The 60,948-nt window shown below is 49.5% G+C and overlaps 1 protein-coding gene across 1 annotated transcript; it reads left to right on the top strand.

The window, feature by feature from the left end:
• The first annotated feature begins 7,856 nt into the window (after positions 1-7,856).
• Positions 7,857-60,536, top strand: SLC1A7 (solute carrier family 1 member 7). Its single transcript, XM_055586960.1, has 11 exons — positions 7,857-8,006; positions 16,327-16,406; positions 33,537-33,752; positions 47,491-47,533; positions 50,646-50,868; positions 54,359-54,458; positions 55,110-55,343; positions 57,672-57,866; positions 58,688-58,822; positions 59,235-59,337; positions 59,933-60,536. Exons 1-11 carry the CDS (start codon positions 7,872-7,874, stop codon positions 60,149-60,151), a joined length of 1,683 nt encoding a protein of 560 aa, XP_055442935.1. The 5' UTR covers positions 7,857-7,871; the 3' UTR covers positions 60,152-60,536.
• Positions 60,537-60,948: the final 412 nt, after the last annotated feature.

Consider the following 60,948-nt stretch of genomic DNA (forward strand, 5'->3'; position numbering starts at 1 on the left):
TAAAAGCTCTTATATTTTGAAACTGGCATTGCAAATATCTTTAAGCATGAATGGGAAAATTCATGTTAGTAATTTAAGATTTTTATTTTTACTTACTTAAGACATTAAATAGCAAATTAAAAAGCACTATAAGAGACTGTAGAGAAAAGAAAAAAGCTTCATGTTTTAGTACTTTTAATGTACTTTTTTCCTGCTTTTTGAACAAAAAGACTCACATGGTCATTTTGCTTTGGGCCCCACAAATTATCAAATCAGCTTTGCTTATAATTTTTTTTTTTTTTTTACTGAAACTGTCTTGATTTAATTTCCTGTTATTTGCTGACAAGAGCCTTTGATTTGGAAACTTAATCTGAACTTGCTGGGGGTTTTAACTTTATACTTTGCTCCAATTATTATATTCAAGTGGGTGCAAGTGTGATGCAATGTAAAGAACACAGGCTTTAGGTATAGCAAAGAACACAAGCTCTTTTCTAGATGTAGAAAAGAGGCTCAGAGAGGCTTACCAATTTGGGCAGCTTCCAAGGGAAGATTTGAGTCTTGAATCCAGCTCCTCATGACACTAGAAAGTTTAGTAGAACGTTTGGTGATCCCATAAATATTCTGTAATTGCTCTGTTCAATATGGTAGCCACTAGCCACAGGGGGCTATTGAGCCCTTAGAATATGGCTGCTGCTGCTGCTGCTGCTAAGTTGCTTCAGTCGTGTCCGACTCTGTGCGACCCCATAGACGGCAGCCCACCAGGCTCCCCTGTCCCTGGGATTCTCCAGGCAAGAATACTGGAGCTGGTTGCCATTTCCTTCTCCAATGCATGAAAGTGGAAAGTGAAAGTGAAGTAGCTCAGCCGTGCCGACTCTTAGCGACCCCACGGACTGCAGCCTATCAGGCTCCTCCGTCCATGGGATTTTCCAGGCGAGAGTACTGGAGTGGGGTGCCATTGCCTTCTCTGTAGAATATGACTAGTGTGACTGAATTCATTTTTTTTCCTGTGTATAGCAGGACATGTATTCTTGTTATCATAACATTTTATTCTCATTACAAAGTGATTAGTGTTGTTTCCAGTGAAGAAGTCTCTACTAAAGTAAGTTTAAGTGTGTGTTCTTGAACAAATCTAGTCCTATATTTATGTGGGTGCAGCCAGAAGTCCATTTATTCGATTCAGTGGCTCAAGGGATGACAACACTGGTTTGACACCAGCTGTCCTTGTCGAAGTCCACATACACCAGCTGACCAGAAATTCTTTTCAGGGACTGTGATAGTTAATTTTATGTGTCAACTTGACTAGATCAGAGGATGCCCAGATATCTGGCTAAGCATTATTCCTGAGTATGTATAGGAGAGTGTTTCTGGCTTAGATTAACATTTGGATCAACAGACAGAGGAAAGTAGATTGCCCTCCCCAGTGGGGGTGGGCACCCTTCAATCTGTTGAGGGCTAGGGTAGAACCAAAGGGCCAAGGAAAGAAATTTGCCCATTTTTTCTGCCTTATTTCTTGAGCGGAACAGCTCATCACATCTTAGAGTACTGAATTTTAAACTTTATGTTCCATTAATTTCATTTTAAGTAATGCTATTGCGTTGGACTGAACGGATCCAAAACTTGTGCCCTTCCCCTTGCACTTGTCCCCAACAAGTCCTGCAGCACTTGATCCGATCCAGTGATGCCTTTGGAGGGGCTGAGTTGCTCACTGGCTCCCTCTGGTATGAGCCCTCTGGTGTGAGCTCATTGGCAGAGCCTGACACGCAGTAGATGCTCAACAAACAGCAGCTGGTCTTGTGGGTGCTTAGGGCCAAATTCTGAAGATGAAGAATCTAGACAGGGGGCTGGACAGGGAAGAAGGAAGGTCACAGGAGTCACTTTACCCCATTCTCTGAGGCAAACACAGGGAAGGACCAGCCTCAGCAGAGGTCGGACAGCCCCTCAGTGACTAAGGCTCACAGGAATCCACGCCCAGCCGGGTTACTTGTCCACAGAAAACCTTCCGGGAAGGGCCCAGTCTACAGAGAGCTGGGAGACGCGTCAGGGAGGAGATGAAAGCGCCTCTGGTGTGTCTCTGAAAAGCAGCCAACAAACCCAGAGCTGTCATCACCATAAACCCAGCTGGGAGGTCAGACAGCTCAGCCTAAACTCACTTTGATACACACTGGAAGGAGTGAGGTCCCAGGCCTGCCAGCCACTCAGCAAACTGTGTTGAGATCTCCCTTTTGGGAACAGCTCTTGTATCCCCAGCCTGGGCCCCTCTTTGGAACAAGCTCTTCTCATGCCTTCCCCTTGATCAACACTCCCTACCCTGGGTTAACTCCTGGCTTATTCAGGTCTCTGACTAAATGACCCTTCCTCTGAGAAACCTTCCTACACACACCTTCCCTGGCTGACTCAGCCCCTCTGCTGGCCCTGGAGAATCATTAATAATTAGCAAATAAATGGACCCTGCAGCTCTCTACCATGATACATTCTGCACAGAGTTGCCGTGGTGAGAACCAGCCTGACTACAAACTCATTCATGCAGGGTGCGACAGCTGCCCTTGTGACCCGGGGATCTTTTTTTGACAACATTGTTTATCTTCTCTGTCCACAGCATCTTAATCAGTTTGGCTAAAATCTCCAGCATCTCCCGTGCTTCCTGCTGCCCATCAGTTTCGGCTGCTCTGGAGGCAACTCCTTGCCCCTTGGGGCTCCCCCAGACCCCTGTCTAACTTTGAGGATGATCCTTCAAGGTATTTTCAAATAACATGATAACAGAGACTTAATTTTATTCACACAGATTTTTACTTACTTGTCCAAGCCACCTAAAAGGGACTGGAGGGATTTCCCTGGTGGCCTAGTGGTTAGGATTCCAGGCTTTCATTGCCATAGCCCAGGTTCAATCCCTGATCAGGGAACTGAAATCCTGCAAGTCATGTGGCGTGGCAAAAAAAAAAAAAAGGAATTGTGTTAATCCCCAGTGGTGATTGTGAAAGGGCCTGAATTAGTGGGAGGAAAAGGAGGGCGGTGTACATCTGGGGTGATTAGGAAAGGCTTCAGGGAAGATGAAGCATTTGACCTGTGACTTTGGAGATAGAGAAAGACATTCCAGGCAGAGGAAATAGCATAGGCACAGATGTGGAGGCCTGAGAGAAGATGCAGGGCTCCAGCAACCCAAAGTTGGGTGGTGTTATAGGAGCCCAAGGTATGATGTTGAGCAGGAGGAGGTGGTGTGTTGGAGAGGTGAGCACATACAAGCCCCTGAGGACCTCAGAACCAGAGACTTCTTCCTGGAGGTTTCAGTGTTCCAATGTGTTTTCCCAAACACCAGACTCATGGAACTCCCAGCTCCAGAAGAGGGCTGGGTTTCTGTACCCCCATGTGGAGACTTCCTCTAACATATGCTAGTTTTATAAAGGCTCTGCTAAAACTAATAGTAAATTCCTGTGAGTGTCTGCAGGGCACCCAGGCAATGCTCTAAGCATACATCTAAGCAGGCATCACCGAATTTGACCTAAATTCGATCACAACAATATAAACTATGTAATGTTTTATTATTCCTATTTTATAAAGAGGTAAAGAAATTTTATAGGGAGGTTAAGCTCACACAGCTAGTAAGTGGTAGAGCTAAGATATGAACTTGAGTAGTCTGATTTTGAGCTTCCCGGAGTAAAGAACTAGCTTAACTTTATTTCATCCAAATTATAGTTTTTGCACATCTAGTAGCATTGTAAGGCAATTGATTCTGTGGACAATGGGGAGCTTTTAAAGGGTTCTTATCCAGGAGCCTTTCTATTTGATTTGTAAATATCCTTAGTATGCTGGTTATCAGTCACTTATACTTTAGTGTGAATTAGTCTTTTCCTGCTTGCTAAGTTGCTTCAGTTGTATCTGACTCTTTGCAACCCTATGGACTGTAGCCCGTCAGGCTCTCCCCTGTATAGGGGATTTCCCAGGCAAGAATACTGGAGTGGGTTGCCATTTCCTCCTCTAGGGGATTTTCCCCACCCAGAGATCAAATCCAAGTCTCTTACATCTCCTGCATTGACAGGCAGATTCTTTACCTGAGAAGTCCTTTCCTACAGCACCTCACCATTCTTACAAGCTCCCTGAGAGCAAGTATTATATCAACTCATTGCTATGTCTCCAGTACCCAGGAGGGATGACATGAGAAGGTGCTATAAGAATATTGGCTTGGGTCTTCCCTGACGGCCCAGTGGATAAAAATGTACCTGCCAATGCAGGAGAAATGGGTTCAATCCCTGATCTGAGAAGATTTCACGTGCTGAGGGCAGCTAAGCACATGTGGCACAACTACTGAGCCTGCGCACCCTAGCGCCTGTGCTCTGCAACAACAGAAGCCATCACAATGGGAGACCCTCTCACTGCGATGAAGAGTAGCCCCCATTCTCCACAACTAGAGAAAGCCTGTGCAAAAGCAACAAAGACCCAGCGCAGCCAAAAATAAAAAATATGTGTGTAAATTAATCAGCTAAAAAAGAATATTTGCTTGAATGAGTTGTAACTTTCCCTGTTGAGGACAGTGGAAGCAATGGAAAGGAAGGCCCGGAGCCTGGGAGGTGGTTGTGTCAGAGCGTGAGGGACAGGAGATGGGAATAGTTGTGGGGGCACCATGGGAATCTAGAGTCTTGGAGCCAAAACGGAAAGCAAGACTCACCTACTTCATGGCTAAAGGCCAGGGCTGCACATCGACCAGCCTAGACAGCATTTTTAAAAGTAGAGACATTACTTTGCCAACAAAGGCCCATCTAGTCAAAGCCATGGTTTTTCCAGTAGTCACGTATGGATATGAGAGTTGGACTATAAAAGAAAGCTGAGCGCCAACAAATTGATACTTCAAAGACTCTTGAGAATCCCTTGGACTGCAAGGAGATCAAATCAGTCCATCCTAAAGGAAATCAGACCTGAATATTCATTGGAAGGACTAATGCTGAAGCTGAAACTCCAATACTTCGGTCACCTGATGCAAAGAACTGACTCATTGGAAAAGACCCTGATGCTGGGAAAGATTGAAGGCAGGAGAAAGGGACGGCAGAGGATGAGGTGGTTGGATGGCATCATCGACTCGATGGACAGGAGTTTGCGTAAGCTCTGGGAGTTGGTGATGGACAGGGAAGCCTGGAGTGCTACAGTCCATGGGGTCGCAAAGAATTGTATACGACCGAGTGACTGAATTGAACTGAACCACACATTGATCGAAATGCAAATCCAAATGTCTACTCAGAATGTTTTCTCTTCTAGGCAGCAACAAAAATCACCTGGTCAGTTGGAAAATGAGGCATTTGTTGGCGCTAAAGGTGTTACCAGTAGATTCTTGGTTTTAAGACTAGGAGTTGGAGGAAAAAAACAGTCTCAGATCTGTATCCATGCCCATACTCCTAAAGTTACTGAAAAAGAGCAATATATTTGGAAAGAAAAGAAAGTGAAAGTTGCTCAGTCATGTCTGACTTTGTGGCCCCATGGGCTGTGGCCTGCCAGGCTCCTCTGTCCATGGAGTTCTTCAGGCAAGAATATTGGAGTGAGTAGCCATTCCCTTTTCCAGGGGATCTTCCCAAGCCAGGAATAGAACCCAGGTCTCCCTCATTGCAGGTGGATTCTTTACTGACTGAGCTACCAGGGAAAAACTTGGAAGGTTGGCTTATGGCACCAAGGGATCCTTAGAAAGCACCTAGGCTGTTTCTCTCATTCTGTGGAGGACAAGCCTGAGGCCCAGAGAGGGCAAGGTCACAGAGCAGGTTGAGACTGGAGCCTGAGGGTCCCCTCCCTGCTGGGGGCTCTGCCCAGGGCTTCAGGGCCTGCACCACTGTGCCCTCCCCCAAGACCTCTGGCAGTTCCTTGGGCCTGTCACCTTTTTCAGGGGAGGCAAACTTGTGCACACACCACCCACCACAGACCCACAGACCCGAGCTCCCTGCTGTCACCTGACTGCCCCTAATGAGATTACAGACTCCTAGTGAAATAGAGCATTAATTCCCTCTGGCTTTAAAGGGCAGGCCAGGCCACAAGAAATAGCAAAAAATAAAATAAAATAAAAATAAATAAACAACCCCCCTCAAAACAAACAAACAAAAACCACCTTTATCTATAATGCTGAATACAGATGATAATCCTAAGAGCCCTCTCCTCGCCAGGCACTTTACAGCTCACCCCTGTTTTCATGAATGTGCTCTGAGTGGAATGTCACACCAGCCCTAAGGAAGTACATGGTGATTATTATGTCCGTTTTGCTGGGGAAACTGAGGCCCTGTGTGATTAAATGGCTGTTCTGGATCACATGGCTAGCAAGTGGCAGAGCTGGGACTTGAATGTAGATCCCTTGGACACTGTCATCTCTAAAAAATAATAAGCCCTGAGATCCTCCAGGGTTTCCAGCTTCAGGCTTAAAACACCCTGAAGGGCAATGGGTAGCAAAGCCTAAATTTGAACTCAGGTCCCCTGGACTCAAATCCTCTATTCCTGGGCTTCCCTGGTGGTTCAGTGGCTAAGAATCCACCTGCCAATGCAGGGGACATAGGTTTGATCCCTAGTCCAGGAAGATCCCACATGCCACAGGGCAACTAAGCCTATACACCACGACTACTGAAGTCCACGCTCTAGAGACTGTGCTCCAAAACAAGAAAAGCCTCTACAATGGGAAGCCTGTACACCGCAACTAGAAAGTAGCCTCCACTTGCAGCAACTAGAGAAAGCCCATGCACGGCAATGCAGACCCAGTGCAAACCCCCCAAATTAATTACTTTTTAAAATTACAAAAAATCCTACATTCCCTACAATACTGGGAAGCACCAGTGAACCCATCTACCTGTTTATGTGGTAGAAACCAAACCAATGAATTCCACTCTGCTACTTGCTAGCTCTAGGCCTGTGGCCAAGGGGCTCTGGCTCCCTGGAGTCTCAGTCTCCCTTTCAGTAAAATGAAGGTTGGAACCCTAGGGCTGTTGGGATGATTCCCGATGGTTCACACAGATAACACAACTTGAACAGGCCTGCCACCCAGCACGCCTCCTTTTGCCCCACCTCTCTTTGCTCCATCTGTAAAATGATGCTTACAGTACTTACTTCTTGAGATTGGTGTTAGGATTAAATGTGGTAGTACAAGTAAAGGGCACCTGGAACAGCACGTGGCATACAGTGAATGCTTAAGGTTGGTGATTGTTAGCTCTGCTGCTGCTGCTGTTGCTAAGTTTCTTCACTCGTGTCCGACTCTGTGTGACCCCGTAGACGGCAGCCCATCAGGCTCCACCGTCCCTGCGATTCTCCAGGCAAGAACACTGGAGTGGGTTGCCATTTCCTTCTCCAATGCATGGAAGTGAAAAGTGAAAGGGAAGTCGCTCAGTTGTGTCTGACTCTTAGCGACCCCATGGACTGTAGCCCACCAGGTTCCTCCGTCCATGGGATTTTCCAGGCAAGAGTACTGGAGTGGGGTGTCATTGCCTTCTCCGGTTAGCTCTGCTAGATAGCTATTATTATTAGTTTATTGTTGCTTTTTACTGCTACTTATTGTCTTGCCTTCAGTTCTTTCTGGAATGAAGCGGAGGTAAAAATCAAACCAACCAAACATTCCTCTGGTTTCTCCCACCAGCTCCCGGTCCTCTCCCCTCTTTAAGAGGAGCACTTGGCTTTGAGGTCTGAACCCCCAACCACGTGGCCTGCTCTAATTTCCCAGGCTCTAATCTGCTCCTAGCTCCTAATGATGCAGCTGGTAATAGGATTGTGGCTTCCCTCTGGGGCAGCCACGCAGGCCATGGCTGTGGGGCTGGCGACTGGCGCTTAGCAACCCCAACCACCTGCCTGCTGAAGAGCCAGAGCCAGAACCAGGACCCTGTGACCGGGCTGGCCTCCCGTGCATGGAATGGTGCTGTGCCCCGGGCCAGCAGGCTGGGCTCGCCATGGTGCTGGGTGCCATCCTGGCACGTGGGAGGGATGTGTGCAAGCGGAATGGACTGCTCATCTTGTCTGTGCTCTCTGTCACCGTGGGCTGCCTCCTTGGCTTCTTCCTGAGGACCCGGCACCTCTCACCCCAGGTCAGCCATGTGGGGCATCATGAGTCCCCATCTCAGAGGGCTGGGTGGGCCTGAGGGATCTGGGGGTCACGTCCCCACTCCATGGCTCCCGGGTGACGTGACAGTGGGTGAGTCACTTTTCTTCTCAGGGCCCAGTTTTCTCATCTGTAAAGTGGAGTGTGATATGCATTGCAGGACAAGCGTGTGAGAGGAAGTGGCTACACACTGGCATCTCCAGGTGAATGAGAGGCAAGGGTGCCTTGTGAGAGTGCCCACAGGCTAAGAGCTGTGGGGGAGGCAAGAATAGAGTCTGTTGTTGTTCAGTCACCAAGTCGTGTCTGACTCTTTGTGACCCCGTGGACTGCAGCACGCCAGGCTTCCCTGTCCCTCACCATCTCCTGGAGTTTGCCCAAATTCTTGTCCGCTGAATCGGTCCATACAGAATGGAGTCTATAAGTGTGTGAAGCAGAGAACACCTCCTAAAGCAGTTCATCGGCATTCTAGGCAGAGTGGTGAGACAGAGGGGCGTGGAAGATTTGTGAGGGGGGGAGCAGAGCAAACTATTCACAGCAGCTGGAATGGACACTGTGAGGCTGGGGCTGGAGCACAAAGGCCATCAGGCTTCTGGATCCCATCATCCAGTGTCAACGTGGAGCAACGTCAAGGAGCTCTGAGCAGGACGGTGACATGGTCAGCCCTGAGCTAGGAGACATCCCCTTGGGGTAGTGGTAGAACTGGCAGGGGGCAATGAGGGGATAAGAGTGGGGATGGACGGAGCAGATATGAGAACTGCTTCCCAAAGAAGAAGCTCCAGGATGTGGTGGCTGATTGAATGTGGGGCTGGGGGACAGGAAGATAAGGTAGGCCCTCAGGGCTCTGGCCTGTGTTACAGCAAGGGTGATGACGACTTGCTTGAGGAAGGGCCCTTTTCTCATTAGCACCCAGCTCCTGTGGAAGAGGGAGGGACTCTCATGGTGCTGAAGGAAAAACTATCATGATGCTGTTAAAATGGTATGGAGGACTTTATTCAGCATTATTATGATAGGTGTCAAGACCATGGCAGTAGGGGAGAATGCTCAGGCGCAACTCCAAATACAACAACGGCAGCTGGGGATTTACAGCTGACGAGCACAGTGCAGAACAGATAATTATTAAGAAGAGACATCAAGGGTAGGGTAAGGGGATTCTTGCTAAACCCACTAACAAGATGCTTGCTGAAGGCAGAGTTGGGGGCTTCTCACTAAATTGACTTAGCAGGATTTTTGCTACAAATAGGTGAAGCAGGATGAAGAAATGGCCCAAGGATGAGGCTCAGTTGAAAAGAGGACTCAGAATAACCTGTCTAAAGTTTGGTCAAGGAGAGAGTTTTTGTCAATGGGTTTCTGGAAGATTCCCTAACTCATAGAATTCCTCTCTCTGCAGTTCAGTGATATCTAATATGATCTCTACAACTGGGGCTCAAGGCATCAGATTTCATCACCCAGGAGAAGGAAAACACCCCTCTCCGGGAATCGAGCGCACTATTATGACAGTGACACTGTAAACTGCTATCAGTTATTTAGGGAGAAGCATGGACTCTGGAGGCAGAGCAGCTCCGAACTTGGACTCTACTAGTAAAGACTGTGTGGCTGTAGGCTAAATCCTGTCTCCTTTCTGAAGCTCAGTTTCCTTATCTGCAAAATGGAGGGGGTGGGACTATATGTCTGCTAGAATTGCTGGGGGAGAAGGCAATGGCACCCCTCTCCAGGACTCTTGCCTGGAAAATCCCATGGACGGAGGAGCCTGGAAGGCTGCAGTCCATGGGCTTGCTGAGGGTCGGACACAACTGAGAGACTTCCCTTTCACTTTTCACTTTCATGCATTGGAGAAGGAAATGGCAACCCACTCCAGTGTTCTTGCCTGGAGAATCCCAGGGATGGGGGAGCCTGGTGGGCTGCCGTCTACGGGGTTGCACAGAATCGGACACGACTGAAGCGACTTAGCAGCAGAATTGCCGGAAGGGGTAAACAGGGAGTCATCAGTGACCAGATGCAGTGGGTGCTTAGTGAGCGTTACTTCACTCCTCCTTCCCTTACTTACGAGTCCAGGTCCTACCAAGAACTACCTCATATATCCCGAATCTGATAGAAATTCTTCCAGACCTGCTTACATCTGAAATTACACTCTCCTCCCACACTCACCCCAGGCTCATCCCTCCACTGGAGCCCAGCCACTGGCAGTCTTGCTTCAGAATCATTTGTAAAGAATCTATTTCTCCCATCAAACTTTGACTTGTTGACTATCACATGGGCTTTCTTGATCCAAAATGCGAGCCTAGCTAAGTGTCACAGAGAGAACACTCAACTAATTGCTGAATTAAACTGGCAATGGCACAATCTGCAAGCCACTTTAATTTTCTTCAGCAACTAAAATATATCTCTTGCAGGAAGATTATTTTGTGAAAACAAATTGGAATGCCTATTATTAAAAGCCAGACTCAGCTGGGGCCTCCTTTGCCAAAGCTGCCTTCCCCATCTGTTTGGAAATGCAAACGTGTTCCGGTCTGGATTAACCTGCCAGATAAACTGAAGGAAGGATGTGGAGTCTTAGAACAATTATTTTGCAGGAACTGGCTTTCTCAGCATCTTACTTTGAAATCCAGGAGTTGTTTGTTTGATCTCTGCCTGTGACTCAGAAACCAAACCCTTCTTATTTTGTAAGCTTATGCAACAAGGCAAAAATCATAAACAATACGCAAAAGGATAGAATGTCCTATTTGTGAAAAGAACTTACAAAATCACAAGATTTATCTTTGGAAATGGGTATCTTGTTTAAAAATATAGATCATTTTGAGAGTTCCAGTTAAACCATGGTGAATTTGTAACTGTACCCATTTTTCTTTCCTTTCTGGGATACCACTAAAACTGTAACAATGGGACTGTTTAAAGATATAAGTTCCCAAAAACAAAGGTGATACAAAAGGAGACACTGAAAAAAGAAGTTGAGGAATTATAATACATTAGATGAGAAGTGGATGGAGCTGAATGCTCTCATTTAGTAGAGCACAGAAAGCTGAACTCTTGTGTCTGTAGAAGCAGATACCACTTGAGCTTGTCTTGGAAAACTTCAGAAGGGCTCAGGACTTGAAAACACAGGGTGTTGCAGGAGGCAAGGGTCAGGCATGCTGCTGAGATCGGGGATGCTGGCTAGGATTTTGTAATGGAGCAGTTAAACCCCTAGGTCCCTTCCAGTTCATGTAATCAGGGGATTCCTCATCTACTGTCTCCATCCCCCTGCTTGACACAAGGAACCAGAGAAGCTTGACTAAGAGATGTTAGGCCCACCTGTAAGTGTTGGGAGAGGGGAGGTGATGAGGCGCATGCTTCAAGAGAATTAGTGAACAAACATCTGCATCTCGAGCGTGGGCTCCATCTATGACTGCTGTCAGCTGGGCTTAGGCACAGCCACACCTCCACCTAGCCAGAAGTAGAAAGGGACTTCTCAGTGAAGCCTCAGAGGAAAGACCTCCAAATTCTGCTGTGAAGGAGAATCCTCCCCCCAGTGAAAACACCAGATCCTCACCCATCAGTCTTCCTTGAGGAGCCTCCAGTTGACAAGTTCCACTCATTCATACAGAAGTTTAGTGCTTCACACTTACACATAAGCAGAAGGTGAATTCAAACCTGCTAATGTGGAAGATAGTGAGACCAAACAAATAGCACTGAGGGCATGGGCAATGCTGGGAGTAGAAGAACATTTTCTAATCTTTTCTTAAGTTCTTCAGGTATATGAGAGAAGATCTAGTGACTATAAAGCAGAACAGCATGCAAAAGGAAGGAATAATTCAATAATAAGAAAGAGATTTTGGAAATTAAAAGTAGATGAGCCACAATAAAAATGTCAATAGCTGAGATAAAGCTGCAGAAATCTCCCAGAAAGTAAAACAAAAAGAGAAGAAAATAGAAAAAGAATATATAAGGAAATGAGAATGTCCAACAATCAACTTACTAATAAAAGTTTTAAAAAGAGCTAACAGAAAAAAGTGGAGAGAAAAATTTCACAAAGAAAACAAGACTATTTCTCAGAAGTGAAAGGTATAAGCACAGTACCATGAATTTTTTTTAAAAAGAAGAGAAGCTCATCCCATGGTCTATTACCATGAAAATTACCAAAAAAGCTAGAGATAAATAAACAATCCTAAAATGGTTCTGAGAGAATAAAACAGGTCTAATGTAAAGAATGGGCTTCTTAGGTGGAGTTAGTAGGCATGCAGTAGGCATAAGAGACATGGGTTCGATCCCTGGGTCGGGAAGATCTCAAGGAGGAGGGCATGGCAACCCACTCCAGTATTCTTGCCTGGAGAATCCCATGGACAGAGGGCCCTGGCGGGCTACAGTTCATAGGGTCACACAGAGTTGGACACAACTGAAGCAACTTAGCACACACACACCTATGGTGCAAAGAATAGGAAGTAAGAATGGCTTCAAACATCTTAAGTGATGCTGGAATCTAGAAGACAAAAAGGAAATGCCTTTGAAATTTGGTGGGGAAATTCTTTCAAGCCAGGACTCTTATATAAAGCCAATCTATTATCAGAGGTAAAGGTACAATAGAGGCATTTTTACTATGTAAGGGGCTTCCCAGGTGGCGCTAGTGGTAAAGAACCCACCTGCCAATGCAGGAGACATAAGAGACACAGGTTTGATCCCTGGGTTGGGAAAATCCCCTAGAGAAGGAAATGGCAACCCACTCCTACTCTTGCCTGGAAAGCCCCATGGACAGAGGAGCCTGGCAGGATACAGTCCATGGGGTCACAAAGAGATGGACATGACTTAGCAACTAAACAACTATGTAAGACTCAGAAGTTTCTCTCCCATTTGCCCTTACTGAGGAATCTACCAAAGGAGATGCTCCAGCAAAACAAGGAGGCAAACCAAGAAGAAAAGGGATCCAGGAAAGAAGGGATCCTAGACAGGACAAAGTCCCAAAGAAGAGACCCGTGACAACCACTGCCCTAGACAGTAGTCTACGCAGCCTGGAAAAAGAGGATGGAGAGCTTTTGGACTGAGATCCCAGGAGCCTAAAAAGGGACCCACATGTTTGAGGATATAGGAAATACTATTGTTAGGCATTTTAAAAGAGATGTTAAAGCATTTTGAAGAAACTAATGAATGGTTCACAGAAAACAAGGTAAATGAAAAATCAGTCAGTTATTAATTTTAGGAAATAAATGAAGATTGTACAAAAAGGAGCCATGGTTGGTTCAACGTGAGCAATATGTTGTGATCAAAATTTTTAGATCTTGGCAATTAGTTTAACCAAAAAATGATATAATGGTGAAATGATAGGAGGGAAAAGGGAGTAGGAACTAAGCCCTCATCTGTCATGGCAGGGAAGTTAATAGATGTCAAAAAGATATATCTGGAAATAGCATTATAACCATATTATTTACAAATAACAATACTAAAGGAGAAACGGCTAGAGCAGTTGAGGATGGTCACTCCTGGGAAGTTGGGGTTGAGGATAAAAGTGCACGAGGAACAGCTGTTTTTCATCATTATGTGGTGTGTTTCTTCAGTTGTGATCCCATTGACTGTAGACTGCCAGGCTCCTCTGTCCATGGGGATTCTCCAGGTAAGAGTATTGGAGTGAGTAGCCATGCCCTCTTCTGGAGGATCTTCCAGACCTGGAGATCAAACCTGAGTATCTTATGTCTCATTATAGTGCTATCTAAAGTAAAGAATATATCAGAGATGGGAATATCAAACTACTTTACCTGCCTCCTGAGAAACCTGTGTGCAGGTCAAGCAGCAACAGAACCGGACGTGGAACAACAGACTGGCTCAAAATTGGGAAAGGAGTACATCAAGGCTGTATATTGTCACCCTGCTTATTTAACTTACATGCAGAGTACATTGTGTGAAATGCTGGGCTGGATGAAGCACAAGCTGGAATCCAGACTGCAGGGAGAAATATCAATAACCTCAGATATGCAGATTACACCACCCTAATGGCAGAAAGTGAAGAGGAACTAAAGAACCTCTTGATGAAGGCGAAAGAGGAGAGTGAAAAGCTGCCTTAAAACTCAACATTCAAAAAACAAAGATCATGGCACATGGTCCCATCACTTCATTGCAAATAGATGGGAAAACAATGGAAAGAGTGACAGACTTTATCTCCCTGGACTCTAAAATCACTGCAGCTGGTGACTGTAGCCATGAAATTAAAAGATGCTTGCTGCTTGGAAGAAAAGCTATGACCAGCCTAGACAGCTTGTTAAAAAGCAGAAACTTTAGTTTGCCAACAAAAGTTCATCTAGTCAAAGCTATGGTTTTTCAAGTAGTCATGTATGGATATGCGAGTTGGACCATAAAGAAGGCTGAGCTACAAATAATTGATGCTTTTGAACTGTGGTGTTAGACAGTTCTCTAGACTTCCTTGGGCTGCAAGGAGATCCAACCAGTCCATCCTAAAGGAGATCAGTCCTGGGTGTTCATTGGAAGGACTGATGTTGAAGCTGAAACTCCAATACTTTGGCCACCTGATGCGAAGAACTGACTCATTAGAAAAGACCCTGATGCTGGGAAAGATTGAAGGCAGGAGGAGAGGCGGGTAACAGAAGACGAGATGGTGGGGTGGCATCACTGACACAATGGACTTGAGTTTGAGCAAGCTCAGGGAGATGGAGAAGGACAGAGAAGCCTGGCATGCTGCAGTCCATGGTGTTGCAAAGATTTGGACATGACTGAGCAACTGAACAACAATATACATGGATTAAAATTAATTCAAAAGACAAAGTCATAATGGGTATATACTTAAAAGTAGATTTTGGAGTGTTTTGGAAATGGTAGTGGAAGGGGACTGGGAGGCCCTATTTCTGTCCTGCACTGTTGCTAACTCACTCTGTGGGCAAATCACCTCCCTCTCCTGGCTCAGCTTCCTCATCTATAAAATGAGTCAGCGGCTGGACTAGAAGATCTTTAAAACCCCTTCTCAGCACCAACATTCTATAATTTGGGGCTTTTCAAAGTATCAGACCAGTAACCAAAGCTATGTTTGGCTTTGGGTTTACAAAAAAATATTTATAAGTACAAAAATTTAAGTCATATGGTGTTTGTTTGAAAGTCTTGTACTGGCCTCACCCACAAGCTTACCCTCTGAGGAAAGTGGACTCAAACTAGCATTGCCAGAAATAACAAAATTGAATTAAATTAAATTTAAAAAGAACACATCCAGTTAAATTCGAATTTCAGATAAACAACAAATAAAGGAATTCCTTGGTGGTCCAGTGGTTAAGCCTCTGTGTTTCTAGTGCTGGGGGCACAGGTTTGATCCCTGGTTGGGGAAAAAGAACCCGCAAGCTGTGTGGCTGGGGCCAAACAAACAAACGAAAGCAAAAAATCACCTACAAATAATTTTTGGTTTAAGTAAAGAACAAATATTTGTTGTTTATCTGAAATTCAAACTTAACTGGCCCTCAGGGCACCTTCCTCTTCAGTTATCATGTTCCAGTTATGTGACCAGTTACTCTGGAGACAGCAGATTGGGCAAGGACCTGGTGCTCTAATCCAAGGGCCCCCAGATAGGGGGAAACCAGCAGGTTATGAGGAAGCTGTTTCTAAGAACTGTGCCCAGGAAGGGCTCTTTAATATGGAGAGTGGGGTGTCACCAACCAATCCAATTCTCTCTCTTTCAGCATTTTAAATGTGAGCCCTCCTTCAAAGGGCTGGTAAGCATTCATGAAAGTGTGGGGTGAGGGGACCCAGGACAGAAGGGAAACTGACTCAAGAATGCTGTGGTCTGTTTATGAGTCAGTGTTCTCATAAAGTAGATCGACAACTTCTCTGGTGCAGAAACTGTGCCTCATTCACTCTTGAGTGCCCAGTATGAAGTCTGGCACAGTATGGGCTGAATGAATGTGTGACCAGTATGCAACCCTGCCCCCTTGCCACATATCATCATTTCAGACAGATTTGTAGCAAGGCTAGGAGTGTACAGAGTTGGGGGAGAGAGATTTAATGTGATTACTAACCCTTTTCTCATCCAGGCTCTCTGCCAAGTGCTCTATGTGCATCCTCTCATTTAAGCCTCCCAGTGGCCCTATGAAATGGTTATGACCCTCATGTTACAGATGAGAAAAACTCAGAGAGGTTGAGTAACTTGCTTGAAGCCACAAAGCTACTTACAGGGGGTCAAGATTCGAACCCAAGTCTGTTTGGCTCCAGAGCCTGTGTTTTCTGCATGGACTCTGCTGTCCATGTGTTAGACGGGAGAATATGGGTGAAATGGTGCTCTGAAGATTGTAAAATAGCTGTGAAGTCCATATCGTCTGCTCTAACCCCAGCTCCTTCTGTGTTTTCAGGAAATTAGTTACTTCCAGTTCCCGGGAGAGCTCCTGATGAGGATGCTCAAGATGCTGATCCTCCCACTGGTCGTCTCCAGGTGAGGGGCGGGTGTTCCACTGGGAGGGCCGGGTGGGGTTTCCGGGAGAGGCTTCCGTGCAGATTCCCTCTGGGCCCTGCTCCTGCGGCGGGTGTCTGGACTGCAGGCTCTGGATGGCGTGGTTGTCGGATGCTTATGGGAAGTAGGTTGTGGCATGGGCTACTGGAGCCTGGCCCATTCAGTGGCACCCGTTGTTTCAATCCCTTTCAGTGGACACTTTATTGACCTGAGCAAGTGATTTGGAGTCCTAGAAATTGACCTGACTCCAGGGTAGCTCAGGGTTAGGGAGTTCAGGCCCTGTTCCCAAGGAGAGGCTCTAGGTGGTGAATGCAGCGAGGCGTGGGGGAAAGGTGACCTTGGAGACGATCACAAGATGATATCCTGGCTCAGCTGTGTGCTGTACTGGCTGCGGAAACTCGGGCAGGTTGTCAGACTCCTCTGAGCCTCAGTTTCCTCATCTGTAAAATAAGAATAAAAACACCTACTCCAAAAGGTTGCTGTGAGGACCATTGGAGGCTGTCTATTTGCTAAACATTCAAGCACTGAGCACAGGCTTGGAGGGCAGACAGGTGGGAGACGAAGCTGGAGGATGGGTTCTTGATCATGAAAGACCTTGAATGCCAAGTTAAAGCATTCAGTTTTTACCCATTAAGGTGAGGGCCAGTGCAAATCCTTGGAGGTCACCTGGTCTCTAACACAGATGTGCTGGTGAGTTTGACCAAGGCCCTGGTCCTCTCTAGGTCTCGAAATTTTCAGCTGTATAATGAGTTGGTGGCTCTAGATGGTGTCCAAGAGCCCTTTAGTCTGAGACCATGGGTTTAGAAGCCTCACCTCCTCGGACTTGTGTGCAGGGAGGGAAGTGGACAAGCCTCTGAATCCTGGATTCAGGTGGCTCCTGGATGTAGGGGGCTCTGTTCCCCTGGGCAGGGTCATTAGCCTTCTCAGCCTCCCTATTGCTGAGGAGGGAGCCAGCTCCTCCTCCTTGCCCCTCTAGGGTGGCAGAGATAATGGTCCCCCATTATCTAAAGGCCAGCTAATGGTGTTTTCTGCTGCCTGTAGGAGGCCTTGCCAAGCTCAGCTCAGCTTCCTGCAGGCAGCATTTGGGTCTCTCAGGAAACCTTCAAGGCTCTGCTAAAAGGCCACTCCCCTCCAGAAGCCTTCCCTGACTCCTCAACCCTCTTCAGTGGCTGCCTCCTCTTCATGCATCTTTTGAGTCATTTGCTGAGTCAGGGAATCTGTCAAGGTTATCGGTAGCCTCCCTATTGCTACATCCAAAGGACACTCTGAGTTCTTGCTCTGCATGACCTGTTCACATTTCACACACTTGATACAATGGTTGGTCACTCCTTCCCTCTCAAAACACTCCTCCCTATGACTTTACTCCTTCTAGCTTTGGCTGCTCTCTGCCCTTTCATCCCAGTTTCATCCCCCTCTAATCAACCTCTGAATGTTGCAATTCCTCAGGACTTTTCTCTTCTGTCCTCATGACTTTAGCATACCACCTATAAGCCCAGCTTATAGATCTCCCTCCCCGACCTCGCTTCTGAGAATTACTCAAACTACCTACCTGACACTGTGTGTGTGTATGTGTGTGCTCAGTCATGTCCGACTCTTTGAGACCCCATGAACTGTAGCCCACCAGGTTCCTCTGTCCATGGAATTTCCCAGGCAAGAATACTGGAGCAGGTTGCCGTTTCCCGCTCCAGGGAATCTTCCTGACCCAGGGATCAAACCCACGTCTCCTGCATTTTCTGTATTGACAAGCAGATTCTCTACCACTGCGCCACCTGGGACATTGCCACTTAATATTTCACAAGGATTTCAATTTAGCATAATCAACATGAGATTTTACCCTGTAAACCCACCCCTTTTCCTGTTTTTTGCTTGTCAGTAAGCAGCAACTCCACCTACCCAGTTATTCAAGCCTCTGTGTTTATTTTCTTCCCCACCCCAGCTCATCCATCAGCGACTCCAGCTGATTCTTCCCCACAACTAGAACCCATCATCATCCCCACCACAGGTGCAGACTCCACTGTGACATCACTGGTCTCCAGGCTTGGGTTTTTGTTGCCCTCCCATCTGTTCTCCACCTGGTGTCCAGAACGGTCTCATGAAAAGCCCATCCGGCCATGCCATTCATTCACCTAAAACCCTTCAATGGCTCCCATGGCATTTAGTATAAACTTCAGATCCTTAACCTAACTAGGAGGCCCTTCAGGGTCCTCCCAGCCTGTGCTCCACCTCGTATCGTGCCTCACTCACTCCAGCATCCTGGCCTCTTAGTTCTGTAAGCAAACCAAACCCTCCGCATCTCAGGGTCTCCACACATCTCAGGGCCTCCCTTCTGCCTGGAGCCTGCTTCCCCAGCACTTTTCATGTCTTCCCCTTTCTCTTCCTTTAGATCTCAACTTCCATGTCCCTGCCTTAGAAAGGCCCTCCCCAGCCATCCTCCTTCACTACCACCTTCACTCTCCCCCATCATGCTCTCTTCCTTTTCTTGCTTAGCACTTACTATGTATTATTATTCTATATGTATTTCATTGTTAACTTGTTTGTCTTCCACTGGACTATACTTTCTGTGAAGGCAGAGGCAATATTCTGTTGAGGTTCCACCCAGGAACTTGTCAAATGCCTGGCGCGCTGTAAGTGCTTATTAATACTTGCTGAGTGGATTAATGAGTTCAACAATTGCACTTTCTGGCATGTGGCCCTGTACCGAGTGCTGTAGATGCAGAGATGAATGAGGTTCTGTTCACGAGGAGCTCACAGGCTGTGAGGGGGACCGATGAGGAAATAGACAATTACACGACAGCCAAATAAACATGCTGCCGGAGGAACACAGGACTCTGTTTTTTTGTTTCCTTTTCCCCAGTTGTATAGCAATATTAAGGCACCCCACTCCGGTACTCTTGCCTGGAAAATCCCATGGATGGAGGAGCCTGGAAGGCTGCAGTCCATGGGGTCGCTGAGGGTCGAACATGACTGAGCGACTTCACTTTCACTTTTCACTTTCATGCATTGGAGAAGGAAATGGCAACCCACTCCTGTGTTCTTGCCTGGAGAATCCCAGGGATGGGGAAGCCTGGTGGGCTGCCGTCTATGGGGTCACGCAGAGTCGGACACGACTGAAGTGACTTAGCAATAGCAATAACGTCACCCTTTGCTGTTGACCTTACTCACTGCCAGGGTGTGGCCTCTTACTCATAACAGAAACACTTCAAATGAAGTGGCCCTTGCATGGGCCCTGGAGTCAGGCAGATCTACCTGGGTTCACATCCTGGCTCTGCCATTTCCTAGCTGTGTGACTTTGGGCAAGTTATTTAACTAAAAAAAAAAAAATCCTGAAGTCAGAATCAAAGGCCTGGGTCCTAGCCCAGCTTCTGCCACAAATCACTATGCGATCTTGGGGCAGGTAGGTTTACCTGGGCCTCAGTTTACCCAGGCTACCCAGTGATTTCAAGCCCATCCAGCTCTCTGAGTCCTGGCTCTCAAAGGCTCTCACTCCACCAGATTCAAGTGCTTTCTCTTGGCTGAAAATGGAATGTGGTATTAACTTGAGAAAAGCCAGTGCGTGTTTATGTTTCATGTGTTTATATTATACAGTTTGGGCTGGTGCAGAGCAACCATGACACTGAAAAATGAAAGTGCTTTAAAACTTTCCTTTTAAGAGAGAATTAAACTTTCTTGGGGGAAAATGACACAGTTCTGAGCCCCTACCTGCTCCATCCCTGAGCCTGTCTTCCTTTAGCTTCAACTGGTCTGTAATCCATCTGTCCATCCATCACCCATGGTTCCCTGAGCTCTTGCTCTCGGCCAGCCCAGGGCCAGGCATTTCTGTCCTCAAGGAGCAGCCATCCTGGTTTGGGGATTGTCACTCAGGACAGAGCAAAATCACCAAAGTTGTCTTGAAAGTTTAACTGTCAGGCCTCATCCCCGGCTTGCTGAACCAGAACTGCCAAAGGGCCCAAAAAGGTTTGTTTTAAAAGTTCCACAAGTGTTCTAATGGTTTGAAAAGAAACCCTGATGACTTGGGATCAGAACTTCTGGCTGAATAGCTAAAGAGCCTGGCTTGAGGGCTTTCTTCAGTTCCCGGGCCTCCAAGCTGTACCCCCAGGAGACAGAGGCTTCCTGACATGTAAATTGCTCCAGGGCAGTGCAAGGATACACATCAAGGCACATTTGCTTCAATTCCAGTAATCTGCAAGTCGGGCTCCCAAAGCCTGGCACCCATTCCCCTCTTCCTGGAGAATCTGCCTCCCTTCCCTACACCAAGCCCCTGGCCTCAGGCTGGTCCCCTTGTTAGATTCCAAGCATGCCACATACCACCTCTGCTCAGGCTGCTCCCCTCCCACGAATGCCCTCTTCACCTCTTAATTAAGTCCCCCTCTATGTACACAAGGGCATGGATCACTAGGGGTCACCTTGGGGTGTGTCCACCTGTTTTCTGTCTGCATACCTTCCATCTCTCTACCCCTTCAAGACCAGCCAGAAATCCTAGGCTCCTTGTCTTTAAAAGTCATCTCCACTCACGCCCTGTTCCTGGAGTGGGGTTGGGTGGAGGTGCTGCCCAGCTTCTGGTCCTAGTGGCTCATCAAGGAATTTCTTCTGAACACAGACAACATCCTTACCATAAAAAGGATCCTGAAGGATATGAATTTGTCTTTCTCTCAGGGACATCACAGGGTCTGGTACATTGTATGTGCCTAAGAAATGCTTTTTAAATGAACAAAGAGCAGTGGAAGGAAGTTGAGGCAGAATTCAGGCAAGGTTTATGACCAACATTTGAACTGACCCTTGGACAATGATTCAGAGTTATCTTTTTAAAATGGTTTGCACTTTTAAAAGTTACATAAGCAAATTACAAACACTGTGGATAACAACAAAAAATCCTATCATTCCACATCCCTAATTCTGCCCCTATTCTTTTTCCTGAGAATGTTTGTTCTTGTCTTTCTTAATAGTGAATTCACCAGGCCCAGGGTGTGGTCCTTGGCTTACTGATTCAGAAACTCAACCTCATCTGAGCCCCTGAACTGGTCATGCCTGTCCTCTGATACCTGCAAGAAGCAACCAAATAAACCAAATGTCAATTTGTTCATCCACAGGGATAAATACAATTGCTAAGGAGGACAAATGCACACAGCCTCTGGCCAGAGCATTTCTCCCTATAGGCTCATTACTTGGGGACCTCACTGGTTAAATGTTTGCTGGCAGGACAATTATTTAACGGTACAACCAGCATGTGTCTAGGTTTGCCATTTTTAGTCTTCAGGGCCCAGGTGGTGGAGTTCCATCCTACATGCATTTAAATTTAGTGAATTCAATTACATGTGGTATGAAAAAGAGAGAAAATAATTTAAAGGAGACAAATGGCTTCCCCCATTCAAAGAGCTGGGTGCCTGTACCGTGGGGGAGCTGGGTCCGCTTCAGTCTAAGCCAGTCTCAGTTCCCACGTGTCTTGTAGAGTGAGCATCTCCCCACATGGCTGCGGTGATTCTAGGCCATGAAGAGAGGATTGTATGGTTTCTTTTTCACATCATGGCCTCCAAGTGAATTCTGTCTGCTTCAGCTGGTGATCACCTGAAGAAACAACAACCTAAAACTGGGAGGAAAACTGTCTTGAATGAAAGTATATGCCTCCGGAACTTTATGAACAATTTAAGGGATCTTCAAGGGCAAATTTAATTATGAATGGTTTTTGCTCTATGTACTGACTTGAGGACTGAATATGCACAAGCAGGAAGCCCATTTTCTTCCTTTTGAGGCCTGTACCCATTGGCCAAGATCAGCTTATAAGTATTAGTAGGTAAAAAGAGAACTGGAACAGCTGATCTTGCCACTAGTCTTGTTGCTCTGGCTCCTTCCACATAGTGTTACTGTTGAGCACAGGTCCTGTACAGATTGGTTCAAGCCTAAACATGGCCCTTTGCAGGTACATGTACCTGCTCAAGCCACAGGGATACTCAGTTCTGGCTCCTGGGTCATACCAGAGAGTTCAATCGCGGTTCTTCAAAACTTCAGTCATGCTCTGAGATTAGCTCACTGCGGTTGAGCCCTCAGTCCATTCTCCCCCATGATGAGTTAGCCCTGGAGGTCTTTAGTGCTGACAGACCTCGGTCATGGACGCCCTAGTAAACCCTGATTCTAACTTCAATTACAAGAAACAGGGGTTGGGGTCTTAGTCTCTTTTTTCTCGGAAGGCCCCTGAGACTCGTGCAAATTAGTGCCCCTTTCCATAACTCGGCAGATCTTAAGGTCTCAAGGAGGGGCACTCCCACCAAACTGCAAGTCTCTCTCTTCCCCAACACCATGTGTGCCTTCTTGCCTTACAATTGCCGCTTAAAAAATTCTTCTAAAAACGAACTCAACTGCAAGGAACACAGAAGCCTCAGACAAAATTTAGAAAGCTCTGCCTCATGTTACACTGGCATAGGAACTAGTAGTCTGATGGTTAGGACCTGCCATGGCATTGTACTTGGACGGTGCTAAGGACCCTACCACTCTCTGCTGTCTTCTCTGTGCTCCATTGCTGACTGATTCCATGCTAATTACACCTTCTTTCATTAGAAAAGTAAAGCCTTTGGAGCCTTCCTTTCCCATTCTCTCCCTGTAATATCACTTGTTGCTGCCCTGATCCCTTTCGCTTTACATTTATTATTTAACCCAGTTTACATTTATGATTTAACCCAAAAAATACTGGCAACTTTCTGTTCCTTTATGTTCTTGGAAGATACCTCACTGCTGTGCTGTGCTTAGTCACTCATGTTGGACTCTTTGCGACCCCATGGACTATAGCCTGCCAGGCTCCTCTGTCCATGGGGATTCTCCAGGCAAGAATACTGGAGTGGGTTGCCATGCCCTCCTTCAGGGGATCTTCCCAACCCAGGGATCAAACCCGGTTCTCCTGTATTGCAGGCAGATTCTTCACTGTCTGAGCCATGAAGGAAGCCCTCGGATTTACCCCAACATCTGTTATTCACCACACTCTTCACTTCGACCATAAAATAGACACAATGCTATCTGCAAAGTTACGAAGAAGTTCCCAGCAGGTGCTATGGGGAAGGGGGACCGTTTTGGCCCCAATGAGATTAGACTTTGCTTCTAATATTGGGAGGTCATCTAAGCCTTTCACACATCCCCAGACAAGAGTGATGCAAGGAACCCGGGGTGGGTCAAATCAGCATCTGGATCCAGCTAGGGCCTCCAAATCTCCACTTGTTTTTTTGCCAAACTCTCCTCTCCCCTCATTCTTCAACATCTTCAACCAGGCATCACTCAAGGAAAACTGAATCCATGTGTTTGTGACTCACTGATGCTGAACATGGCAGAATGTCTTGTTAGCTCCACATCGTAGCAGAGGAATCCACGGGTGTGTGGGTTAGCACATGAAGGTGTGCTGTAGGTCTTTACACACGTGTATTGTGTGAGTGTATGTGTGCACATGTATATGTATTGCTTTTCTATTGTAAGAATTTTAGACTGATTTTTCTCAGAATGAGGAAGTCTTGTTTGGCCAAAGAAACTCAACCCTCCCTTCTCCCCCTTCCTGAGGAACTCTAGTTTGGCAGACAACTCCCAAACACCCACGTTCTAACTTACTGGAGATGGTCCTGGGCCAAGCCGCCATTGAAGTCTGGCTTGAGAGCCAGTCTGCAGGGGGCAGTTGCCCGGGGCGTTCCAGGGTAGACAGTCAGTGGGAGGGAGGCAGGAGGAATGGGCAGCCTGCACTTCTGAACTCTGCCCCACAAGCCATGGGGCAACTGTTCTTAGCAGAGCTCTGTTGACCTCTCTGATGGGAGCCCTGGGATCACTCTTTGGCCCTCTTGCCCAGTCAGCTGATCACCTTACTCATCAGGAGGGGAAACAAAGCCCAGCTGTGGGCTACGGGTGGGGTCAGACCATCAGCTTAGTGACTCCAAAAAACTTCCAGATTTTATCACCCATTGCAGACTCCCAGGCTCTTTCCCCCTTCCAGTTAGAGAATTCCTACCTATCCTTCCAGGATCTTTTCAGCAGCCACCTCCTATGGGATTCCCAGGCTGGGCTAGATCCCTGCTCTGGCCTCTCTCAACCCAACCACGCCCCAGGGCTTTGTGATGTCGACTCTGCAGGTCTCTCCACCCACCTGAGGACCACAAACCCTCCTCCTTCCTTTTTAGGAGCCCATGGCATGCAGAGCAAGTGTTCAACATGGGGCATTCTGGGGAACTATGTGAGTCTGGGGAGGTGGGTGAGGTCTTGAAAAAGCTCCTGCTGCTCTCCTCTGTGGACATCCACTGTATGGGGAGGGAAGTTTAGAGCCTGGGGCAGGTGGGCCCAGCTGGACTAGACACTAGCTGCCCCTCTGGTAGAGGGAGGGGAGGCAGGGAACCTGTGTTCCCATATCCTCTGGGTGGGTGCTTTCTCTCCCTCCTAAACATGGTATGGGGGCGCTGGTCAACAGTTATGACGTTGTCCCAGGAAAGCTGTTTCTAATGGTGGACGTGACTACCTGAGACCATAGAGCTGAGTCACAGTTACCTGTGGGAACATTGGCTCCCTCCCCCTGACATTCTTTGCTTCACGGAAAATAGAGGGGTAGGGGACTGGAAACTGGACGGACCCTTACTGCTCTTGGGAATGCAGCCTTCCCAGTGCAAAGTGGTTGAGACTGACATATGGTCAGACATGAGCTCTTGAGGGCTGCAACTGCAGCTCCTCCAAGCTTTTGCTTTTGACCGAGTTCAAGCTTGTTATTTGCAGGTTCCCAATCCATCCCCTTCTTGTGGCTAGGGGCCTGGGAAGAGGAACCTGCAGAAGGCAGGTGGGGACACAGCAACATCCCCTCAGACCCATGTCTGTCTTCTTGCCACCCCTACTCCCCCCTCTCTCACCCCGTCTCCCACACTCTGAGCCCTGAAGTTCGTCCCCACCTTCCCACCCACCCTGGTCCCATGGAATCTACAGTGGAACCAAAGAGGTTTGGTCTGCGTGGCTCCAGGGGGGCAGGGCTGGGCTCAGTGTAGAAATTCTCTTCCCTGGAGGCAGACGTCATACTAATAAGTATAACTAGCTCACAGTGGAGGTAGTGAGTTCTCTGTCCTCTGAGGTATGCAAACAAAGATGATAGAGTAATTCCCACCCTTGGGAAGGGGGTGCTGGAGCCAGAAGACCTAGACCTTAGCCAAGTGGGAGCCTAGGCATCCTGCCTTAGGTCCCAGAAGAAGTTTGGCTTGAGGGTGGGGGTGTGGCCGCGATAGCTGGGAAGTGTAATTCAGTACTAACGTGGCACTTGCTGTCAGCTGCCGGGCCTACGGTCTGCTCAGGGGAAGGAAAAAGACCTGAATACTTGGTAGGGCTGACGGGACTCCCACGGACCCCCGGATGCCTCCATCTTTTGCCTGTTGGGTGAACTGCCTGCAGCTGCACCCAGGGGCCAGCTTAGTAGAGCTTCCCTGACTAGGTCAGCCGAGGCCAGAGCCCAAGGACTTGGCTCCTTCCTGTCTTTAACTTCCCAGGGCAGGATGTTGTGATTGTGGATGTTGTCATGCTGGTAAACCAAATCTACTCACTAGTTCAAATCTACTTACTCACTATGTGATTTGAGCAAGTTGCTTGCACACCTCCTGTGACTAGGAGCTCACTACTTCTCAAGGAGGTCCCTTCCAGGGCAGGACAGCTGTTTCTAGAAAGTTATTCCTGCGGTTGAGCCGAGCTCTGCTTCCCCATGGCTTTTCCCATAGATCCCAGTGCTTCCCAGGTCTGCTCTGCTGTGCTCCACAGCCCCCGCCCTCTAGGCTGGCATCACTGTCCCCCACCACCTACCCCAGCTGCCCACTCTGGGGCACACACCTCCCTCCTTTGTCCCTTTTCCTGTGGGTCTCAACGTCAAGGGCAGGTCTGTAGCCTCTTCGGCAAGCCCTCCAGGCTTCTAGCTACACAGGCTGCCCTTCGGCAGCCTCATTCCCCATTGACTCACCAAGCTGGCAGCAAACAAACCCCCCAAATCCCGCTTCCGCGTGCTGCTGCTGGGGCTCAGCCCTCCTCCACCCCAGTGTTTGTGCTCTCTGGAGTGCTGAAGCCAAGTATGGCTCTGCATGTGTCCGTGTTCATCTTCATCATGTCAGTCTAAACTAGCCTGAGTTCTGCTTAGTTCCAACTCCCTCATCCAGTACATTGGCTGTTCCTCCCAGCTTCCCATCCTCCTCAAATCTGATCCACATGCTGTCAGTGCCCTTGGCCAAGCCATTGATAAAAACAACCGGGAAGGAGAGGGCTAAAGGGAGAGCTCCAAAGCACAGCTCCAGAGGCCCTCCTGGGTTCTCAGCACTCAAAAGAGGGCTCTGCCTGCGATAATCATTCTCACCGTTCTCAGGAGACCCTGTGCCAATACCTCAATGTCACACGGACAAACAGTGCCAGGGGCACTTTGCTAAACCTGGCAAGGGAAACGAGGCTGGTGCTGGTGATTTGTTCTCCAGAACCCACAGTGGGTGCTCATGGTCATCAGAGCTCAGAAGTCACCCCCTATCACAATCTTGTCTAGAATTTCACCCTGGCTTAACACACACACACACACACACACACACACACACACACCAGCAAACCTGCACCCAGGCCAGGCCAGGCCCTGAGCTCTCAGGACCTAGAACTGAACCAGATTCTGCCTTTCCCTAGAGGAGTTCATGGTCTGCTCGGGCAGGTGGCCATGGAACATTCAATGACAGCACAGAGGTATGCTAGTAACTGGAATGTGCTGACTACTTGCTATGTACCAGTCACTATTCTAAACCTAGACTAACCCTCACAGTAAACTATCACTGCCCCCATTTTGGAAAAGGAAAGCAGCCCACTTCAGTATCGTTGTCTGGAAAATTTCATGGACAGAGGAGCCTGGTGGGCTACAGTCCATGGGGTCACAGAGTCAGACATGACTGAGTGACTGCTGCTGCTGCTACCAAGTCACTTCAGTCGTGTTCGAGTCTGTGGACCGCAGCCACCAGGCTCCTCCGTCCATGGGAGTTTCCAGGCAAGAGTACTAGAGTGGGTTGCCATTGCCTTCTCCGGACTGAGTGACTGAGCACATCCCTATTTTATCGTCCAGTGGGAACGGAGGCACACAGAGGCTCCGGAACTTGCCCTAGCCTCCCACACAGTGAGGGCTGTGTGCAGGCAACCAGGAGCTGCCTGGCCTGGTCTGGTGGGCTCAGGAGGCCCTCAGAAGGAGGAGGTACTGAGTGGAGGCTGGAAAAATGGGTAACAGCAGGAGAGAACCAGAAAAAAAGCAGGGAGGGCAGGGGCAAGGCAGCAGCGTTCCCTCACTGTTCACTGCGCCACTCAGCATGTGTTCCTGCCAGCCTGCCCAGTGCCAGAGCTGGGTGGTCCCTGGGGATTCAGAGGTGAGTGTGCCAGCAGAGTGCCCCGGAACAAACTGGGAAGTACCGGGTGCCCTGGGGAAGTGAATGAGATGGCCATAATCAGGGAAGGCTTTCCAGAGGAAGTGAGCTCTGAGCTGGAAACTGGTTGGGTTGGAGAGATGTGCGTGGGGTGGGGTAGGGGGTACCAGGCTTAAGGAACAACCAGAGCAAGGGTGGTTCAAGGAGCAGCAGTGAGAATGGGGTGGCCAGAGAGGTACCAATCAGGAGAAGAATGATTCTAAGGCCTGGAAGGAGTGTGGACAGTTCCTGAGGGCCAAAGGGAGCCACCATGGACTTCTGACAGGGCGGGGCCCCCAGCAGTCTGAGCAGTCTGTCCGCCCTCCACAGTGAAGTGTGCAGGGAGCAGTGGATACCTCTTCTGGTTATATAGGGTCACGATACTCACCTCAGGGGTGTGCATGAGAACAGATGAGGGTTAGCAGCAGCCTTTTTCTCCCTCCTGGAGGAGCCTGGCAACAGCACCTCCCTTTCCCTACCCCTGCAAGTGGAGCAATTACCAGATTACCAGATTGCAACAGGCTGGGCCCAGGGTCCAGTGAGCTCCCCAATCACATCAATCTCTTGAAACACAATCTCAGGCCCAGCGCGGTGGCCAGATGGCTTAGGAGGGAGTCCCAGACTTTTGGGCTTCCTGAAGCTCTTTCCAGGGCCCTTGAGGATGTGGGGGTTCCCAGGAGCACCCCCATTCTGGGAGTTGGGAAGGCAAGTTTACCTAGTCTTCCCTCACTATAAATCACAGAGCCAGAAGGAATATTTGAAGTCAACCTCATGGAATCTCCCACTAAGTCTGGAAGCCTTGATCTAGCATTCCAACAGGTGGCCACCCAGCCTCCACTTGGATACCTCCAAAGATGGGGAGCTCACTACCACAAATCTGAGGGCAGTGGCCACAGGGCAGGTCTCTGAGACCTGAGAACTCTGAAAGCTGAACTACAGAGGTATTACATGGACTGAATCACACTAAAATTATGATTAGCCAAATCTGGAAGGCCATTTACTTCCATAGGAGTTAAACCAGATCTGTACCATGGGGAGTCACTGTGGGAGAAGGGAAACCCCACAGGGTTGAACCCCAAACCCCTGTCCCAATTTTAACTCTACAGCTGACTAGCTGGGCAGCTTGGTCAATCACCTCCACCCCCTTATTTTTCTTATCTGTAACTTAAACTATGCAGCCCAATAAGGCAGTCCCTAGTCATAAGTGACTGCTGAACCTTTGAAATGTGGCTAAGTGCAACAGAAAAACTGAACTTCTTGTTTTTAGTTGATTTAAATTAAAAATTTTAAACCAGAAGTAGTTTTTCTGAGCTTTTTCTATTGATTACACATTGAAAGGATAATATTTTGGATATACTAGATTAAAATATTAAAGTTAATTCCACCAAAAAGGAACATCACCTGTTTCTTTTGACTTTTATTTTTTTTACTGTGACTACTAAAAAATTTTACATTACAGAGTGGTTCACCTTATCATCCCATCAGGCAACACTGACACAGGAGATTAAGGATCCAGTGAGGCATATGTTCAGGTGTTTGGGGACAGTTAAGGTCCAGACAAATTATGGTCTCTCTGGCTGCTGGTACTTGAGGTTGTGTTTTTCATCGCACAAGCAAGACATGCTCATTCTAGAAATAATAGAAAATGTGGAAAAACAATAAAAACAGAACAGAAATTGCCCATAATCCCACCACCCAAAGACAGCTACTGGTAAATTTTCTTGTTTTTTTCCCTCTGCATGACCATGTGACCTAACGCTCCATGCAGACCACCCCACCCCAGCCTGTAGGTTCTCAGAAAGGCCACTTTAATGGCTTGGCCTCAAAGTCTACACCTCAAGGAGCCCCCTCCAGCTGAACGGCAGGACCTTGAACTTCCTTTCCTGTGACTGTGAGTTCCAGGAGTGGCCGCTGTCTCATGTGAAATCCAGGCCTCCCGCACTCAGCTCCTGTTCTCCTCGGCCTCTGCTGTCACTTGTGGTCACCCCAGTACTGCTGGCACCAGCCTGGGGAGGGGAGGCGAGGGTCTGCTCTGATACACTGTCGGCCTGGGGAGGGGAGGCGAGGGTCTGCTCTGATACACTGTCGGCCTGGGGAGGGGAGGCGAGGGTCTGCTCTGATACACTGTCGGCCTGGGGAGGGGAGGCGAGGGTCTGCTCTGTCATATTGTCAGCAGTTCACAGAGCTCCCACCTCTCTTCAGCCAGTAGGGAAAGCTTTTCCATGCTAGGCGCTGGGAGCGCGACTCCAGAGTGGAATCACTTGGGTCCCGGGTGAAGGAATTCTTTCCATTTTATCCATTAGCCCTCTCCTCTCCAGAGCCCCCATGTCAGGGGTCCCCCCTCTGGCTGTATCTAGAACTGGCACTCCCTTTCTTACCACATCTGGTCTGTTCCTGAGAGGGCACTAACCCCGTGTGAGACTTCTTCTTCCTCGGGGTGACCTACTGAGGGACCCTTGGTTCTTTCTGGGATCTGATTTTCACCTACACCCCTCTCCTGCACAATCCCTCAAGCACATCTATGTTTATCTGGACCACAGAAGCTCCAGGGCACCCTGTAGAAAGGTAAACTATCTCATACTTTGTTTTCCCCACTTGACATTAAATAGGAACACGTTTCCAATGAAACCATCACTTCCAATGGCTTCATAGAAGCCTACTGCATGGATAGGTTGTAACTCTTAATCTAATCTGCCTCAGTGATTTAAGATGGCCCCATGTTTTTGCTCTTGGAGAAGGCAATGGCACCCCACTCCAGTACTCTCGCCTGGAAAATCCCATGGACGGAGGAGCCTGGTAGGCTGCAGTCCATGGGGTCGCTGGGAGTCGGACACGACTGAGCGACTTCACTTTCACTTTTCACTTTCATGCATTGTAGAAGGAAATGGCAACCCACTCCAGTTTTCTTGCCTGGAGAATCCCAGGGACAGGGGAGCCTGGTGGGCTGCTGTCTCTGGGGTCACACAGAGTCAGACACGACTGAAGCGACTTAGCAGCAGCAGCAGCAGCAGCAGCAGCAGGTTGTTGCTCTTACAAATATTATTCCCTATATACTTTGTTTACTTTCATGTTCTTAGACCTAAGGAATGTTTAGCTTTCCCTTTTCAGACTTCCAGCAAATCCTACTAGATCTGTTGTTAAACCCTGCCCTACTCTGTGTTCTCCTTGGGCTGGCACTCAAGGCCACTCCCACACCTGAGCTTAGTCCATCTCTTCTGCCCCGCATGTCACCCAACCTAAAATATGACCTGAGCTCTGACCACATTAAGCACCACAGTGTCCCCACACTTTCCAGCCTCTCAGCCTCCCTGTTGGCTTCTGGTGTCCCACTGCCTGGCACCTCTGCCCCCATCTCCAAATCTTCTTCATCTTTCAGTGCCCTCTCCTCCAGGTAGCCCTTCCTTATTTCTCCTAGCTAGAAGTGATCCCTTCCTCCTCCGAATGAAGACAGCATGTCCCTGTTCCCTCCCTTGTGGTACTGATGCGAACATCATGTCCTTGAGTCCACTTCTGTCTCGAGTCTCCAGGTCTGTCTTATTCCCCACCCCGCTGCCAGAGCGGGAGCTGCTTGGGGGACTGATTCTGATTTCTGTCTGTGGGCACAGGACCTGGCACAGAGTGGACATGCACTGCTGCTGCTGCTGCTAAGTCGCTTCAGTCGTGTCCGACTCTGTGCGACCCCAGAGACGGCAGCCCACCAGGCTCCCCCGTCCCTGGGATTTTCCAGGCAAGAACACTGGAGTGGGTTGCCTTTTTCTTCTCCAATGCATGAAAGTGAAAAGTGAAAGTGAAGTCGCTCAGTCGTGTCCGACTCTTAGCGACCCCATGGACTGCAGCCCACCACACTCCTCCATCCATGGGATCTTCCAGGCGAGAGTACTGGAGTGGGTTGCCATTGCCCTTCTCCAAGGACATACACTAAAGGACTAAATAACTACATGGGTGAAAGAGGACAGGCGTGGAGCTAGGGACTGAGTTCTGGTCCAGCCAGCCACTAGTGTCCTGGCTCAGGGCCAGGGCTTCCCTATGGCCTGCAGTAGTTGGCCTTGGCTCTGGGGGAGTCTGTTACGGTCAGAGGCCCATTTGGCCCCGGGTTGATGTGCTGGCCCTCGTCTGGGGATAATCTCTCTCATGGATAATGTTGCAGGGCAGCCCCTCATTTCTCCATTCAATCTCATTACCAGCCCTTCAGGATTTACATTTAAGACCCACCCTAAGCCCATCACTAACATATGGTATCTTGGCAGACAAGGTCTGAGACATGAATGGAGATTGTAAATATTGACTCATTCATTCATTCACTCCTTCACTCAGCAGACTACACTCTAGCAGTTCTGGAGTGTGGGTTCTGGCTCCACAGGCCCAGCATTGAATCAGACCCAGGCTCAGCCCTGGAGGCGCTTTCAGTAAATAGTCAACAGTTTAGTGAGGTGGGACTGGGACAGCACAGGGATAGTGGGATCCCAGCAAAGGGGTCTTACCCCTGTCTGATGGTCAGGGAAGGCTTCCCGGAGGAGGAGACCTTTAAACTGTGTCTTAAAAGAGGAGCAGGCCTTTGCTACAGCGAAGAGCAGGGTGCTCAAAGGCAGCGATTACAGCCTGCAGTGGGGGAGAGGCTTTCTGTGCTCAGCTCTGATGCTACATGATGCCTGCTGCAGTCTAATGATAAGAGGAGGTGGATGGGAAGGGATTATCTGCTCTTGTTTACATGATTAAAACCAGACAAATACTTCCTTTATCTGAAAGAATGAAAGGGCTTTGGGGAAAAATCCTTTTGGCAGCAAAGCAAAGTGCAAGCATCTCCTTAACTGACCTCACCTGCTCCTCCCACACCCTCAACCCCCTCACCCACACCCGCAACCTCCCCCTGCCCCCCTCCCCCGCCCCAACAGCCATGAGAAGAATAGCTCCAGGGTTGACCTGCTCTGGTGGGTGGCAGGCAGAGGTGGGGAGGAGCCAAGAGGAATGAGACCCACAAGACCCTTCTCACAACATCCCACGTGGAGAATCTGGGCCAGGGCGCTAACCCAAGCCGGCCACAGGGTGGCACCTCTCAGGGAAAATCTAACCATGCTCCATTTTATAGATGCAGCTCCTGACGTCCAAAGATGGACGCCTGGGTCACAGATCCAGATCACCAACTCCCAGCCCACAGCTCTAACTCACTCCCTCATTCAGCCTCAGTCATGAGTTCATTCAAAAGCCTGCACTAACCACCTGCCTGGGGCAGCACCGAAAATTCATGCTGGGCACAAAGGAAACAGAGAAGTCAGACCTGCCCCTCTGCTCACATATCCTCAATCTGATGAGAGAGACAGACAGTGACAACCAGGGTCATGAGAGAGGAGCCCAGGGGTTGTGGGGACTCTCCCCAATGGGGTCCTAACTCTGGGGGAGAGGTGGCACTGAGCCTGGTCTCATCTGCTGGGTAGGAGTTGGGCAACTGAAGGGAGCTGCTAAGAGCACAAAAAACAAAAGAAAGAGCATGTGGGAAAGTCTAGAAGCGTGAATGGGCTTGACCGATGACACTGGGCAAGGGGAAAGAGCAGAGGGAGGCTCGATGGAGCCAGGGGATTAGGGGTGGGAGGATCCCCATGCCAGCTCATTCCCAGGAGCTCTGTGAGGGTGCCGGGTAGAGCAAGGAGGGGGTGAGAGTGGGTGCGCCTGAGTGCTTGGCCTGCCCACCCACAGACGCTGACACCCACCACTCTCCCAGCTTGATGTCCGGCCTCGCCTCCCTGGATGCCAAGACCTCCAGCCGCCTGGGCATCCTCACCGTGGCGTACTACCTGTGGACCACCTTCGTGGCGGTCGTCGTGGGCATCATCATGGTCTCCATCATCCATCCGGGTGGCGCAGCCCAGAAGGAGACAACTGAGCAGAGCGGGAAGCCCATCATGAGCTCAGCCGACCCCCTGCTGGACCTCATTCGGTAACCCCCTGCGGCCAGCACCCTGCTTGGGAATGCCACACCCGGTGGGGCTGCTGACTCCACAGGCCCAGCCCTGCCTGTCGCCCAAGGAGCGGGAGAGGGGGTGGGGACGGGTGCTCAGGGTCTTCTATTGATCACTCATGATCACAAAGGGTCAGCCAAAGAGGCCACACTCTGCCCCCTCCACTCCATGCTCCCTGCAGGCTCACACTGAACTGTCCATCCCCATCAGGACGGGATGAGCAGGTGGGCAAAGGGGATGCAGTAAGGACATTTCTCAGGAAGGCAACAGCTGCACAAAAGTCCTGAGCTGGGCATAGTGTTGTAGGGAGAAGTCATGGGCCATTCCGGGTCCTGAGATGTAAAGGGGGAAGTGGACAGTCATTGTTGGAGGAGTCGGTTGGGGCCAGACCATGAAAAAGCATTGGGAACCAGACCAAAAATCGCATTTTATCCTAAAGGCCACAGGAAATGGGTTTTAGACATAGGAGTGCCATGATCCAATTCAGAAGGCTTACTCTGCCATCCAGAGTGCTGGTGGATAGGATTGGGGGTGCACGGCCAGAGAGGAAGGCAGAGGAAGGGACGGGGCCAAGGTGGTAGCCACGGGCCTGGGGGAAGAAGGAAGACTGAAGGCCATGCAGGAGGTAAAATCAGCAGGAGATGGTGAGATGGGGGGAGAAGTGGAGGGGGTAGGGCTGCTGATTTCAAGGGCATGAAGGTGTCTGGCCTGGGCACCTGAGTGGACAGCAGCGTAGTCACCAGGCCAGAGGACAGAGTGGAGCAGGTGTGGATCTCCTGGTGGTTGGCTGCTGGATCTGAATCCTGTGGGGAGTCTGAGCCAGAGATGGACATTGGGAGAACAGCAGATAGAGGCCTTAAAAAGACCCTGATGGCAAAGGGGTCTCCCAGGACAGTGTGGGTATGGACAGCAGGGCTGGGACCAAGCCCGGGGAAGCACCACATTGGAAACAGTTTATTGGGCTCAACAGGGTGTCCCATTAAACTTGCTCTGTGGACTTCTTCTGGTCCCTCCCATTTTCTTGCCAATTTCAGATATAAGAAATCCAGTCCAGAACTTGCCTGGAGGTCCAGTGGTTAAGACTCCCCACTGCCAATGCAGGGGGCAGAGTTTCCATTCCTGGTTGGGAAAATAAGATCCCATGTGACACACTGCACAACCAAAAAAAAAAACAAAACAAACCTAGTAAGAAATCCAGTCCAACCTAACAGTAAAACTCCAAACTCATTCCATTTAAAACGGATCCTGTCCTAGCCTTTTGCTGATTCAGACGTGGAAATTGGAGTGTGGAAGAAGGTCATAGGAGGTTTTTCCTTCTTTCTTGCTCCATCTACTTCCCTGTTGCTAGCTCTGGGGCTGCACAGCAGAGAGGGAGAGGGATGGCTAGCAAAGTCCTCCTTCACTGGAAGTGGAGTGAGCTGGGGTAGGTGCTTCCTGATTGTATTTCTTCAGGGGAGCCTTTGTGAGCTCTTTGGTGCCCCTCTATCACTGGTATCTCTCACCTGTTATCCCCTTGACTCAGACACTCCCTGCACCATTTGGCTGCTCAGGATGCCCTCCTCAGCCCTGACCTCTGGTGTCTGGGGACACCTCACCACCACTCATTCCAGTGATCCTCTTAGGCAGAGTCCCTTCCACAAAGTTCACATTGGCCTGTGGAACACACACACACACACACACACACACACACACACACACACCCTTTGTGGATGTTCAGCCTTTCCCAGGTCCTTTGGACATGAGTCAGGCACCAGGTCCTACACCACAGATCCTAGAGGACACAGCCAAGGTCTTTGAATAGTTCTCTTGACTTAGAGTGAAGGAGAAGCAGTCCTCTCGTCCCCGATGGGGGTAGATGCCCAGCACACAATCCCTCTGTCTCCCTTTCTTTTTCTCTCGAGTAACCCTTGCCCTCTGTATCAGTTAGCTGCTGCTGTGTGAGAAGCCATCCAAAGACCTAGTGCCTTCAAACAACAACCACGTGGCTACAGGTCAGATGGAAGTTCCCGCAGACTTGGACGGGGCTCAGCTGAGCCGGCCCATGTGTCTGCAGGCAGCTGGCCGCTCCACTGGGGAAGAGCTGCTACGGATGATCTTGGCTTAGATCTAGCTGTGCTCCTCATGTTCCCTCATCTTCCTGCAGGCCGGCCTGGATTTATTTCATGGTGGCAATGGGGTTCCAAGAGAGAGCTAGTCTGGGCATGTTCTTATGAGGAAGGTAGAGGAACAAGAGAGGGAAACAGAAACATGCCAGTGTTTTTGTAAGTCTCTACTTTTGCTGAGTCCACTAACATTCTATCAGCCAAGATGAGTCATGTGGCCATGCCCAGACTTAGGGTGGGAAGGGATAGCAATGTCAAGACAAAAAAGTCGTTGTGCCCTGTCTGACTCTTTGTTTCCCCATGGACTGTAGCCCTCCCTCCAGGCTCCTCTGTCTATGGAATTTTCCAGCAAGAATACTGGAGTGGGTTGCCATTTCCTACTCCAGGTGATCTTCCCAATCCAGGGATCAAACCCAAGTCTCCTGCATCACCCTGCACCGACAGGCAGATTCTTTACCACTCAGCCATCTCAGTATCCAGGCGTGACAAGGCATCAGTGAATAAGGGCCATTCGTACAATCAAGTGACCACTCCCTCCGTCTTTTCCATTCTCCAGGTTCTGTTAATCCTTTGAGATATGTGATGAAGTAAGGATCACAGAAGTACCTGCAGTTTTGTTCCTGCTGTGTGATTCTCACCCACAGGGTCAAGAGTTAGAGAGATCCAGGCAGAGTCTGCTGTGGCTACCTTTACTTGCCTGGCGATTCCCTCAGTACGTTGGTGTACGCTTTCTGTACGCTGACACTGCCAAATTTTTTTTCCAGCAGAAACCTCTCACCTGCACTCCAGATTCGTCCATGCACTTGTCTAAAGGCATCTCAAAATGAGCACATCTGAAGCTCAACACTTGATTTTCCCCATAATCTGTGCTTTCCTCAGTCCTTCCATCTTAGTCTGGTGTCTCTTTTTCTCTCATATCCTGCATCCAATCTTTCAGCAAATTCTGGCAGCTCTGTAATATCTTAAACCGTATGCCTCCTGTCCCTCTGCCACTTCCACCATCACACAGACCACCATCACCTCTCTCTTGAGAGTCAAGTATGGTCACCTGCTTTCTCTCTGCTTCCCTACAGTGTGTTCTCAGCACAACAGCCAGATGGATCCTTTATAAAGCTGCTCACAACCTGTCATAGGTTGACAAAATCCAGTGTTCACTGTGGCCTGTGGGCCCATCATGATCCACCCCACCACGTACAGGTTGGGCCTCTGACCTTCACTCCAACTCTCTCCTGGCTCCAGCCTGCTGGCCTCCATACAGTCCTCCAAATGTCCTTAGGATCCTGTCTCAGCACCTTGTCCTCCTCACTGCCTCTGTCAGGATAGTCCTTCCGTTGCTCCATTTACACCTCTGCAGAGGGCCCTCCCAGACCCTCTCTCTTAAAAGCCTGTCTTAGTGCCTGACATTACCCTATCTGTGTATTTCTGTCTCACTGGAATAAAGTACGCTCCAGGAGGGCCAGTTGTTTAAAAACCATCCTGCTGTATCCTGGAGCCTAGAGCAGACCCGCACAGCAGAGGCGCTGAGTGCTTGCTGGTTGCATACGTGGGAGGCGGGGACATCTGTTGCACTGGGGCCGGGTTTGAGGCACTGACACGGAGAAAATGGCCAAGCACGAGGTGTCGAGGCCTCGTGCCTTTGCCCACAGCCACCCTGGAGGACGGTGCAGAGCTGCTGAAGCAGGAGGAAAACCAGGAAAGCTGATGTCCTGGAAGCCAAGGGCAGAGGAATTTCGAGAAGTTTCATGTCTAAGATCCACTATTTCTAAGATTTGGTGCCTATGAGTCATCATTTCTTGGAGCCTATGATTCGAAACAGCCTTTCCCTGTGGTAGAAGGAGTCTTGGCGCATGGGGAGCCCCCGCCCTCCCCAACGGCCTCCCCTGCTCAGGGGCTCAGGGCCCTGGATTGGACACACATGTCAGAGTCAAATGTTCCAGGAGGAGTCCCTGCTCTCAGCTGCTTTTCACGTGGTGAAAATTGATACTTTGGGTTTGAGGTTTTTCCCCCAGTCGCTTTCAACCCTGAGCAAGCTTTTTTGCAAAGCTGGGTGGTTGGACATCGCTGTCACCATGTCTCAGTCAGAGAGTGGGGCTGCAAGGGAAGGTCACGAGCTTCCCGCAGGGACCCTGGTCTCAGCTCTATGGGATTGGGGTGCGGCTCCCAGGGGCCAGCCCCCTCCCCGGGCCTCTTTCCCCAGTGGGTTTCAAGATCCCTTCTAGCTCTGTGGTTCTGAAACACAAAGGCCCAGAGGCCAGTGAGGAGGCTTCTGGGCACAGGCAGAAAGTTCTGGAGGCAGGTTCTGGGAGACGAGGCTGGCAGGACGGTGTAGAGCTCAACCTTACAGACCTTGAGTCCATGCTGAGGGGGTGGCTGCTCTACTTGAGAAGGGGAAGGCCAGTGGGTTTGGGAAGGATGGATCAGAGCAGGGTAGCGTGGAGTGGGCAGGATGTGCCTGGAGGCATGGGATGCCCTGGGAAGGGGTGTAGTCACTTCGGTCCCATTCAGCCCACTTTTATTAAGTAACTTCTCTGGGCAGAGTTGGACTGAGAGCTGGTGGGGAGGGAGGGTAGGGGGAGGGGTGCGGTGGGGAAGGCAGGAGAATAAAGGTCCCTGCATCCAGCCGTCAATCATCTTAGGACAGACAGATCGGAAGAGCACCCTGGATAGCCATTCTCGGCATCCTTTTCTAGCTCTGAGATTCTAAGAGGCTGTGCAGAAAATGAAGACACCAGCAGGGAAGTTAAAGCAGCTGCCTCAGCCTTGCTCTGGCTCAGAGCAGATGCCCACCAAGTGCTGAAACAGAACAAGACTATGGGTGACCAGGAGAGGGAACTGGGAAATGGAGGCAGACATGACTAAGGCAAAGTCAGAAAGATGAGGGCTTCAACTGAACAGGAAAATAAGGCTCACAGCATCCTTCAGGGTGGGAAGATATATGTTATGTCTCTCTGAGATGCTTCCAGAGGAACACAGCAGGCCATGTCCCTGGATGACTCTCCAAGACATGAGTTCATTTCCTAGAACTCCAAGGGGGGGCTCCAGAAAATTGACGTCTGCTCACAGGGCAGCCTCCCGGGACAAACCCAAGCGAAACACCAATCAGAGCTGGGCCCCTTCTTTGTTTTCTAATCTTTCAAAAACACCAGAGAGATTAAGTCAGCTTGGCTCTATTTATAGCCCCCAGTCACCCCTTCAGGGATTGGATGAAGCTCTTGGGAGCTGTGCTTGGAAAGGAATAATTCCCACCTTTGGAGCTTGGGCTGGGGACGTGGGATTAGGAGTGAGTTTGGGAACTTACAAATACTAAGTGAGGTGGACCGTGGCCTCACCCCAGGAGACATGCAGGGAGGCCTGGGGCAGAGTGTATGGTCTTGGCCTACTAATATCTCCCAGGCACATTATGTCTGAATTTTATGTAACTACCCAGGTCTCCTGGGGAAAAAAGGAAGGCTTGCGATGGGTCTTCAAAGCCAAAAGAAAATGTATGTTTTTTCATTTAATAATCAAAAGTATAATTCTTTATGAAAACCTGAGGCTAGGACTTCCCTGGTGGTCTAGGGGACACGGGCTTGATCCCTGGTCAGGGAAGACCCTACATACCGAGGGGCAACCAAGCCCATGCGCCACAACAACTGAGTCTGGGTCACAACTGCTGAAGCCTGTGCTCCTAGAGCCTGTGCTCCGCAACAAGATAAGCTACAGCAATGAGAAGCCCGTGCACCATATGAAGACCCAGCTTACCCGCACCAAATGTTTTTAAACACACTAAAAAAAAATCTGAGGATAAGCTTGTGGACAATAATACAGCCACACGCACCAGGAAATGCTTTTGGCTGCTAGTTAAGAGAAACCTGAAGCAGCAGAGGCTTAACTAATGTAAAGATGTGTATTTCCTCTCTGATAAGCAGACCAGAGGTGGCAAGGATCACCAGGAGCCCATGCTCCCTTCACCTTTGTGCTTTGGCGTGTTTATTTAGCATTTGGCTTTTCTCATCAGTGTCTCATGGTGCAGTGAGGCTGCTGAAGCTCTACCTGTTCTGTCCATGTTCTGGGCAGAAAGAAATGAGCTGGAGGAAAGGACCAAAGGGTCCTGGCTGCATAAGCATCTTTGCAAGCTTTTTCCAGGAAATGCCACCCCATCAGTCCCACTTATATTGCACTGACCACCCCTCCGGAAAGAGGCTGGGAAACAGGGCTTATTGTCAGGGCCCTCTTGGTCCCTGTAACAGCCTTCAGTTTCTGTTAGTGAGAAGAAAGAATAGAGACTGGGGAGACAGCTAGTCATCCCTGCCACAGCACATATTTTAAATTATTTCCATTGTTAAGGATGTTGTAAAGAGATGAACGCATGAGGTATAAGTTTCATTCGCTTTCTTACGTGTGGCCTTTTGAACGCTCTTGGTTTCTGCTCAGAATACAGTGGCTTTCCTTCTAAGTTTTATTAGAGAAACATCTAGTCACTTGAACCTACTGGGACTGTACCCAGGAGACGTTTTCGAACTGCTATCACTGGCGCAGTATGGACATCCTTCATTCTGGTCACGAGTGCTCAGGCCAGCGTGCCTAGTGTGAGCTTTGGCTCTGCTTGATTTCCAAAGCCCTTGCTGGCAGCCAGTGTTCTGGTGGCAGAAATTTGCTTATCACTTGTTGAAAAAAAATCCTCAGGTGAGCTTCTGCAATCTCAGCTCCTGACCCTGCTTTCCCTCTCCCTTGTGACAATGCTGAAATCAGAGGGGAAAACCATGACCATTCTTTACCAGTTTTCTGCCTTGGCAGCTCATTGTAAGTCCTCTTCTAACCACCACATAAAATACAGGTTACCCTGAACCGGTATTTTAGCAGCAGTGAAAAAAAATTATAGTTTCTGCTTCTCAACACTGACTGCTGGGGTGTAAAGTCAAGAAAAAAAAACCCACACTCATGTTCACATGTATAACTCCATGGATATCTGAGCTGAGTCTTGCAAAAGAAGAAACATGCCAAGAACAAGAGTGAGCGGGAAGGAGGGTCCAGGTAGAGGACGCAGCATGAACACGAGGCTCTGGGCTGTTCAGGGAAGTGCTAGCACAGGAACAAAAATCCTTGTGAGCATCTCTGACTTAGGATAGATTCCTAAGGCAGATTATAAAGGCAGAGACCCTCACTGTAAATTGAAAATTGCTTTATAGTTTGCTGCCAGAACCTTGTGAGGGAGTCCATGTCACCAAACATCCTCTGGCATTGCCCTTCTTTGGGATTCGAATGAAAACTGACCTTTTCCAATTCTTTGGCCACTGCTGAGTTTTCCAAATTCGTTGACATACTGAAGGCAGCACATTAACAGCATCATCTTTTAGCATTTTAAGTAGCTCAGTTGGAATTCCGTTACCTCCACCAGCTTTGTTCGTTGTAATGCTTCCTAAGGCCCACTTGACTTCACACTCCAGGATATCTGGCTGTAGGTGAGTGATCACACCATTGTGGTTATCTAGGTCATTAAGACTGTTTTTGTACAGTTCTTCTGTGTATTCTTGCCACCTTTTCTTACTCCCTTCTGCTTCTGTTAGATCCTTACTGTTTCTGTCCTTTATCATGCCCATACTTAAATGAAATGTTCCCTTGATATATCCAGTTTTCTTGAAGAGAACTTTAGTCTTTCCCATTCTATTGTTTTCCTCTATTTCTTTGCATTGTTCACTTAAGAAAGCTTTCTTAACTCTCCATGCTATTCTCTGGAAGTCTGCATTCAATTGGGTAAATCTTTCCCTTTCTCCCTTGCCTTTTGTGTCTCTTCTTTTCTCAGCTTTTTGTAAGGCCTCCTCCAACAACCAGTTTGCCTTCTTGCATTTCTTTGTCTTTGGCATGGGTTTTGGTCATTGCCTCCTGTACAATATTAGGAACCTTGGTCCATAGTTCTTCAGGCAGTCTACCAGATCTAATCCCTTTAATATATTCATCAGCTCTACTGTGAAATCATAAGGAATTTGATTCAGGTCATATCTAAATAGCCTAGTGGTTTTCCCTATTTTGTTCAATTTAAGCCTCAATTTTTCAATAAGGAGTTCATGATCTGAGTGATAGTCAGCTCCAGGTCTTGTTTTTGCTGACTGTATAGAGCTTCTTCATCTTCAGTTGCAAAGAACATAATCAATTTGATTTTGGTATTGACCATCTGGTGATATCCATGTGTAGAGTCATCTCTTGTGTTATTGGAAAAGGGTGTTTACCAACAGGTTGACCAACAGGTTCTCTTGACAAAACTCTGTTAGCCTTTGCCCTGCTTCATTTTGTACTCCAAAGCCAAACTTGTCTATTATTCCAGATATCTCTTGACTTCCTACTTTTGCACTCCAAACCCCTACAATGAAAAGGACATCTTTTTTTTGGTGTTAGTTCTATTAAAGTGAAAGTGAAGTCACTCAATCATGTCTGACTCTTTGCGACCCCATGGACTGTAGCCTGCCAGGCTCCCCCGTCCCTGGGATTCTCCAGGCAAGGGTGCTGGAGTGGGTTGCCATTTCCTTCTCCAGGGAGAAGTTCTATTAGTTCTATTAGGTTGGTACAAAAACACCTGTGGTTTCAGACTGTGAATTTTAAACCATTATAACTAGGCTCAAACGCATCTTTGTTAATTAAAATAGGAACGATTACAATCAACATATTTTTGCCAGTGAGAAATAAGTTTATTCCTGTAGTGTAAAAATCTATGCTTAAGAATTCAATGAGCTGTCGGGAAGCATTTTCTGCCTCTGCTGGTTGTGGAAGCATTTTCCTTGCAAAAAGTTGTCGAGATGCTTCAGATCAGATCAGATTAGATCAGTCGCTCAGTCGTGTCCGACTCTTTGCGACCCCATGAATCACAGCACGCCAGGCCTCCCTGTCCATCACCAACTCCCAGAGTTCACTGAGACTCACGTCCATCGAGTCAGCGATGCCATCCAGACATCTCATCCTCTGTCGCCCCTTCTTCTCCCCCAATCCCTCCCAGCATCAGAGTCTTTTCCAATGAGTCAACTCTTCACATGAGGTGGCCAAAGTACTGGAGTTTCAGCTCTAGCATCATTCCTTCCAAAGAAATCCCAGGGCTGATCTCCTTCAGAATGGACTGGTTGGATCTCCTTGCAGTCAAAGGGAATCTCAAGAGTCTTCTTCAACACCACAGTTCAAAAGCATCAATTCTTTGGCGCTCAGCCTTCTTCACAGTCCAACTCTCACATCCATACATGACCACAGGAAAAACCATAGCCTTGACTAGACGGACCTTTGTTGGCAAAGTAATGTCTCTGCTTTTGAATATGCTATCTAGGTTGGTCATAACTTTCCTTCCAAGGAGTAAGCGTCTTTTAATTTCATGGCTGCAGTCACCATCTGTAGTGATTTTGGAGCCCAGAAAAATACAGTCTGACACTGTTTCCACTGTTTCCCCATCTATTTCCCATGAAGTGGTGGGACCGGATGCCATGATCTTCGTTTTCTGAATGTTGAGCTTTAAGCCAACTTTTTCACTCTCCTCTTTCACTTTCATCAAGAGGCTTTTGAGTTCCTCTTCACTTTCTGCCATAAGGGTGGTGTCATCTGCATATCTGAGGTTATTGATATTTCTCCCGGCAATCTTGATTCCAGCTTGTATTTCTTCCAGTCCAGAGTTTCTGCATATAAATTAAATAAACAGGGTGACAATATACAGCCTTGACGTACTCCTTTTCCTATTTGGAACCAGTCTGTTGTTCTATGTCCAGTTCTAACTGTTGCTTCCTGACCTGCATACAAATTTCTCAAGAGGCAGGTCAGGTGGTCTGGTATTCCCATCTCTTTCAGAATTTTCCACAGTTTATTGTGATCCACACAGTCAAAGGCTTTAAAGAAGTGATAATTGGTTGGCAGGAGGTTAGGTGAAAATGGCAGATGAGGCAAAACTTTGTAGCCCAACTCATTCAACTTTTGAAGCATTGGTTGTGTGATTTGCAGTCAGGCGTTGCCATGGAGAAGAATCGGGCCCATTCTGTTGACCAGTGCTGGTTGCAGGCATTGCAGTTTTCAGTGCATCGCATTGATTTGCTGAGCATACTTCTCAGATGTAATGGTTTCTCCAGGATTCAGAACGCTGTAGTGGATAAGATGGGCAGCGGACCACCAAACAGTGACTATGACCTTTGTTTGTGTGCAAGTTTGTCTTTGGAAAGTGCTTTGGAGCCTCTTCTTTTGTTGATTATCAGGACTACTCCATTTCTTCTAACAGATTCTTGCCTGCAGTAGTAGATATAATGGTCATCTGAACTAAATTCACCCATTTCCATCCATTTTAGTTCACTGACTCCTAAGATGTCAATGTTTACTCTTTTCATCTCCTGTTTGGAAGATTGACCACATCCAATTTACCTTGATTCATGGACCTAACATCCCAGTTCCTATGCAATATTGTTCTTTATAGCATTGGACTTTAATTTCACCACCAAACATATCCACAACTGAGTGTTGTTTCCACTTTGGCCCAGCTGCTTCTTTCTTCCTGGAGCTATTAGTAATTGCCCTCCACTCTTCCCTAGTAGCATATTGGAGAACTTCCAACCTGAGGGGCTCATCTTCCAGTGTCATATCTTTTTGCCTTTTCATACTGTTCATAGGGTTCTCATGTCAGGAGTACTGGAGTGGTTTGCCATTCCGTCCTCCAGTTGGACCATGTTTTGTCAGAACTCTGCACTATGACCCGTCCATCTTAGTGGCCCTGCACAGCATGGCTCATAGCTTAATAGAGTCATGCAAGCCCTTTTGCCATGACAAGTCTGTGATCCATGAAGGGGATCATTTTTCTATTGAAGTATTAATGTTTTTGTGGTCCATTTATTTATGTAGCAAATATTTACTGAGTGCCTGTTATGCGTTGGGCACTCTTCCAGGAGCTAGGGACATAGCAGAGAACAAAGCAGAGATCCCACCCTCCAGGGAGCTGATGTTCTGGCGAGAAAACACAGAGAGTGAGCATGGAAACAAGGCCAAGAATCGTAAAAACTCTTTAAAGATTGAAGATGGTAACACTTTGTTGTATAGTTTCCCCAGTTTGTTTGCTTTATTATTTTATTTGTATTGTAATCTGTCTTAAAGAGTTTCTTAATTTTTTAGCTTTTGATTTTGGCCTGATTTTAGGTTTATAGAAAAGTTGCAGAGTACAGAGAGTTCCCAGCTCTGCTTAACTTCCCCTGACGTTAGTAACCTACATCTAGCACATTTGTCAAAAGTAAGACATGAGATTAGTACAACAGTATTAACTAAATTGCTTCCCTGGATTTCACCGGTTTTCCATTAGTGTCCTATTTTTCTGTTCCAGAATCCAATCCAGGATACTAAGCTGCACTTAGGAAGTTCTTAGTTTTAATGAAGTGAAATCTACTGATCTATTTTAATTGCTCATTTTGTTCTTGGAAGTCCTTCCACATCCTGAGATCTGATAAAATATTAATCTGTATTTTTTCTAGATATTTATGGTTTTATTTTCTAAATTATTTATTTCTTTCAGCCATCTGGGATTTATTTTGGTGCAGTGTACATAAAGATCTAGGGCTTCCCAAGTGGCTCAGTGGTAAAGAATCTGCCTGCCAAGCAGGAGACATGGATTTGATACTGGGTTGGAAAGATCCCCTGGAGAAGGAAATGGCAACTCATTCCAGCATTCTTGTCTGGAAAATCCCCTGGACAGAGAAGCTTTGTGGGCTCCATGGGGTCACAAAGAATCCAACATGACTTAGTGACTAAACAAAACAACAGCATAAAGATCTAGGGTTTATTTTTTAAGTTTTTTTTTTTTTAAGGGGACCATTTTTAAAGTCTTTATTGAATTTGTTACAGTATCACTTCTGTTTTATGTTTTGATTTTTTGGCTGTGAGATGCATGGCATCCTAGCACCCCAACCAGGGATTGAACTTGCAATCCATGCTGTTGTTCAGCCGCTAAGGGTTGTCTGACTCTTTGTGACCCCATAGACTGCAGCACACCAGGCTTCCCTGCTTTCAAACTGTCTGCCAAAGTTTGCTCAAACTCACGTCCATTGAGTTGGAGATGGCATCCAACCATCTCATCCTCTGTCACTTCCTTCTCCTCTTGCCCTCAATCTTTCTCAGCATCAGAGTCTTTTCCAGTGAATCAGCTCTTCACATCAGGTGGCCAAAGTATTGGAGCTTCAACTTCAGCATCAGTCCCTTCAATGAATATTCAGAGTTGATTTCCTCTAGGATTGACTGATTTGATCTCCTTGCAGTCCAAGGGACTCTCAAAAGTCTTCTCTAGCACCATAGTTCAAAAGCATAAATTCTTCAGCGCTCAGCCTTCTTTATGATTCAATTCTCACATCCATATATAACTACTGGAAAAACCACAGCTTTGACTAGACAGACCTTTGTCAGCAAAATGATGTCTCTGCTTTTTAATACACTGTCTAGGTTTGTCAAAACATTCTTTCCAGGGTGCAAGTGTCTTAATTTCATGGCTGCAGTCATCGTCCACAGTGATTTTGAAATCACTTCCCAAGAAAATAAAATCTGTCACTGTTTGCACTTTTTTCCATCTATTTGCCATAAAGTGATGGAACCGGATGCCTTGATCTTAGTTACTTGAATGTTGAGTTTTAAACCAGCCTTTTCACTCTCCTCTTTCACCTTCATCAAGAGTCTCTTTAGTGCCTCTTCTCTTTCTGCCATTAGAGTGGTATCATCTGCATATCTGACGTTGTTGATATTTCTCCTGGCAATCTTTATTCCAGCTTATGATTCATCCAGCCTGGCATTTTGCATAATATATTCTGCATATAAGTTAAATAAACAAGGTGACAATATACAGCCTTGATGTAGCCCTTGCACTGGAAAGCAAACTCCCAACCACTGGACCACCGGGGAATTTCCAAGACCTGGTGTTTATTTTTCTGAATAGTTGGTCAGCTATGCAGTTCTCTAGAATGGGCCTTTCCTTTCTTCATCGATTTGTGAAGCAACTTCTATAGGATATGAAATACTAAGATGTCCCAGGTTCTGTCTCCAGGTATAGGCTCCATTACATTGATTTTTCTGTTGATGGTTGTCAGTATCTCACTGTTTTGAGAGTTGCATATTTATAGTATGTTTTTACATCTGGGAGGACAAGACCCCCTCCTGCTTTAGAAGATGAAGATTATGTTAATAATAATGATCCCATTTATATGCCAGGTCCTGTGTTGGGAGCCACAGATAAGATATGAATGGCCAAGTCCCCCCTTCAAGGAGGCCAGTCAACGGGGAGGCAGACACCTGACTAGTGCCAGCAGCAGCATGCTGGAGCGTAGCTAACTATAGGGGAAGGGCCAAGGAGTCTGCCTGGAGCAGTTGCAAAAGATTTGGTCTCTGCTTGACTGGTGTAGGAATCAGCCAGAGAAGTAGGCAGGGCATTTCAGGCAGAAGGAACAGCAGTCAAAAGCCTGGAGTTGGAAAAGTACACAGCGTATTCGGGAAACCATATGCAGTTGGTGTTGAAGCTTAAAGTCTTGGAGTGATGGAAAGAGGCAAGGCTGCAGGGGCAGGTGGGGCGGGGTCAAGGAAGGCCTCCACTGCCAAAGGAGGTGTTCAGGGCCCTCCTGTCCTGGAATTCTTCAATTACTAATTCTCTTCTCAGGAACATGTTCCCAGCCAACCTGGTGGAAGCCACATTCAAGCAGGTGAGTGGGTTCCTGGGTGATGGAGGGTGGGCAGGCAGGGCCAGCCTAGGCCTGGCTTGGCTGATTAGTCTCCCTGTCTCGAGGGGTGGGATGCTACAGGAGAGGGGCAGAGGGGAGGACCTAGATCTTTAGAGCCTCCTGTGGCCGTACCCCTGCCCTGGGTTCTGACTTTTCACGAGGAAGAATTATGAGGGGAGAAGGAAGCCCCCACTGAGTGCTGGCTCCGCCCTCAGTTACGCCCATGCTCATGCACAGGGTCTCCCTCAGTCCTCACAATAACCCTACCCTGGGCTAGGACCAGAACATCTCCTGGATGAGGAAACTGAGACTCCGGAGGGTTAAAGGATTTGCCCAAGGTTAAATCACTAGTAAATGGCAGAACTAATAGGTGAACTCAGACCTGCTGGCATCAAAGCCTGTTTTCTCTTTCTTTTTAAAATAACCCTTTCCTGTAATAAAAACAGTAATAATACTCACTGTAAAATATTAGGGAAATACTAAAATAAATAAGTGAAATTCACTCAGTTGTGTCCAACTCTTTGTGACCCCATGGACTATAGCCTGCCAGATTCCTCTGTTCATGGAATTCTCTAGGCCAGAATACTGGAGTGGGTAGCTGTTCCTTTTTCCAGGGGGTCTTCACAACCCAGGTGTTGAACCCAGGTCTCCTGCCTTGCAGGCGGATTCTTTACCAGCTGAGCTACCAGGGAAGCCCAAAGCAGAGGATAAAAATACTTGTAGTTCCAGGACCTAACAATAGTGATAGTGGATGGTATGCTTCTAGTCTTTTTTTCTCTGTTGAAATGTTTTAAAAAATAAAATTAGGATCATAGTACACACACAGTATGCATCTTGCTTTCTTCCCCCACTCTCATTATTTCATGAGCACTTTACATGGTTATTAATGTTTCTTAAAAATACAAGTCATGTACGGATGTGAGAGTTGGATCGTAAAGAAGGCTGAGTACCGAAGAATTGATGCTTTCAAGCTATGATGTTGGAGAAGACTTTTGAGAATCCCTTGAACTGCAAGGAGATCAAACCAGTCAATCCTAAAGGAAATCAATCCTGAATATTCGCTGGAAGGACTGATGCTGAAGCTGAAGTTCAATACTTTCAAAGAGCCAACTCATTGGAAAAGACCCTGATGCTGGGAAAGATTGAAGGCAGGAGGAGAAGCAGGTGACAGAAGACAAGATGGTTGGATGGCATCACTGACTCAATGGAAATGAGTTTGAGCAAACTCTGGGAGGTGGTGAAGGACAGGGAAGCCTGGTGTGCTGCAGTCCATGGGGTAGCAAAGAGTGGGACATGACTGAACAGCTGAATAACAACAAAAAATACAATGCTTAGTGATGATGTCATAGCCTGATGTAAGCCGAGGCTGTAATTTATTTGCCTATTTCTCCTTTTGGTTGTTTACCAAAACAGCCTTGTTGTTATTCAGTCACTAAGTAAAGTCTGACTCTGTACCCCATGGACTGTAACACACCAGGCTCCTCTGTCCTCCACTATCTCCCAGAGTTCACTCAAATTCATGTCACTGAGTTAGTGATGCTATCTAACCATCTTATCCTCTGCTGCCTCCTTCTTCTGCCTTCAGTCTGTCCCAGGATCAGGGTCTTTTCCAGTGAGTTGGCTCTTCACATCAAGTGGCTAAAGAATTGGAGCTTATGAATAGTCAGGTCAGTTTCCAACAATCCTGTACACCAATCCTTATTTGCACTTCTAATAATTTCCCTTCTAAAATGTCAGTCTGTTGGTTGACTCAGTCCAACAAGCATTTCCTGAGCTTCCCTGTGGTGGGCCCCGTATTGAGCCTGGAGACGCACAAGAGGTGGTTGAGAGATGGAGGAGAGGCTCCAAAATAAGGAGCTGTGAAAGCCTGAGCTAATCACTGTATCTTCCCTCACCTCTTGTGTCTTCATCTATGAAATGAGCCAAGTAGTGAGGGGCCCTGAATGCTAGGCTAGGGAGTTTGGATATTATCCCAACAGTGATGGGCAATTACTGAAGATGTGAGAGAGAAAGAGAACATTGCTCTACTTTGTACCCCATCTGAAATGCCCTTATCTTTTGGCAAACTCCTACCCATCCTGCAAGAATCAGCACCTGGCACAGAGTGTTCAACACTGGGATGATGACGGTGGTTTTGATGGTGGTGGTAGTGATTATAGCAGTAATGTTTACAGAAGGCTTACCGTGTGCCAGACACTACCCTCAGCACTTTACATACTTCATCTCATTTAACCTAATCAGGTGAGTAACCATGAAGACCCCACTTCACAGATGAGGGAACTGAAGCATTGAAATTTTAGGTATATTTCCTGAGTGGTTCCTTTTCTCCACCCACTCCCAGAAACCTTGCTTTATTGATACTTGGTGTTAGGAAGATAGCAGCCCTTGTTTGGGCTCATAGTACCTGAGGAATGAGAAGAAAAGACTTGGCAATGTCCTGGGGGCTGAGGAAGAGGGGTAGCTGACGTAGCTCTCCCCAGCTGGCATCTCATCTCAAGAAAGTTCGGGGCAAACTAAGCTTTCCTAACAGAAGGTGCAAGTTTCCTTCAGTGCAAGGCAGGGCTGGCTGGCTGTTAGGCAGGTGGATAGTGGGTGGCTGAAGGACAAACAGGTGAATGGAGGATGGTCCCAGCCAGGTGGCGCTAGTGGTAAAGAACGTCAGTGCAAGAGAAGTAAGAGACGCGGATTTGATCCCTGGGTTGGGAAGATCCCCTGGAGAAGGGCATGGCAACCCACTCCAGTATTCTTGCCTGGAGAATGTCAGAGGAGCCTGGCGGGCTACAGTCCACAAGGTCTCACAGAGTCGGACTTGACTGAAGTGACTTATCACAGGTAGGTGTGATGATGCACAGAAAGAAGAGGGGAGGAGGGATGGAGAGAGGTGTGCCTGGGTAGTGTGTGGACGAATGAACAAATCTCAGTTTTGCTTTTTGGTAAAATATTGATAATAATCCCTGTCCTGCCTATGTCACAGGGTTACTGTCAATCACATAGTTCATGAGTGGATACAGATGTGCTTCCAAGATGTTATTATTGTTGTTGTTGATATTACACTTGGTCCTGACTCATTCCTGGTTGGGGTGTCACCCACCAGTATCGCACCAAGACCACCCCCGTTGTCAAGTCCCCCACGGTGGCATCAGAGGAGACCCCTTCTCGGCAGATCCTCATCTATGGGGTCCAGGAGGAGAATGGCTCTCGTGTGCAGAACTTCGCCCTGGACCTGACACCCCCTCCAGAGGTCGTTTACAAGTCAGAGCCTGGCACCAGCGATGGCATGAACGTGCTGGGCATCGTCATCTTCTCTGCCACCATGGGTATGTGCTGCCCACCACCCCGGGAAGCCCTGGAGCCTGGCCCTCCTTGCGTTTACCCCTCCCTGCCTCCCATGTCCAGTAACCTGAATAGCCTGGAGTCTCTCCATCTTCCAGGAGGTTCCTTCCTTTCCTCTTCCAAGGGAGTGACTCAAGTCCCTAATCCATTACCCAGGGACAAGGGGGTGTCCCTAGCGCTCCCCGAGTTGGAGCTGCTGTTCCCCACACCTGGGTGCTATTTGCCTCCAGGGGTGTTGGTCCTCTCTCTGAGAAGGCCATGCCTCTGACCTTGCCAGCAGCTGTTTGTTTAAAGCCCTCATTCTTCCCTTCCACCCTCAACCACAAGGCTTTTTCAGTGGCCCCCTCTCTCTGCAGACCTGTCTGTGCCATTTCTGGGGGCCTGTGACCATACCCTTTCCTTTGCTGGGTCCCCAAGGCCCACCACAGGCTACTTACCATGAAGCTGGTGAAGTTTAACTTGCACAGGTCCCTTCTAAGGCCTGTATCCTTTTTCCTTTTTTAAATGTTATGTTCTTTTTCTTGAAGAAGGCTCCAAACTGTGCAAACTTCAGATCCTACAAAACCTCTGGATATGCCTCTGCTGGCAGCATCCCCCCTGTGACCACCCCCACCGACATATGCACACAACCTCCTTCCTTCTTGGGTAACAGAGGTTTGTCACTAAGTCGTGTCCAACTCTTGCCGTCCCATGGACTGTAGCCCACCAGGCTTCATTGTCCATGGAGTTTTCCAGGTGAGATTGCTGGAGTGGGCTGCATTTCCTACTTCAGGGGATGTTTCCAACCAAGGATTGAACCCGCATCTCCTGCATTGCAGGCAGATTCTTTACCAACTGAGCTATCAGTGAAGTCCTCTTCCTTTTTTGGAGTCTAGGAATTCCTAACCCCTCCACAACTATCTAGCTTGCCAGTCCCACCTCGTCCTTCTGGGTCATGCCAGGGGTCACCATGAGCCTCACTATAAAATCCTATCGGCCCCTTCCCCCAGCCCCAGCCCTGGGCCTAGTGGAGCGCTCTCCAGCTTCCAACTCCTACACAGGGTTTTCTTCTCAAGTTAATTCTCCCATCTTCTTGGTTTCTTGGGCAAGGAACTTGGGGTTTACTTTCTACTTTGCCCTCTGCTTCAACTCACACCAAAATCCCATCAGGTCTGCCTCTGAAATCTCTCCAGCCTCTGCATTTCCTTCTGCCCACTGCCCCAGCCAAGACCATTGTCATCTCTCACGTGGTTTCTGGAAAAACTGCCCCAAGAGTCCCCTGTCCTTGTGTGTCCTCCTCACAGGGTCATTGAGTCCCCATGTAAAGCCTCCACTGGCTCCACTGTCCTTGGAGAGGGTTTGCACCCCGTCACTGCGTGACCTGCAGAGCCTGTGAGCTCTGGCCAGGCTGCCGCTCTCGGCTGGCTCACTTCCCCAGCCGCTCTGCCTGTCTGTCCCTGGAAGGTGCCTCCCTCAGCCAGGCTGCTCCTGCCCCTCACTCTCCGCTACACTTTTCTCATCCTTAAGGGGGCTTAATATTAGCATCCCATCCTGGGGAAAAGTCTAACCCCAGTCAGATGCCCTCTGTTATTCCTTAAACGTTTGACCCAATACAACTGCCTGCTTGTTAGTGTGGCTGTTTAATGCCTGCACGGCAGCTGTGTGCATCCCATGCAGGCAGAGACAGGTCTTGGTCTCCATGTAGCCCCACAGCCACCACATGACTGGTTAGAGCAGGTGCTCGGTAGACTGGGAAAGATGGGTGGATGGGCAGATGAATGACACTGGGGAATGGAGTTCTTTTCATCCTGGTCAAAAGGCCAGGTGGGCACACAGAGGGGCCAGGACCTCAGAGACCCTGGTGTATGAGAGGACGGTGTTTGGAATCATCCTCAGCACCTCTGATAATCTGTCCCCCGCCCTGGACTTTCTTCCTTTTCCCCAGCCATCACCGCTCTCTTAGGGCTGGGAGCATACTAAAAGGACATCTATTAGTAGAACTAAAGAAAAGTTTGAGAGCCTTCAACTCGTTTCACTGTTTACTGAGCACGTCACTGTCCGCGTGTCAGTGACTATTTTTCGTGTGTCCTCTTGCCTTGTCGATGTCTCTGTGGCCCCCGCCTGAGTGTGTGTGAGCACACCGTGCAGCTGCTCCCCTCACTGAGCCTCCTTCCCCGTCTTCTCCTTGGTGTTGGGATGTGGCTGATGCTAAGGTGGCCTTGGCCTTGCTTGTGGGAGGAAGCCCACTGCCACCCTCCACATGTACAGTTGCTCTAAGCCAGCCAGAGCCTGGGAGTGGAACAGGGAGCTTGATGAGGAGCAGGAATATCTGGGGAGGGACAGTCAGCGGGGAGCCTGGCTCTGAGTTCAGCCGGGCTTCCACAGGCCAGATGGACAGAGCTGGGCCCAGTATCGCCTGCCTCTCTGGCCTCTCCTGCCCACCCCAGTAGGGCCCCTCCACTCCCCTCCCCCGTGGTAGCTGCTCCCTGTTCCGCATGGGTTCAGAGCATCCTGGGCAGGGAAAGAGCTCTTCCCTGGGGTTCCAGAGGCCAGGATCCAGATCCCGCCCCTCACCGGCTGAGTCAGTGGATGAACCTCTTGGACACGGTGACAGTCAGCTCCATGAAGGCAGACGCAGAGTGTATTATGCTCTCCATTTTTGTGTCACCAGTGGGAGAGCACGTGCTTGTCACTGTTCTGGGAGTGACCTAACTGTGGTTACCTGCATGAGCTCAGAACCCCAAGGGGAGGGTGACAGGGGCTTTGGAAAAAGCTTTGTCATTCATTCCCTTGTTCATTCATTCAATGATAAGTTGCCCTCATGGGTTAACTTTCTATTGGAGGAGACAGAACAACACAGTGGATGCCTGTTGTAATAAGTGATATGAGGGGATCAGAAAGAGACAGGTTAGAAAATAAATGGGGAGTCTGCCAAGGGGAAGTTGGGGAGGTGCAGGCCTCCAGGCCAGGGCTTCAGGCATCAGGAACTGAGTGGACAAAGCCCCCACCACAGCCAAGAGCTTGATGTAGCCTAGAAATGTGAAGAAGGCAGAATGCAGGAACAGAGTGAGGAAGGGAAAGCGGGGCCAGACAGAGGCAGGAGTTAGAGGCTTGGCCAGGCCAAGTGGGTTCTGAGCCAGGGTGAGACGGGTGGCTGTTGGTTATGGTCTCTGTGTGCAGGAAAGTCAGTTGCGGGTGTTGGCAGGGAGCATTTTTATCTTTAGAAGGTGGCACGTGCTGCTGGGTAGAGAGGAGGAAGAGATGGATCCCTGTGGGGAGGTCACAGACCTCTCCAGCGGGGAGGCCAGGAAGGGAGGGGAAGCAGGGGGAAAGCGCCGGGTGGCAGAGGCTGCTGGGCTGTCGGCCAGGCGCTGAGATCCGTGTGTGCCCGCGGTCTGTCCATGCCTGGCCCCAGCACATGCTGGCTCACGCAGGTGTCAGGCAGGTCTGCCTCCCTCTGCCGGGTGTCATCTGCTGTGTCCCCGCCCTCCGCAGGCATCATGCTGGGCCGCATGGGTGACAGCGGGGCCCCGCTGGTCAGCTTCTGCCAGTGCCTCAACGAGTCTGTCATGAAGATCGTGGCCGTGGCTGTGTGGTGAGCCTCGTCGTGGGGGTCGAGGGTGGACTCCTACCTACTCCACCCACTTCCAGCCCTGCCCTGGGCAGCTGGAGGGACCCCGTGGTCCCGTAGGAATGAGCAGAAAGCTGCACAGGAGGATACCCCCAGCCCTGCCCAGGCCGAGTTCCAGCCCCGGGCCTGCCACTTCTGGCCCTGACAGGCCCCCTGGAGGCAAACCAAGAGCTAATCCTCCTGACCTCTCAGGCTGTTTCCCCATCTCTTGGGGCCTCATTAGCTCAGCTTTTGGAGAAAGGAGACACTGGAAGTGACAGCCAGCTGCCACTCCTTGGCTCAGAGTTCAGACCTTAGGAATCTTCTAGTCCAACCCTGCACAGTGAGATAAGGTAAGGCAGAGGCTTGCCAAGGTCAGTCATAGAGGCTGTCTCATTGCTGGGCTGAAATGTGGGCCTGCAGAAGAAGGCAGAAGGGTGAAGGCTGTGCATGGCTGGACTGGTTAAGGGGGCATTAGTGACACCATATGCCAGGTACTCAGGTACATAGTCACATTCTATCCTCACAAGAGTCCTAGAAGGCTCAGGGAAGACAGGCCCGGCAGTGATGTAGTGTCTGGGGCCTCCCAGGGTCTTTGCCTGCCTGATGGTAAGCCGACTGCCCTGCCCACCCCAGGTACTTCCCCTTTGGCATCGTGTTTCTCATCGCTGGCAAGATCCTGGAGATGGACAACCCCACAACCGTAGGAAAGAAGCTGGGCTTCTATGCAGTCACTGTGGTGTGCGGGCTGGTCGTCCATGGCCTCTTCATCCTGCCCCTGCTCTACTTCTTCATCACCAAAAAGAACCCCATCGTCTTCATCCGCGGCATCCTCCAGGCCCTGCTCATCGCACTGGCCACCTCCTCCAGGTAGCCCTGGGCAGTGAAAGTGTCAGGGAGGAGACCATGGCTGAAAGCTATTCTTCTGTCCAGCCATCATTTGTCTGTAGCCATGGAACCATGGAAAGTGTCGATGTGACCTACTTCACAAACTTGGGGGAGGATGTGGTAACAAGACCTATTGTTGAAATGCATGAGCCCCTACCTTCCCGAACGGCAGCCAGCCCTCCTCCGCATCCCCAGGGCTCACTCAGTCCACATGGGGGTTGGCGTCCACGTGTCAGGCGCAGGCAGAGCTGAAGAGTGATGAGTCTGCAGTCTCTGCCGCCTTTCACTGCCACGTGGTGCTTCCGTTGGAGTCAGGCCCTCTGCTCTTCAGGGACTTTGCCCGGTTACTGGCACTGGCAGGTAGCCATGTCACAACGTTGGCAGTGTCTCTAGACAGTGGGAATCTGAGTCATGATTCCATTACCCACTAGCTCTGTGACTGCGGGCAAGTCACTCCACCTCCCCGGGTGGTGGGATTAGTTTCCTCATATACAGACTGGGGATCACTGTGGCCTCTGGCACATAGAGTTGCTGTGTGATTAATGGAGATAACCCACTAAGGCCATTCTGGGCTTGGTGAAGCAACACCTGACCTCAAGCATCCCAGACCGCAACTGAGTGCAGAAGACCCAGGGAGATGAAGTCATGCAGACTCTGCTATTGAGCGAGGAGAGGGAAGGAGGTGGTCACTTACTGGGCATCTAACCCTGTGAAGAAACAGTGGTTCTTACCACAGTGAGTGTCCAAGCTCTACACGTAGGAAGTCACCTAAACCTGAGCCCATGTCTCTGGCCTCAAAGGCCTGGCTCTTCCCTCCATCTCTTACTGCCTTCTCTTCCCTAGGCCTCAGTCCCCCAGTCTGTAAAATGGGAATAAGGGCCACCACAGACCTCCTTCCCTGGCAGCCACATAACCCACCCTTGGCAGCAGAAGCACCTCATGCAGGACTCGGGAGGAGCAGAACCAGTGAGGAAAAGCCCTAGAAGCCTTGTCTGGGAACCGCATCCAGGGCAGAGGGAGGAGAGGAGAGGGAAAGATGAAGCCCTGAGCAGCTGCTGGCCCCCACGTTGCTGGTTAAGCCCCAGCAGTACCAGCAGCCCTCACCGTTTCCTACAGGAACCACAGCCTCGGGCCCAGCATACCTGGGGCCCATGAGGGGCTCTGGCAAGTGTACCTGGGCCTCCCAGGCAGTGACCTGTGGGGAGTAAGGGCTGTGGGGCTACGCAAACCCGAATTTCAGGCCCAATACTGCTACTGGGAGCTCAGTAACAACATAGCTACAAGAGCCAGGGCTACCATTGGTTGAGTACCTACAATGGATGCTTGTTAAGTCACTAAATTGTGTCCGACTCTTTGTGATCCTATTGACTGTAGCCTGCCAGGGTCCTCTGTCCACGGAATTCTCCAGGCGAGAATACTGGAGTGGGTTGCCATGCCCTCCCCAAGGGGATCTTCCCCACCCAGGGACTGAACCTGGGTCTCCTGCATTGCAGGCAAATTCTTTACTGTCTGAACCACCAGGGAAGTGAAGTGAAAGTCGCTCAGTCTGTCCGACTCTTTGTGACTCCATGGACTATGCAGTCCATGGAATTCTGCAGGCCAGAATACTGGAGTGGGTAGCCTTCCCCTTCTCCAGAGGATCTTCCCAACCCAGGGTTCAAATCTAGGTCTCCCACCTTGCAGGCAGATTCTTTACCAGCTGAGCCACAAGGGAAGCCCGAACCACCAGGGAAGCCACCTACGATATGTAGACGCTATTCTAAGCACTCTCTTGTTGAATCCTAATAGATCCATAGTGCACCAATTGTTTGGGACAAGGAAACTATGGCACGTACAAGTTGAGAAGGTGCCAAGGCCACTAAGCTAGCGGGAAGCTGGAACCCGAAGTCAGTGCTCCCACCCAGGGCCCTGCTGTTGACCACTTCATCTCCACTTTGCATAGTCATGTGACATGGCGTCAGCCCCTCCTCCCCTCTGGGCTTCATTTCTTCACCTGTTAAAGGAACTCAAAACCTTCGTAGCAGGAAGCCATGAGGTGTAAAGCGCAGCACCCAGCGCCTATCAGATGCTCTGCTGGCAGTCACTCCCTTCCTGACCAGTGTGCACAGTGGGTCTCTAAGGCCCTGAGCCTGGGCAAGTCTGGCCACATGACCATTTTAAAAGTTCCTTCAGTCTGTTCACCCTAGATGGGCCCGCTGCCTAGCATTGGGGGTTGGGGGGGTCGCTTCTGTTACCGACCAGCTGGCAACCTGGGGGCCCTGACCATCCTGGAGGAGGGTGATGGGCAGACACTGGCCCTTCTATTCACAGCTCAGCCACACTGCCCATCACCTTTAAGTGCCTGCTGGAGAACAACCACATCGACCGGCGCATTGCCCGCTTTGTGCTGCCCGTGGGCGCCACCATCAACATGGATGGCACGGCGCTCTACGAGGCCGTGGCTGCCATCTTCATTGCCCAGGTCAACAACTATGAGCTGGACTTCGGCCAGATCATCACCATCAGGTGTGATCCTGACACCCTGCACCCAGTGTGGATTGGAGATGGTTGCTCTGGAAGGGCTTTCGGGAGTCTTGAGCTCCCATATCTCATGTGGTCTCTGAGGCCCAGAGAGGGCAAGGGGCTCATTCCAGGCCACACAGCAAGTCAGTGCTGGGGTCTCATGATTCAGGGCACCACGCTTCTTCCCCAGGGCTGCCCTGCAGGTGGGGAGCTCTGAGCAACTTGGGGAGCTAGGGCCTAGAGGAGGGCCTGCAGCGGGGACATGCATAGCAGGGAGCACTGCAGGCAGACACAGGGCAAGCAGAGGCCAGAGGCGGGACTGAGGACAGTGGAGGGGCTGCTGGTGTAGCTAGAGCTGAGGGACGGTGCTAAGAGAGGACAGAGGTGAAGGGGAAGGCCTCGCATGCCAGCCTGAGGGTACAAGTCTGACCCTGGGGACCCAGTGCGAGTGGACGATGGGAGCCCGTGGACAACTTCCTGGACTCCTATAATGACTGTGGCCTGCCAGGCTCCTCTGTCCATGGGATTCTCCAGGCAAGAATACTGGAGTGGGCTGCCACGCCCTCCTCCAGGGGATCTTCCCAACCCAGGGATCAAACCCAGACACACGGCTTTCCACAGACTTCTTAGGACGTTCTGCTGAGGCCAGGGATACAGCCTCTGGGACCACAGTACCTTGGGCAGAGGCATGCCCCTGCCCCAAGAATGCCCTGCTGTGGCATTCCTAATAATGCCTGCTCCACAATGCTGCCCCCAGAGGCTCTGGCATTCTGGCCTCCTCCTTGGGTCCAGGGCCCAGCAATGCTCCCTACCCTCTCCTGCAGCATCACAGCCACTGCAGCCAGCATCGGGGCAGCCGGCATCCCCCAGGCCGGGCTCGTCACCATGGTCATCGTGCTCACCTCCGTGGGCCTTCCCACCGACGACATCACCCTCATCATCGCTGTCGACTGGGCTCTGTGAGTGGGCTTCCCCCCACCCTCTCCTGTCCCCTGGGAGGCAGGCGCTCACAGTGGACTGGGGAGCTGCCATGGTTTGGCACAGTGGGTACTCATTGACACCTGCCCAGCTGCATGATCTGTGGGGCCGTTTTCAAAAGTGAAAACCTAGGATCCCTTGTTCAAAAACTACAAGTTTTTGAGTTTTAAATACAAAAATTTCAGGAGGGTGGGAGCGGAGCATTAGCCCAAGCCCTTTGACACACAGGCCCTGAGACACCACACAGTCACATGCCTGCATCCCCCACTTCAGCACCGCCAGGGGGTGCTGGGCCGGGAGGACCAGGAAGACACCCGTCCCGTGAGCACCGCCCTCTCCCAGCTCTCCTTACAACAGAGGGCCTGCCGCTCACCGCCCACCTTGGCCCACCAGGGACCGTTTCCGCACCATGATTAATGTGCTGGGCGATGCACTGGCTGCTGGGATCATGGCTCACGTCTGCCGGAAAGACTTCGCTCAGGACACGGGCACTGAGGTGAGCACACCGTCTGCCTCCAGCCAGGCTGCCCAAAGGCCCAAGGGTGCAGCCAGGAGTGGTGGGCAGGGCAGCACATCAGCTACCCACCAGCGGGGCAGCCTTCCACCGATCCCTCCACACCTTGATCTGCTCACGGACACCCGGGTGACAGACTCCTCTCACAGCTGATTGTTGAACACCCACCATGGCCGGTGGTGAACACAGCATCCTCAGGGAGCCATACCCTCGTGTCCTGTTGACAACAAGGCCAGCGTTCACACGTCTGCTGGGAGCTTCATGGTCCTCAGGGCTCCTTCAATAACTACTTGGAGCGGCTGTCCCATTCCGTGGGGAGGACACTGAGGCTCAGGCAGGGGAGCTGTCCACTCCCACACTGGATCCCAGGGGGCAGGTGCCCCCTCTCCTAAGACAGTCCCAGGAGGCAGGACAACTTGAAACTGGAGCCCAGAGAGGCCCTATGACCTAGCAAGTTCTCACAGCATGTCTGTAGGAAAACCAATCAGACTGTCCCCAGCCCTTTGCCTGTCCAGTCCTCCCTACTGTCTGACCCCAGTCCCTCCTGCTGCTGCCAAGACCTGTTTCCTCTCCCCAGAAACCGCTGCCCTGTGAGACCAAGCCTGTGAGCCTCCAGGAGATCGTGGCAACCCAGCAGAATGGCTGTGTGAAGAGCGTGGCTGAGGCCGCAGAGCTGACCCTGGGGCCCTCCTGTCCCCACCACGTCCCCGTCCAGGTGGAGCAGGATGAGGAACCAGCCACCACCAGTCTGGACCACTGCACCATTGAGATCAGTGAGCTCGAGACCAACGTCTGAGCCTGAGGAACTGCAGGGCCTGGGGAAGGCCTCCAGGGTTAGGGGCCAAGGGCAGGATTTCAATTCACTACTTTCCTGAGCACAAGGGCCAGACTCACACTATCTCCCCATCCTTGAGGGTCCAGAATGGGCTCCACTTGACGGAAAGTGGAGTGTAAGAAAGGGGAAAGACTGCACGTGGGGTCCCAGCTGGAGAGTTACAGGCAGGCGTAGCCTGAGCCCCGACTGTGACATTTCCACTGGGTTGGCCTGTGCGGGTGGCAGGCAGGGGTGTGGTCCCCACTTTCTGGATCACAAAGTTGAGGCTCTGAGAGCTGAAAACACTTGCCTCAGGTCTCAGAACAAGTGATATCAGGACTAGGACTCTAGTTCAAGGCTTTCAAGCCCTGGCCACTCCCTGCCAGAGGACAGGGATGGCTGCAGGGTCAGATGCTGAGAGGGAGGCTCTGCCCCCTCCAGGAGCCCCAGAGCCATCACTGCTTTCAGTTTATGAGGACATAGCAATGTCCTGGTTCTGCCCCAGCTGCGTCCCAGCCCAGGCCCGCCCCCACCCAGCCCCATAACACGTGGCCTCAGACCAACAGCTCTCCCCAAGGACGGGCCCAGCCTAAAGCCGAGACCCACTGCCTTCCACGTGCCACAGCCCGTCCCATCTCCTGGCCTAGCGGTTCTGTCTCATAAAGCTCATCTGATGTGGAGATGAAGATGTCTTCACCAGAGCTTTAAGGCCCCTAGAAACCCCCGGGCTAGTCTCCCATTGGACAGATGAGCCAGCCAGGACTGGGGATGCAGACTCA

Source organism: Bubalus kerabau, chromosome 6 (genome assembly GCF_029407905.1).
Source record: "Bubalus kerabau isolate K-KA32 ecotype Philippines breed swamp buffalo chromosome 6, PCC_UOA_SB_1v2, whole genome shotgun sequence".
Classification (NCBI taxonomy): Eukaryota; Metazoa; Chordata; class Mammalia; order Artiodactyla; family Bovidae; genus Bubalus; species Bubalus kerabau.

Bases quoted from the DNA above. Each gene is read 5' to 3' on its own strand.
- SLC1A7 (XM_055586960.1), top strand. From the start codon at position 7,872: ATGGTGCTGGGTGCCATCCTGGCACGTGGGAGGGATGTGTGCAAGCGG. The intron at 47,534-50,645 runs GTGAGTGGGTTC...GTCACCCACCAG, and splicing joins TGGAAGCCACATTCAAGCAG to TATCGCACCAAGACCACCCC. The intron at 50,869-54,358 runs GTATGTGCTGCC...CGCCCTCCGCAG, and splicing joins CATCTTCTCTGCCACCATGG to GCATCATGCTGGGCCGCATG.